At 43.0% G+C, this 67,694-nt stretch overlaps 9 protein-coding genes and 1 long non-coding RNA gene across 18 annotated transcripts; 5 read left to right on the forward strand and 5 right to left on the reverse strand.

The window, feature by feature from the left end:
• The first annotated feature begins 826 nt into the window (after positions 1-826).
• Positions 827-2,482, forward strand: cnfn (cornifelin). The gene is made up of 4 exons (XM_062465682.1): positions 827-884; positions 1,067-1,286; positions 1,778-1,914; positions 2,156-2,482. The coding sequence occupies exons 2-4, from the start codon at positions 1,163-1,165 to the stop codon at positions 2,243-2,245; spliced, it is 351 nt and encodes a 116-aa protein (XP_062321666.1). The 5' UTR covers positions 827-884; positions 1,067-1,162; the 3' UTR covers positions 2,246-2,482.
• Positions 2,483-3,509: 1,027 nt separating this feature from the next.
• On the forward strand, positions 3,510-6,825 carry tlr21 (toll-like receptor 21). The gene has a single exon (XM_062465596.1). The coding sequence runs from the start codon at positions 3,690-3,692 to the stop codon at positions 6,648-6,650; it is 2,961 nt and encodes a 986-aa protein (XP_062321580.1). The 5' UTR covers positions 3,510-3,689; the 3' UTR covers positions 6,651-6,825.
• Positions 6,826-7,112: 287 nt separating this feature from the next.
• Positions 7,113-10,548, reverse strand: si:dkey-250k15.4 (uncharacterized). 4 transcript variants are annotated; one of them, XM_062465609.1, is made up of 4 exons: positions 10,465-10,548; positions 8,605-10,032; positions 8,196-8,353; positions 7,113-7,978 (listed from the first exon to the last, which is right to left on the reverse strand). In XM_062465609.1, exons 2-4 carry the CDS (start codon positions 10,016-10,018, stop codon positions 7,316-7,318), a joined length of 2,235 nt encoding a protein of 744 aa, XP_062321593.1. In that variant the 5' UTR covers positions 10,019-10,032; positions 10,465-10,548; the 3' UTR covers positions 7,113-7,315. The 4 variants fall into 4 exon arrangements, with proteins under 4 accessions (XP_062321593.1, XP_062321594.1, XP_062321595.1 ...); XM_062465610.1 differs by lacking the exon at positions 10,465-10,548 and adding an exon at positions 10,246-10,453; XM_062465611.1 differs by lacking the exon at positions 10,465-10,548 and adding an exon at positions 10,173-10,453 and having other exon boundaries at positions 8,196-8,335.
• A 748-nt stretch (positions 10,549-11,296) lies between these two features.
• On the forward strand, positions 11,297-14,493 carry pafah1b3 (platelet-activating factor acetylhydrolase, isoform Ib, gamma subunit). 2 transcript variants are annotated; one of them, XM_062465670.1, is made up of 6 exons: positions 11,297-11,518; positions 11,887-11,976; positions 12,336-12,425; positions 12,712-12,828; positions 12,984-13,106; positions 13,296-14,493. In XM_062465670.1, exons 2-6 carry the CDS (start codon positions 11,896-11,898, stop codon positions 13,554-13,556), a joined length of 672 nt encoding a protein of 223 aa, XP_062321654.1. In that variant the 5' UTR covers positions 11,297-11,518; positions 11,887-11,895; the 3' UTR covers positions 13,557-14,493. The 2 variants fall into 2 exon arrangements, with proteins under 2 accessions (XP_062321654.1, XP_062321653.1); XM_062465669.1 differs by having other exon boundaries at positions 11,298-11,518; positions 11,851-11,976.
• Positions 14,494-17,453: 2,960 nt separating this feature from the next.
• ceacam1 (CEA cell adhesion molecule 1) lies at positions 17,454-27,052 on the reverse strand. Of its 3 annotated transcripts, XM_062465589.1 has the most exons (17): positions 26,869-27,052; positions 26,280-26,570; positions 25,352-25,633; positions 24,763-25,026; positions 24,354-24,629; positions 24,024-24,275; positions 23,645-23,920; positions 23,133-23,384; positions 22,754-23,029; positions 22,242-22,493; positions 21,703-21,978; positions 21,277-21,528; positions 20,536-20,811; positions 20,070-20,321; positions 19,559-19,831; positions 18,758-19,015; positions 17,454-18,530 (listed from the first exon to the last, which is right to left on the reverse strand). In XM_062465589.1, exons 1-17 carry the CDS (start codon positions 26,918-26,920, stop codon positions 18,433-18,435), a joined length of 4,158 nt encoding a protein of 1,385 aa, XP_062321573.1. In that variant the 5' UTR covers positions 26,921-27,052; the 3' UTR covers positions 17,454-18,432. The 3 variants fall into 3 exon arrangements, with proteins under 3 accessions (XP_062321573.1, XP_062321574.1, XP_062321575.1); XM_062465590.1 differs by lacking the exons at positions 22,242-22,493; positions 22,754-23,029; XM_062465591.1 differs by lacking the exons at positions 20,070-20,321; positions 20,536-20,811.
• Positions 27,053-33,195: 6,143 nt separating this feature from the next.
• On the forward strand, positions 33,196-35,547 carry LOC134023520 (uncharacterized). The gene is made up of 3 exons (XR_009930778.1): positions 33,196-33,415; positions 33,992-34,061; positions 35,029-35,547. It is a non-coding gene; the product is annotated as an uncharacterized LOC134023520 (long non-coding RNA).
• A 1,739-nt stretch (positions 35,548-37,286) lies between these two features.
• On the reverse strand, positions 37,287-39,276 carry LOC134023487 (hemicentin-1-like). The gene is made up of 6 exons (XM_062465647.1): positions 39,162-39,276; positions 38,949-38,981; positions 38,550-38,798; positions 38,093-38,356; positions 37,648-37,932; positions 37,287-37,535 (listed from the first exon to the last, which is right to left on the reverse strand). The coding sequence occupies exons 1-6, from the start codon at positions 39,223-39,225 to the stop codon at positions 37,426-37,428; spliced, it is 1,005 nt and encodes a 334-aa protein (XP_062321631.1). The 5' UTR covers positions 39,226-39,276; the 3' UTR covers positions 37,287-37,425.
• A 2,513-nt stretch (positions 39,277-41,789) lies between these two features.
• LOC134023467 (carcinoembryonic antigen-related cell adhesion molecule 5-like) lies at positions 41,790-51,163 on the reverse strand. 3 transcript variants are annotated; one of them, XM_062465620.1, is made up of 10 exons: positions 50,995-51,163; positions 50,038-50,364; positions 48,314-48,592; positions 47,693-47,959; positions 46,284-46,556; positions 45,757-46,005; positions 45,421-45,541; positions 44,536-44,579; positions 43,995-44,032; positions 41,790-42,693 (listed from the first exon to the last, which is right to left on the reverse strand). In XM_062465620.1, exons 1-10 carry the CDS (start codon positions 51,044-51,046, stop codon positions 42,457-42,459), a joined length of 1,887 nt encoding a protein of 628 aa, XP_062321604.1. In that variant the 5' UTR covers positions 51,047-51,163; the 3' UTR covers positions 41,790-42,456. The 3 variants fall into 3 exon arrangements, with proteins under 3 accessions (XP_062321604.1, XP_062321603.1, XP_062321605.1); XM_062465619.1 differs by having other exon boundaries at positions 43,995-44,035; XM_062465621.1 differs by lacking the exon at positions 44,536-44,579 and having other exon boundaries at positions 42,554-42,693; positions 43,995-44,035.
• Positions 51,164-54,251: 3,088 nt separating this feature from the next.
• On the reverse strand, positions 54,252-57,680 carry LOC134023864 (carcinoembryonic antigen-related cell adhesion molecule 1-like; the record flags this gene model as incomplete). Its single annotated transcript, XM_062466222.1, has 7 exons — positions 54,252-54,286; positions 54,391-54,473; positions 54,977-55,005; positions 55,460-55,574; positions 55,836-56,090; positions 56,246-56,518; positions 57,533-57,680. Coding segments are annotated over 7 exons (930 nt in total), but the record flags the coding sequence as incomplete, so codon positions are not given.
• A 7,090-nt stretch (positions 57,681-64,770) lies between these two features.
• LOC134023488 (carcinoembryonic antigen-related cell adhesion molecule 6-like) lies at positions 64,771-67,091 on the forward strand. Its single transcript, XM_062465648.1, has 5 exons — positions 64,771-64,832; positions 65,039-65,359; positions 65,657-65,932; positions 66,163-66,411; positions 66,748-67,091. Exons 1-5 carry the CDS (start codon positions 64,787-64,789, stop codon positions 66,834-66,836), a joined length of 981 nt encoding a protein of 326 aa, XP_062321632.1. The 5' UTR covers positions 64,771-64,786; the 3' UTR covers positions 66,837-67,091.
• Positions 67,092-67,694: the final 603 nt, after the last annotated feature.

Here is a 67,694-nt window from a genome sequence, read left to right on the forward strand (position 1 = left end):
AAACCTAAAAAGGGAGGGATAAGAGTGGATAAGAGAAGAGCTAATATTGAGGGTCAACATGAGCTACACTAAGCACTACACTAGTGTGAGGTTCACATTCCAAACAGAGATTGGACACAATGGTTTCTGTCGATGTTTGCAGAGCTAGTCACTGTGTCAAACAGAACACTACATTAGTAGTTGTTGGCTGCCTTACTCCTGTACACACTTTCATCTGGATCAATAAAGTTAATTGATATAAACATTTACACCTGGTGGGAAGTTGGAAGCTGTGATTGAACTAAAAGCAACAATTTGGTGAATTTTCGGTCAGTCAAGGATATCACTAGAGTAACCTCAATTAAGAATTGTGCTTGATGAGTAAACATTCAAATAAAGATATTGCGCCGACATCATCAATAAACACATTAACACAGCTACAGCACACACAGAATGCAGTCATATTTGTATGTCAATTTCACAGTCGAATTTCACAAACATAATATACTGTCCCAAAGACCTCTTGGGTACATATATACGACACATGACCATAAAGGGGCATGTGGTGTGTCATGAAAGGCAAAACATGCATTTCCACCGTATGCCTCTCCCTTCATGATAACGACACACGTCACAACAGGAGTTATGAACACTCCACCACATCCCTACACCCCAAAACCAAACATCTCCCTTTTGACTTGACAAGGTATTCCTGCAGGCAGACCCTTGGTCCTTCCGCAACGCCTTAATAACACAAAAGAGACTCCCCAGTGACCAACCTCGTCTTGTTAAAATGATGACGTCACTGCAGGTATAACAGAGGAGTACACTCCCATTTGGCGATTTCCTCAAGGGCACCCAGAATAATCGGACACCTTATTGGAGGAAGGGATCAACCCAAGCAGGTAAGAAGTTTCAGACGACTTAAATTACAATAACTTGGATTACGGAAATATATCAACAGTCGTATACAATTTAAGTATTATAAAATCAGATTGTCTAATTTTCTCTCATCCACTCGATTTCGCCGTCGTTTTGCTTATCCCTTTCCTTCGTCTCTCTCCCACCTCATTTCCAAAATGTTCAGTTTTCTCCCTAATTTCTTGTCACTACTTCTTCCCCTCTTCCACCTTTCCTCTCTTCACTATAATCCTTCTCCCCCCCCCCCCTCCCTTCCCCAGTCATGGCGTATCAGACAGAAGTGATCAGCTCTCAGCCACAGGTCACTGTCACAAGCTACACCATCTCCTCCAGCACTGCCGAATGGAGCTCCAATGTGTGTGACTGCTGTGACGACTGCGGTATCTGTAAGTTTGTATATGTGTGTGTGTGTGTGTGTGTGTACGTGTGTGTGCGTGTGTAGTAATTTTACTGTCAACCTTAAGATATATTGGTTGCTATCAGGATGTGAAGTTTATTTCCGCAAATTCGACAAAAAGTACATCTCAACAACATTACCGACCCTCCCTTTAAGTTCTCTTTTTGCTCTTAGTCCCTGCTGTCAGTTGTTCCAGCATCATGCTATCATACCAAATAAACAGGCCAGCATAATAACCTAGAGCAATCAATGAATCCATTTACATTTAGTCATTTAGCAGACGCTCTTATCCAGAGCGACTTACAGTAAGTACAGGGACATTCCCCCGAGGCAAGAAGGGTGAAGTGCCTTGCCCAAGCACACAACATAATATTGCACGGCCGGAATCGAACCGGCAACCTTCTGCTTACTAGCCCGATTCCCTAACCGCTCAGCCACCTGACTCCCTGTGATATGCTGATACGTCTCTCTCCTGCACAGGCATCTGTGGGACATTCATTCCCTGCATCCTGGCCTGTAAGGTGTCTCAGGACCACGGAGACAGCTGCTGCCTGCCCTTCCTCCCTGGAGCCATGATAGCCCTGAGGACCAGCATCCGCAGCAAACACCACATCTCCGTAAGTCATGTCCCCCTTAGCAGTCCCAGCCGTAAGGTTTGGGTCACACGGGTGAAACCCTCACTTAACATAGTCAGCGACATTGTGATTGTGATTGGTGAGTTTATGAGCGTGGGACCAGTTTCACTACTTGTAGATTGTGATGCATGAGAGGGAGACCACTTATGCTGCGGTCAAAAGTCAAATAAGGAATTGTCTAATCAGCTGCAACCGTCATGAACTGTCACGTGCTGATCCCCAGGGCTCCGTGTGTGATGATTGGGTCGTCATGTCCTGCCTGCCTCTCTGTGGACTCTGTCAAATGGCTCGAGAGCAGAAGTCTAGAGGATGATTGGTCGGAGGCCTGGGACAGGATGGGATTTAGAGACCGTCAAGCATCCATTGGAGGCGGAGGAACACCATGTGTCTCATGGCACTTGTGGTCTGGTCTGGTCTGTCTGTGAGGGGAAATTCTGGGTAAAGTTGCACATCCGCAAAACAAGACCACATGCAGACAGTGTTGTTTCATCATAGGCCGATAAAACCCCTAAGAATATGTAATACATGGAAAATATACAAATGTATTAAGTGAGACATTTACATTTAGTCATTTAGCAGACGCTCTTATCCAGAGCGACTTACAGTAAGTACAGGGACATTCCCCCCGAGGCAAGTAGGGTGAAGTGCCTTGCCCAAGGACACAACATCATTTGGTTAGCACAGCCGGGAATCGAACCAGCAACCTTCTGATTACTAGCCCGATTCCTTAACCGCTCAGCCAACTGACTCCCTTAGACGAGGAGAAATTGCAAGTTTGAAGAACAAATACGTATGTGTGTAATTATCAGTAGGAAAGAAACCCTCATGTCTTAGTAATTTTGATGACTACAGTAATCACATGTTTATTGTTAACTAAACCATGTCACATTGAGACAATATAGGTTTACATGAAATGTAATTAAATAAATGTTCTTTGGTGAAAATGCGATGATAGTTGTCATTCAAATCCAACTCCTTTTCTTATACATTGAGTTTCAGTTTTACATGCTATTCACTGTAAGTGAAACGGTTCCCTCTCCTGTGTTCCCTCTCCTGTGATTATTGCATGTTAGTTGCCCATCTTCCTCTTTTTATTGCTGCAAAACCTTGTTTGCCACGGACAAGGAAAGAGACGAGCTTCAAGATTATGTTGGAAAGGACAGACAACAGGAGACAACTTGAGGTATGTCTCCTAGGCAAATTTTCCTTCAGAAACATAAATTATCTTTAGATCTTTATGGACAAACACTTTTTTCTAGGTCAATTAACACTTGAACTGATCATAAAATGGATCATGACTAGAGATTTACATAAACACAAATACATACAAGTACATAAGGAAACATGAAATATCGTATTTGAAACAGCTTTCCTAAGGCGATTAGACATTAATCTCATAGAGGATTGGCTATCAACTGTTTATTTGTGGTCAATTGGCGAACAGTAACAAAATATGTAAAAAAGGTGTTACATAATTGTAAGATGCTGTGCTGACTAGTCATTGAAAATATTATTGAGTTTAATACCTACACTTTTTACTTTCTCTCTCAGAAGACATTGCCACTGTCTACTGCTCATCAGCTCAGGAGAGACATAAAAAGCAACAAACTCATTATTATTGCAAAGGCTGCGCAAACACAATATATCTGGGTTCAAGACACGAATGAAGTTCATTCATGAATGAATGAAGTTTTTTTTTGTTGCTTTTAGCACATGATTTTCTTGACCACAATTTAACTGTTTGTCACTCAACCAAGATGAAGCGTTCTACAAGCCAGATGATTGCATTAGTGGGAGTTGTACTTTCCCTTGTGCAGTTTACACTGTCTTATAGTTACAGAAATTGCATTGAGGACCCAAACTCATCCTATCAAAACTTCAGTTGCACCCGACGCGGGGCGAGGAACATCTTTAAGGACATTGTAGTTGACCTTCCCCCCTCTGCCACCACACTAACAATCTCCTTCAACAAATTTAAAGACATACCTGACAACACCTTTGCTCACCTTCCTGACCTCACAACCCTCAGGATAAACTTCAACCACCAATTAAGGACCATTGGCAAGCAGGCCTTTCATAACCTGGATCATCTTAAAAGCCTTAACCTATCCTGTAACAATCTGTCACTGCTCAACAGTTTAGTGTTTAAAAATCTTTCTAGTCTTACTTTCCTCTCTCTGTCCAATAACACACTAAAGGGGCTTCAAAAAAACCTATTCTCTCCAGTGACCAATTTGGACACACTAATATTACGGCAAAACCTCTTGTCTAATTTCTCAGAAGTGGCTGAATCTGTGACTCCCCTGCAGAAATTAAAGAAACTTGACCTGTGCTGTAATAAACTAACGTCTATAAGGCATTCTACAGTCACGAGTTTACCCAAGAGCCTCACAGCCCTATATCTCTGTAGAAACCAACTATACACATTATCTTGTGCAAAGACATTCCTTGGAAACATCAACCTGTTGGATCTTTCCTATAATGAACATCTCCCTTCTACGGCTTTCAAAAATGTCGATCTGAGGCATATTAATTATCTGCGTTTACGTTCAACTAATGTCACAATTCTTTACCTGTTTAAAGTCAGTAATGTCAGAGCAACTCAAATAGACTTTTCTGGTATGGGATTGAGCAACAATTCACAGCTGGAGGAATTCTGTAAGCTGTTAAGAAGTAAGGTCAAACATGTCAAAAAGATGATGCTTGGAAACAATGGGATCAGGACTTTGTGGGAAAACACATTGTCCAGCTGTCCACCAATTACCGTTACCTTAGACCTTTCCCGTAACTTCCTAAGGAATATAAGCTGTCTTCAATTTCTTAAAGGACAGGATCAAATACAGAGCTTCAGTGTTGAACATAACCATCTCACTACCCTAGTGTCGTGCATACAAATGCTCCCTTCTTTAAAAAATATGACAGAAATAAGCTATCGATACAATCGCATACTGAAGGTAGATGACTTTGCTTTTGACCAAACCCCAAATATCAAGACTTTAGAGCTCAACATAAACACAATTGCCTATCTTGGCCGTAAGGCTCTAAAGGGGCTGAAAAACCTTAAAACACTTCGTTTGGACAACAACCTCTTAACAGATCTGTTTAATGACACATTTGAAGATCTGCTTAGCCTACAAACTCTGAATCTTCGTAACAACCGCATAGCTGTTATTTTTTACAGAACCTTCTTTTCCCTGACAAACCTCACAACCTTAGATCTTGGGGGGAACAAAATCAGTCACTTTGAGAAGTCGGCCCTAGAAGGACTCAAAAGTCTCAAAAAACTCTACCTGGATGGCAATCATTTAAATCAGATAGACAGCACTCAATTCAGAGTGTTTCAAGACACACTTCAAGTGCTCGACCTACAAAGGAATCAGATTAGATACCTCTCTGAATATGTTCGTTCTCCATTTGTGAACTTAACCAAGCTCCGGGATCTGAAACTGGATAGCCAGATGCCCTATGGAATCAACCTGTTACCTCATGCTTTCTTTCGTGGCCTGAGCTCCCTGACGTCCCTCTACCTTACTAATAATCATATCACCAACTTTGCAACAGATGCTTTCGATGATCTGACAGGCTTAAATTTCCTCACGTTGGACAACTCTTGTGCAGGGGTGGTGCAGCTGCAACCAGGCGTCTTCAAAAACCTGCGAAACTTGCGCAAGCTGATAGCTGAGAATATGGGCATCCAGAACTTTTCCAAAGAGGTTTTTGGGAATTTGACATCTTTGCAGATCTTGCAGCTCAACCATAACGTGATGCAGACCTTAGACGTGGAAGTACTGGAGGCCCTCCCAAAGCTGCGATACCTGGACATACGTAACATCCCTTTCAGCTGTACCTGCCCCAACAATAACCTGCAGAACTGGACCGTACACAATAAGCAAGTTCAGCTAGTTTACCTCTACAATCTGACCTGCCCAGGAGAAACAAATATCCACTTTGTCAACTTTGACACCAAGGTTTGCTTCATTGACCTCGGGCAGTATCTCTTCATCAGCACGTACATTGTGATTATTCTAACAATGCTCATCCCTGTCCTGTACACCAAGCTGTATTGGAAAATGAAGTACAGCTACTATGTGTTCAGGTCCTGGTTTAGCGAAAGCTGGCGCCGACTAAGGGAGGAAGAGGAAGTGTATGAATATGATGCATTTATCTCTTATAACTCTGCCGATGAGTCATGGGTGCTGGAACATCTGCTGCCGAATTTGGAGGGGAACGGGTCCAATTTTAAACTGTGTCTGCATCACCGTGACTTTGAGCTGGGTCGTTATATCGTCGACAACATTGTCTCTGCTGTGTACGGCAGTCGCAAGACTATCTGTGTGGTCAGCAAGGACTTCCTTCGCAGTGAGTGGTGCTCACTAGAGATCCAGCTGGCTAGCTACAGGCTATTCCATGACCTTCGAGATGTCCTCCTCCTGGTATTCCTCGAGCCCATCCCTGAAAGACAGCTGTCTGCCTACCACCGCATGAGAAAGGTCATGCTGAAGAAAACCTACCTTCAGTGGCCTGAGCCAGACTGCAGCGACCCGGTGCAGGCCCAGGAGCTGTTCTGGAACCAGCTGAGGAGAGCCCTCAGTACTGGGAGTAGCAGGGTTGAGGAACTGGGGGAGAAGGGGAGAGAGGATAAGGATGCCACGAAACACAGTGAGAATTATGAAGAAAATGAAACCATGGATGATAAAAGACATCACTTGCTGGCTTGATGGAGCACCTGCTTTCGTTCCTTAAGGACTTGATCAGCACAGTAACAACCTAAAATGTGACCCTAAGGCATTATAGTCACAATATTAACCATTTACAAAGCTTGTAATCAATGTAATTTACTCCCTTGGCAATGATAGAAAAAGATGATGTATTTCACTCGTTTTATTACAGATGACATACATGTGCTAAGTGTGCCTGGTAATCTGAGTAATTCCAGTGGGTTCAAGAACCAAAAAAACAGACAGGCGTTGAATGCTTTAAGATTTCCTTTGAATTCACATGCATTTAAGCTCAGCGACAAAAAATGCCTGACCCACCATTACTACTTAAAATGTACATGTCCTTTTCTCTCCACAACGTAAAACTGACACTTTTTTTCTTTAACATGTTTCTATGACATTAAAACAATATTCTGATACTAAAGATAGTCATAATTGTGTTTTCAATGTCCAGGTCGACTGTTGTTTACTACATTTAACAAAGATGAAAAATACTTTGGCCTTGAAATCATTTCTGCATACTTCATCACATGAACACAAGGTGTATTGTTATTTGTAAACGATAAGTTTTGATGGTGTAAATGAATGGTGTATTCCCTCACAACATAAAATGGTTTAAGCACTGGGCACAGGTTTGTCTGTGGGTGGGTCTAGTGGATGTGGAATCAGTAGAGTCTCATTGGGGGAAAGGACCATTTTTCTGGACTGGGGAAGGCTGGCAGGAAGGCCCTGGAAGGGGACAGGCCTCTCTCCAGCATATGGGATGGGGGGTAACAGGTCATGTCAGGACAGTGGGACACGGGTGTGGGGCTGGGTGGGGGTCGGTTGAAGCGGTAGAAAGGGTGGAGCTGGCGATTCTCTAACGAATGTTGAGGTGGAGCAGATGAGGAAGAAGAGGAAGCACGTAGACGGCTCCTGTCAAGTTCAAAAGGATTTTGAAACACTTTAGGATCGCCCTCTGGTGTCCACATAGGGTTCTGCACGGAAGACTGCCTGCTCCTGTCATGCCACTGAGGCCCCCCACCTCTCTCTATCACTGTTCCTGTTTGGTTGGGAAAGCTCAAATCCAGGTCATACCTCCAGATATCAAAGCAATCCTTCCTCGTTGTCTCTCTCGCTCCCCTTGTCAAGTGTTCATCCCAGGAGCGAGGAGGACAAGCTTGCCCCCCCCGCTGTGTGGCGGAGGGAGGATCAAACATGTGGTGGGGCGACGAGGCACAAGATGGCAGGATGTCCATTTGAAAACTGGAGGAGGCGGGCGGTCTCAGTAACTCCCCAAAAAGATCTCCTACATGCTCCACAGTGTGGTTGGTAGCCCATGGAACTGACTGAAATCACACAAATAGGAAAGCAATGGTAAGTTCCCACAAATTATCAATCAAATTTAACACCAAAGTTTAAGTCAGAGATACTTGCACAGAGCAGGAAAGAAACAACACTGTTGAATGTGTGGGATTTATGCAGAAAGATTCATGTAGACATTTAAATCTGTTATATCCTGACAAATCGTCAGGGGCCGGGCACCCTGAATGTTCCTGCTCTCACCATGCCCTGCCCCTGCTGTGACTGTCCGTCCATCTGTGACTGAGGTGGAGAGACCCTGAGCGGACACAGCTGTTTCCTCCTCCTTTTGAGGCCTGGTGGTCTCTGTGGCTCCAGAATGGAAGACTGCTCCATGCCTGTCTCTGTGGAACCAGACTGACCTGTAGGGTTAGCAGAACACATAGAATATATATTTTTGTTTTAAGCAGTAGTAGCAGCAGTGGTACTACAGTAATTTGTAGTTAAACTACTAATAGCAGTAGTCAGGCAGCGAGTTAATGTGTTTTGGGAGTGGCTTTGAAGGGTAGGGATATTTTGGTTTGAAAAATTGCTAGGCTCGCAAAACGTACCTACCCTGCCTTTATTATCCAGTAGATCATACACACATTTGATAATTGGGCCAGTGCCTCACCTGCTGGTTGGGTCCCACTGACCCGATCAACAGCAGGGGGTCTGCTGCTCAGGCCCTGGGGTTCCCGGATGGGCCTGGTACCGAAGCTGAGACGCCGCTGCACCTTGAGGAGGTTCTCCTGGAGCTGGGGGCCATGCCTGTCCCTGAGGGCCTGCAGAAGAACCTCCCTGCTCTCCACCAGCAGGTGTCTCCGACTGAGAAGGGGCAGCTCCAGAGACCTGCAGAGACGAGCCGCCACCGCGCTCACAGGGTTGGGCCTGCGCGCTTGATCTGTCTGCCGGGGCTCTGAGCTCGCACTGACCCGTTTGTTTAAGGAGGCCTGGGCTAGCTGGGGGCTGGGGCTGTCTGACTGTGTGCAAGGCTGTAGATATCCAATGTTTTGAGGGGTCTCCTTCTGACTGAGGGCATTCACTTGTGTGTCCTTGAGCCTTGAGTTTTCCTTCTGCAGTAGATATTTGCCAACTGTTTCAGGAACCACGTGCCTTCCCTCTTTGCTTTCAACTGCCGGTATGTGGAAGGGGCTGTCTGTTGATGAGAGTAGAGCAATGTCGCAGTCTGATGATGTCACAGTGCCCCGTTGTCTCTGACCTGGAGTGATGCCGGATTCATAGCTGTTAGAACGGCTGGCTAAATTCCCCTCCTCTTCTACAGAAACCTGAATACATGCATTATTGTTTTGTACAATTCCATGTGCATCCCCACTTGAGCAAGCTGTGATGTCCAATGTAGATTTGCAGTTGCTCCGGACTTTTGTACTAGTTGTGGCTCTTTCGGCCTTCTTGTTATCTGAAGCTTTGTCGGTTTTGCAAACACCAACTTCCTCCGTGTTGCAAACTGGCCCAGGAGAGATGGGGAAAATGGGAGAGTTCAGAGCAAGGGGTAGGGGCGCGCTGTGGTTCTTCTTCCCTCCCCAACGCCGCCCCGTTTCCAGCTTCCTCTGTTCACCCAGCAGGCGCTCGATGTCTATGGACTTCACCTCATGGTTGAACAGCCCGTGGTGCCCTGTGAGACGGCTGTCTGTGATGATGCTAGGCTCCTGTGCGGAGGGGAAGACTCGGGCAAACGGCGCGTCTTTGCGTGAAGGAGGGCAAGTGCTGCTTTGACAGCAGCCCTGACAGTGGTCCCTCTCTTTATGGTTTTGGTGAAGACGGTGGTGTTGCGATATTATCTTTGACCCTTCTCCCTCGCATCCTCGTACATGGTTCCTTTCCTTGCGTGTTTTCAGTCGTTTGGCTTTGTGCTTTTGGCTATGTTTGGCTTCTGTGTTTTTATTGTGGCGTGTGCAACATGTGTATTTTGAGGTGCATCTCATAATTGGGCTGCAGCTTTTTCCTGAAGTCTTCTGGTGCTTTCTGAAGATATGAAATATATTCTGCTTGTCAGTTAAGACTTTCCCATGTGAGTGGCTCATCATTAGGTGGATGACAACTGGCATAAGAGAGATGGAAGAAATAGCACAGCATTAACAACAATTTGCTTGAATAATTTGTAGTTATTCTTGGGAATTACATTTATAAGCGGATATACATACAGCACAGCAATCAAGATACTGTAGCTTGCTTCCTTACTATAGCCTACTTCCAGAAAATAGATTTTCAGAGGAGATAGAAAGCATGGTAAAATGATACCAGTATTTCACACTTAAAATAAGCAGCTAGCTGGCGGTTGGATCGATCTCAATGTCCGATGTGGTGGTAGCTTAGCATTATGCTAGAAACACTACTGTTCTTCTATAGGCGCTAGCCTAGTGTACAGTATGTCGCTTTGGATAAAAGCGTCTGTTAAATGAATCAAATTTAAATTATTTAAATGATACTAGTACAGTTAGTTCACTGAACTGTAGCCTAACTTCTTACTCACGGTCATTTGACTAGTTGCTGTGGTCTCTTTATTCAATATCTGTCAACTAGCTAGCCTAATTAACTCAATTGGCGCAGGTGCAAAACAATTTGCTACAGTAAGTAGACTAGACAATATTACACACGCCGCAAGTAGGCTACAGCACAGTAGAGTGGTGCGTAGTCCAGTAGCTCGTTGATGAAAATATCAAAATATTCAACTAACTATTTCGTTACATGTGGTTTCTGAATTCTCCTTACATTATACGGATATAATTTACGTTGCTAGCTATAGATGACAAGCAAAAATGAAACGATACAATGAACGTCCTGGAGTCGTGCAATACAATGAAACATTGATTTTCGTTTGAATTGTCGGTTGCGGGGCAACATTTAGTTCGCTCTCTTCCTAGCAACCTTGGTTGATCAACTGGAGCCAGAAGGGGGATAAGCGTGCGTTGTTTTGGCATACGATTAGACCACTACATTCATTTGACTGATCATTTAAATGCAAACCTTAAAAGGGGGTTTAGTCTGTCAAAAATCACTCAACATCTGTAAATGCTAGTTCAGTAATGCCATACACTCAGTTCCCCAAAAGTCCGTTTATTTGAGCGTGCATCTCTTAAATTTGGTAGGGGATTCATAACATAATCATTAGGCCAGTTTCCTCTCATGAAAGGTCATTAAAGAAGATTCCCATGCATGCCTGCGACACAGTGTTAATGGTGGGGCACCAGCAGACAGCAGACTCATGAGCCGCGTGTTTTAGTACCGCCCTTTCAGCTCGGCAGTCTATGAATGGACGACTCCAAGACAGACCTCTACGATATTTATGTAGCTATCAGATTATTTAAACTGGTGGGTCCTATTGTATTGCACATACACATCAATTAACTTGATTAATGACTTGTATATACAGACAGAACATTGTTTAAAGGGAAACTTTCGTCAGTAGACATAAGCTACATTTTTATCGAACTGGCCAACTCCCCCACTTTTGTTAATGGTACATTCGGCCCTGACATGATTTTCTACTTTCAGGAACTACAGAAAAATAAACCAAGCTCGACAAGGTAGTGCATTCATTTACTTGTTTTGAAACAAATTAAACCGTTTATTAGTTATGGTTGTTTCACCCATGCATCCAACGGCTAGTGCACGTCTTAAGTTTGCATTTTGCATTGTCAGGCTACTCGCTAAAGCAGTGCAGTTCTACTGGCATCCTCACATGGCAAAGGGTGGTTAGCTTGATCGCTAGCTAGCTAGCTCTCAATGCCACAATCCACAACGTTAGGCTAACTGTCCAGTTTCCTTGCATTTACCAGTGCTTCTCATGTATAAAGCCCATGGATGATTTACGTAGTCCATTAACTACTACACTACGTAAACCACGATGTGCACATAGCCGGGCAAACACGGCTATCTTTGTTTTCCTTTTCAGTAACCAAAGATGAGCGCAGGAGAATGTAACCCCGCCGCCACACCCACCTCTTGTGTGGACGTTCAAGGAGATGGACGATGGATGTCTTTGGTGTGTTGTCTCTGGTCTTAAGATGCGTCTTAACAATATTATCTAAAGTAGTCCCTTATCACAGCTCAGGTCATCTCCTCAATTATCTACAATTTCATATATGATATGACATTTTTTTTTTGTATCTGAATTCCTTGCAATAGACAATATGACTAATGTAATTTGTTATTTGAATCAAGTAATCGTCCATTTTCACAATTTTTACCTGGATGTAGAGAGCATGCTTTAACAACCACTGGTACTTGTTTGTAAACTCGCATGCACAATACTGTAGATATTGATTTTAATCTGCTGATGGTTGCAAATGCCAGTTTTTAGAAGTATTAACACACCTGTCCTGCCTCGTTTCATGTTCATAGCACAATCGCTTTGTTTCGGACAGCAAGGGCAAGGAACCCGACGTCCTGTTTGTTGGGGACTCTCTTGTACAGCTCTTGCACCAATTTGAGGTAAGATACAGTACATGTTCATTGACTGTATTCCAATTTTCAGTCTAAACCTCGTTCCCAGGTCACTCATCTACATTTCAAATCAAAGGGCTCCCACTCCAATATGGTTAAAACATGTTGTGGGGCTCTATTTGTGTGTGGAAAAATGCCAGACTCAATACATTTGTGCAAACTGTGAGGTTGTCTTTTGATGTTTTAATACATGTAGTCTAATATTAATTACTATTTATCCATATATCGGGTTCAAATGATTTGAAACTATACCCTGTGTCCTTGTTTTTGTCAGGTGTGGAGAAAGCTATTTTCCCCCCTCCACACTCTAAACTTTGGTGTAGGCGGTGATGCCACACAGCATGTCTTATGGAGGCTGGGCAATGGAGAGTTGGACCACATCAGCCCAAAGGTATGCATAGGGGTGACCACCTCAACTTAGCATATCCCTAGACCAAAAAACATTGTATTCATTAATCCACATGCTTTGTAATCAAGGACTATTTTCATTTTAGTAATGAAATTGCCAGCTTTACTACCGTGGTGTTCTTTGCTCTTTATTCGTAGGTTGTGGTTCTGTGGGTGGGCACCAACAACCATGGCCACACCGCAGAGCAGGTCTGTGGAGGCATCATGGCTATTGTCCAGCTTATCAAGAACAAGCTGCCTAATGCCCACACCCTCGTTCTGGTAGGTTTGTGACCCTGCTGTCTGTCTTGTCCTTTTGCTCTGTGGATGTTGTGAGCTCGGATGGTTTTCAGATTGTGGTTGCTATTCATCAAATATTAAAATTGACAGTTTGTTCTTAGCTGTCCGATACTGTCTGCCCTCGGTATTCACGTCCTGTCTGTTAGTCTAATCTTTCATTGTCACCCACAGGGATTGCTACCCAGGGGTCGGTTGTCCAACCCTCTGCGAGAGAAGAACAGCCTGGTTAACCAGCTAGTCCAGGAGGGTGTGTCTTCACTCCCCCACGCCTCCTTTCTCAACGTGGACCCCGGCTTTGTGCTGTCAGACGGAAGCATCTCCCACCAGGATATGTACGATTACCTCCACCTCACGCCCAAGGCCTACCACGCTGTGTGTACGCCCCTACATGCACACGTCAAGACCCTGCTGGAGAAACCGGCTGAGAACTGAGGACCCCCCCGCCTTACACTGATACCCACTTTCCAGAACATACACACTACTGTAGTCTCCCCCCTTTCCCTCCCCCCTGCCCTTCAGTCCTGAGGAATGTGATGGTGTACAGTTTTTGGTCCCAGCAACACACTGTAAGATCGATATTCCTTGTTTTAACTCAATCAACAAGGCCATGGGTGTTTCCAGAGATTAGTGCTGTGCTGATTAGTGCTGAGCTGTACCCAAAACATGCCTCCTGTTCTCCTTCCCCAGGGCCAGGCTTGTTCACCACTGTGCTGCTCTTCATGGGACCATTACTTTCAATCAAATTGTAGAAGCTCTGAAATAAGCTCCTATTGTTTTGCTTGTCAGCAACAGCTGACAAGTTTTTTTCTTATCTTCTTAGGTTACTGGTAGAATGTATTAGAATTTGTCAAAGAAATTATGATCTCATCGCTATCCCATAAAATAGTTTTATTCCATTATATCCACATTTCTTGTATATTATCTATCTTTTTCTCCCTGTTTTGGACTTCTGTCAGTTTTGTTAAGTAAATGTTCTTTTTGGTTAAGGCAGAGACTGAAAGCCAAAAGGATGCCACAATGTCATTGAATGGAGGGCAATGCTTCACTCTTCTGACAGTGATTATACTTGTCTCGTACTTGTTTATGCTTTTTCCGCCGTTTGTATCGAACCTTGCCATTTGTTTGGATTCTGTTTGCAATCTGGGATGAACATGTCTGTACAAGATTGTGTTAACAGTATGTTGCTTCATGAAGTGAAAAGGTATGATTTTTTGTGTGTTACATTTCCCTGTAAGACTGTATGTTAAGTGCTTCTGTGGGCCTATCAGGGCCCATCTTGCTTGATAAGCGAGGTGTTGCCTCATTTCAACAACAGTTGTGGAGTAGAGCTATGTCTGTGATGGCAAAACATTAAAATGATCTGAAAGTTTAGCACGTGTGGAAGGCACTTTTTGGGGTTTCTTGTTCATGTGTTGTCTGGTTGCCTAATTTTGTTTTGTGGATGTTAGAGATGGGAGAGGAGATATATTGTGTTTGTCTCCTTATCACTATTTAATTTAGTTTTGCATGGTTGCCCACTTCTGCCAAAGCACTGCAGCAGAGAAAAGAACACGGTTGAAGACCTCTATTCAAAATAGATTGATGTTCATTGCTGAATAAGCTGATTATCATCTTCTGCAGAAATATCTCATGAAAGATAAGATGTCTCTTTTAATGATGACCAATTCGTATCAAAATTGTTTACTGCTGGATTTGTTATTTGGGTTTGTGAGTTTGGGAAATGTGAATATTAAGCCATAATAGTTCAAATATAATACTAAAAAGCTTGCATAGGTTTAGTAGGCCTACTCCTCCTCAGTGCCTTGAATTAGAAGCAAAACTGTAATAGCTGCAAGGCATGTCCTTGTGATTCTTTGGTGAGCAAAACCTTTACATTTAGTCATTTAGCAGACGCTCTTATCCAGAGCGACTTACAGTAAGTACAGGGACATTCCCCCTGAGGCAAGTAGGGTGAAGTGCCTTGCCCAAGGACACAACGTCAGTTGGCATGACCGGGAATCGAACTGGCAACCTTCGGATTACTAGCCCGATTCCCTAACCGCTCAACCACCTGACTCCCTAAAACCTTGGGAGTGCAGTGAATTGAACTTTATAACAGAAGAGCTAAAAAAATAAATAATTTTGCCTGGGAGAGACTTATCCATAGGTTTATAGCTACAAAACTTCAGTGTGTTCAGTTCCCTCAAACCTGTGGGTTCAGCATGAGCAAGAACGCAACCACTATAAGAAGCGTAAAAAGCTTATGGCATCAGTACTGGTGTCAGCACATCTAAAATATCTACAAAGAGTATGTTTTTTTGCTCATAAGCACGTTAGCTTGTTTAGGTGGAGAGGTATTGTATATCTCCCCGCAGGGACCTCGGTACGGTTTGTTGTCAGTTTCTGTCATTAGGTAGTATCTGCTTACAGCTTTAAAAACTTCTCTTCGTGGGGGATCAAAAGACCTAAGCGTGCTTTCTTTCTATGAAAGACGATGTGGACTGTGCACCTTGTTTAGTAGGATTGTATTGCATGGAGGTGAGGAGTTTAAATCAATCTTAGCATAACCGTGTAGACAGCTCTCTCAGAGCAGGTGGGAATTGTCTTTACTCAAAGTTGTCCTGAGGGCAGAAACGTTCCCACCTGCTCCGTGCGAGCAGAAACCCTACGATCCGTAACTGGAAACTCATCAATTAAACTCAAATATGATGTCCTGCCGCTGAAGAATGTTCTGTGATAGTGCTTGCTGATAGTCTGCTTTCATCGCTTGAGCGGAGAATAGCATAACATGATTTTCTATCAGATCTGCAATGTCTTATCCCATATCAGTTTTTTGCCATGTTGGGTCATTGTCATAAAGGGCCCACATCCGTGCATCTTCCAAGCATCACTCAACAGTAGTATGAAACGTTGTGTTGGCATGTGGCCAGTCTTAAATGCCCTGAGTCAGTGCACGCATTAAGACTGTGCAGGTGTGAATGTGTGAGGGCTTGCTTCAGTTTACAGTATTGGCCAGACAAACAGGAGACAGAAAGGACAGCTAACGGTTGGTTTCATCCTGTGAATCAACATGTCCAGCAGAAACCTTCATAAGGGACTGAACGAATTACTTATTTCATCCAGTAGCCTAGGTTCTGCAGGGTTTATAAACACGGGGAGCAAGTGGAACATTGTCTCTGCACGCACGGATTCGTTATGTTTTCTCCAGTGTTACTGTTCTTTTTTGTATTTGTTATTTTCGCTGATGGAGGTCAAGGTATCGAATATTTGTTTTACTCAGAGTTGTTACGTATTTTTTTATATATTGTTTTTATTATGGTTTAGGTATATAATTATCCTAATTTCACTGTCACTATGTTTAAGTAAGCATGCGTTTAAATGTCTGTTCCCCTTTGATATCATTGTCGAAATAAATGTTATGAATTTATTAATGGCATATTTTGTGTACCCTCCCTTTTCCCGTATTAAGGTGGAACCACACTGGAGGACCCACAGAGGGACAATCTGGAGACGGTCCAAACAAAAGACAGTAAGGAAATGAATGTAATACCAGCGTTGGCGTATGTAGTTGTTACCAGGGTAACTGGAGTAGGTTATCTTGCCTGAGGTTGAGATTGTTGTGTGCAGCCGCTACTGAGGTAGAGTTCCGGAGACCCGTGAAGCAGAACGGTTCTTCTGGAGAGCCAAGTCGTCGGTGTGACTATGACAGTTAAGTGACACGAAGGCCAGGAACATCCTCCAACAACAGATCGAGATTGACTTTGGTAAATTATTCCTTATTTTGTGTTCTCAATGTGACCCAGGACGGACAGGAGCGAAAGTTATCGCAAGTTTATTTTGCAAGGAACATGTCAAATCCTACAACAAGCCCAGAATGAACTGTGAGTAACCATGGTCTTGGAGAACTATATTTTATATTTCAACATGTTAATGTTGTATATACATTCAAAATGAATTGAAATAAATTCATATTTCAATTTTAAAGAGGTGAATTCAAAACCAACAAATTCGGTGATGTTCAAATGTCAATATTAAGTAGGCCGGCCTATTCAATGCCTTTCAAAATTCAAAACATGATGTCACTGATTTGCTTCCATAGATCTGTGGACTGCCGTAAAACGAAACTAATAGGCCTATTATAATGTTTCATGGTCTTACAATCTCCAAAATGTTTGTTTAAGCAAATTATATAGCTTTCCTAAAAGCGTCCATTTGTAATCCTGTGTTCGGCTTCTTCTCTCGGGCTTCCCATCATCACAAAGTTGCTGAAAAGTGTCGGAGGAATGGATTCCAGAATCTGAAGACCTGTCGAAGAGAGTTGAAGAAACAAAAGAAAGACCAGGGCAAATCCACCACACCCATTTAAGGAAATTCACTTTCATAAACCATGCCTCCATAACATTTTTGTATCATATATTCCATTCAAAAGGAGCATGTCCCATTTGCAAATATACAGCATATATTCCATATTAATGCTAAGAGGTGTATTACCACATACTTGCATAAATACGTACTTGTTTGTAATAAACTTATAGAAAATAAATCATCTTTGCGATTCAGATGTCTTTGGTTTGTCCTGAGGGGCAGCATATGCTAAGGAAAAAAAATCTTTTCACAGTTTGATCACGGGGAATGTAACCAATATTGCACCCTGACCTAGACTACTGGTAAAAATAAATAAATTTTGAGACACAAAACTTTATTTAAGAAAATAAATCACAGAAGGGAAATATAAACTATCTTTCACAAGAATTAAAACGTGATATGTACATAATCACAAAGTTTTTGTTAACTGTTAATGCATGTATTTTGTAGAAGTAGCCTAGAACGGCGAAAATAAAATATTTTAATTAGATCGGTAGCCTAGATTCATTTGACGTAAACACAAAATTATTGATGGATCGTACATTAAACGTACATTAAAAGGTATTTTGCTGAATATAGCTAAAACAAACACCGAGACACGCCCCTTTAACCCGTGATGGCATCACTTTAGGATTTGTGCACAGAGAGTATAATAGAACACTTTAGTTTGCACATCTTTCTTTCTATTTCACCTCACACTCTGCTCCCTTGCCTTTTGTTCTCTTGCCTACAAACATTCCCAAAGGATGGGTCTAAGCCATATGAACAAAACTACACCATCTTTTGTTTTGTTGGTTTGTGATTTTGGCTCAGTTATGACTATATTGAAAATGCCAATCCAGTCTTTTACAGATCATTGGAAGAGAAGTTAAGGGAGGAGAGTGGATAGAGGGAGGAGGGGAAGGTCTATCAAACGAAGTGGTCTTGGTATTGGAATTGTTTCTCCCTGTTTCTACTGAGGGTCTCAGTGGGACCACAGGTCATTGACCACAGGGACGAAGAGAGCGACCAGAACCATCAGCATCAAACCAGCACTGGAGTGGAGTGGGAGGACAGCATTTCCTGAGAGGGAGACCAGGCAGAGGAGAAAGGAGGGAGAAGGTGGAGAATGTTTTACTTTCGAAAATGATTCTGTGTCATCGTTTGACAAGTACAACCAATGAAACAGATAAAACGTTTATTTTTATTTGTACAAATAACTCTTAAGACTACATACAGTTAACATCCAAAACCACTGACATTACAATCAGTATGATTTAATTTCCATTGACCCCCCTCCACCCACTTACCAGTGATGTTTAATTTGTGAATCTTGGACATGGTGATGTTGGTCACGGAGTTGATGGCATTGCACGTGTATTTCCCTGCATTTTCGGTCAGGACTGTTACATCCAGTATAGGGTTGTTCTTCGACAATGACTTCTGGTTGAACAACCAATCATATTGGCTGGTTGGCCAGGAGTCGGCCGAGCACTTCAGAGTGACTTTGACGCCTGAGCCAATCACAGCAGAGTCAGGCCCACTGATCGATATATCCAGAGGGCCATCTGTGCAGAAAGGGATTATAGAAGAGTTACGATACACTGACCTGGACACCTGATGGTCTGGATTCACATGGTCAGGTTAGCTACTACAGGCAGGTGTGTGCATGCATGGAAGCATCCAAAATAAAGAGGACACAAAGGGAGTCAGGTGGCTGAGCGGTTAGGGAAGCGGGCTAGTAATCTGAAGGCTGCCGGTTCGATTCCGGCTGTGCAAAATGATGTTGTGTCCTTGGGCAAGGCACTTCACCCTACTTGCCTTGGGGGAATGTCCCTGTACTTACTGTAAATCGCTCTGGATAAGAGCGTCTGCCAAAATTACTAAATGTAAATTAACGTAACCGTAACAGGGCACTGTAGAAGGCTCAAGGCCAATATGCTTAATACATTCCTCCGTCATAATGAATGAATATCATTGAATTATGCTGTTTGGTCATGCTTAATGTGTAGGGATTTGGAAATAGTGAAGAGTGGCTTATAACTCTATTTACATTTATGCTAAATGCATACATGTAACTCATGGTACACAAGGCCATAAATAGTACTTACAGTTGACCTGTAGGTGGTATGGTGGACTGGTATGATTACCAGCAAGGTTGGTCGCCACACACTGATAGGTTCCATTGTCAGAGAGCGTCACAGGATTGAAGTGCAGAGTGTTGTTGAGGATGTGGAGAGATGAGTTTGTGGAGCCGTAAAGTGAGACGCTGTTCTTCATCCAGTAGAGGGCGCTGTAGGACCCGTTGACTTCACATGTAACTGTTAGTTGTTTGAGGTTTATTGGCGTTGTGTTGGGTTTGACTGTTACTGATGTGATGCCCGCTGTGGAGTGTAGGGATAGTGTCAGGCAAAGTGTCAACACGGTTCCTTCCATACAGTGACAGATTCAACGTGTTCTGATATTAATTGCTATGTAGAATCAGTGCTTGCTGAACAATACCGTAGGGAACATACTGTAGTGTGTATGTTTTCTAGCCTTCCTGCCTATAGGTCATGAAAACAAGTGGATAAAATAAATGTTTTTGAGATTATCTATGCATTTTGGATCAATTACACTTACCAATGATAGATAGACCCTGAGAGGCTGTGCTGTTCTTGTTTGTGATGTTGTTGAAGGCCATACAGGTGTACTCTCCATTATTGTGTGAGGTCAGGGGGCCAGATTTAAACTCTGGGCCAGTGGCCACCTGGGAGCCATCGAACCACCAGGTAAAGTGGCTGGGGGGCTGAGAGGAAGCCGAGCAGGTAAGGGTCACATTGGCCCCCAACTCACTGACAGTTGGTCCGTGAATCATGGGCTTCCCAGGTCCATCTGTTACATAAAATAAATAAAAAATGTATTCATATAGCACATTTCATACCAGAAGGCAACACAATGCGCTTCACAGAAGGGGGGGGGGGGGGGGTACAGATGTGAACCCGACAACCTTCTGTCATGACCCTTGTATTGAATGAAGAGCTACCTCAAAGCACATGGCTGGTACAGTGAGACTACTGAAACACACAGGTATGGCGATATAACTTACAGTTCACGACAAGCATGTATCCAGGACTGGTGTAGTTGCTCACAGCATTACTGGCTGTGCAGGCGTAGACAGCCTGGTTTGAAAGCTGGACGGTGTTGAAGGTTACTGTCCTGTTGTCCATGGAGAAAACTGTCCAGTGATCAGGGTGGAGGTACGAGCCGTCCTTCATCCAGTGGATTGAGGGGGCTTCTCCATCCACACTGCAGGTCATTGAGAAGGACTTGTTCAGTATGGCTGGTTTTCCTCCGTCGCTTATGGTTGAGAATGTTATTGGATCTATGAGATAAAGTGAACACATTTTGGGAGTCAGGTGGCTGAGCGGTTAGGGAATGAGGCTAGTAATCAGAAGGTTGCCGGTTCGATTCCCGGACATGCAAAATATGTTGTGTCCTGGGCAAGGCACTTCACCCTACTTGCCTTGGGGGAATGTCCATGTACTTACTGTAAGTCGCTCTGGATAAGAGTGTTTGCTAAAATGACTAAATTTAAATATTGGTATTGCTTCATGGCACTGCTTGGTGATATATTGCTACCTAGGTAAATACATAGTATTATTATGAATCTTTTTTTACCAAAAAGCCATAGAGAAAAAAAGATTCACTATTTACTTGTTAACAGGACATCATAAGAACTGTATCTAGGTTACTTGCATATTAACCGTCTAACAAATGACGCAACTAATAACTATTTAGTGGAAAGAAGCCTGAATTCTACTGCTGACATGAAATACGTCATACTCACGGATGACAGTGAGCATCTGAGAGGCTGTGCTGTTCTTGTTTGTGATGTTGTTGAAGGCCATACAGGTGTACTCTCCATTATTGTGTGAGGTCAGCGGGCCAGACTCATAGACTGAGCCAGTAGCCACCTGGGAGCCATTGAACACCCAGGTGTAGGTGCTGGGGGGCTGAGAGGAGGCCGAGCAGGTAAGGGTCACATTCACACCTGACGCGGCTAACCATGGTCCAAACAACATTGGTGTCTCTGGTCCATCTGTCAGGGAGAAACCGGTTCAGAAAATGGCAAACATCTAACAAAAACTGTTAGTTTTTTAGCAATTTGTGGGTGTAAATTGTTAGAGATTCTGAGTATTATTAAGGGAAGGACTTGATGGAGCTAAACTGTACAAAATGGTATTGTCTCCACATTGAAAAAAACTGTACTCACAGTTCACCACAAGGCTGTATGGATTGCTGGTCATGTTGCTTACTGCATTCATGGCTTGGCATTTGTAGTCACCCATATCTGACTGCTGGATTGGGTTAATGATTACTGTTCGGTTGTCCACAGCAAAGTTAGTTCTGTTGTTGGAAGACATGAGCAGGCCATCCTTCCACCAGTCGACGTGGTCGACTGGTCCTGTCACATTACAGTTCATGGTGTATGACTGACCCTCAATGGGTGACTTCAGGGGTGTGTGGATCTGCACTTGTGTGATGGGTGCTGTAATGGGAGAACAAAGGAACGGTATCCATCGGTGAGCTTTTTCAACGCGACTGCAAAAGTTCAACACGTTGTGAGAGTTGAATGGTTGTTTTGGGAAAGCATGCCAAGTTTTCAAGCAAATGCTGAATGCACAATGAATGTCTTTAGCCAACCGATACGTTCGTACGGAGTAAGATTAACCACATATCTGGCATCTACTAAATGTAGCTGAAATGAGAAAATCAAGAACAATCAACAAAGTAGCACAAAATCACACTCACAGATGACAGTGAGCTTCTGAGAGGCTGTGCTGTTCTTGTTTGTGATGTTGTTGAAGGCCATACAGGTGTACTCTCCATTATTGTGTGAGGTCAGCGGACCAGACTCATAAACTGAGCCAGTGGCTACCTGGGAGCCATTGAACACCCAGGTGTAGGTGCTGGGGGGCTGAGAGGAGGCCGAGCAGGTAAGGGTCACATTCTGGCCCGTCATGGCCAACCATGGGCCCATAACGACAGGAGTGTCTGGCCCATCTGAAACATAAAGCTGATTATTAGACAGAATCACTACAGTATTGGCCTGATGCCGGTAACAGGAGATCCATCACTATTATGATGATTCTCACGAAGACCACACAATAATCCATTCATCAGCACAATCATCAAGTAAAGTGTTCAACTTCCTTCAGACAGTCAGTAAGGACTTTCAGGCTTAGAAACGTTCTAAATTTATTCCATCGCAACTCACGTCATTAACCATTAAAACCAATTCTGTTCTTTCATTGACTACTCACAGTTGACCATGAGCGTGTAGTTGCTGCTGTTCATTTGGCTTAGAGGGTTGGTCGCAGAACACTGATAGTGTCCATTGTCAGAGAGAAGGACGGGGCTGAATGTGAGAGTGCTGTTGTCCATGGAGAAGACCCTTATGCTGTCGGGGTAGAGAGGCAGTTGGTCCCTCATCCAGTGCACAGAGTAAACACTTCCTGTTGTTTCACAGGTCAGGTTAAACGTTTGGTTCGCTATTGGCTGAGCTCCCAATACTTTCACCGTGGCCATGGTAACCGGTTCTGCACGGAGAGAACGGGTTAGGATCATAGGGAAATCAACTGTGTACATAAGCGAGTCGTAAACAATTTTTTAAATGGGAAGTTGTGGTCTCATCCCACTCACCAATCACGGTGAGCTTCTGAGAGGCTGTGCTGTTCTTGTTTGTGATGTTGTTGAAGGCCATACAGGTGTACTCTCCATTATTGTGTGAGGTCAGCGGACCAGACTCATAAACTGAGCCAGTGGCTACCTGGGAGCCATTGAACACCCAGGTGTAGGTGCTGGGGGGCTGAGAGGAGGCCGAGCAGGTAAGGGTCACATTCTGGCCCGTCATGGCCAACCATGGGCCCATAACGACAGGAGTGTCTGGCCCATCTGAAACATAAAGCTGATTATTAGACAGAATCACTACAGTATTGGCCTGATGCCGGTAACAGGAGATCCATCACTATTATGATGATTCTCACGAAGACCACACAATAATCCATTCATCAGCACAATCATCAAGTAAAGTGTTCAACTTCCTTCAGACAGTCAGTAAGGACTTTCAGGCTTAGAAAAGTTCTAAATTTATTCCATCGCAACTCACGTCATTAACCATTAAAACCAATTCTGTTCTTTCATTGACTACTCACAGTTGACCATGAGCGTGTAGTTGCTGCTGTTCATTTGGCTTAGAGGGTTGGTCGCAGAACACTGATAGTGTCCATTGTCAGAGAGAAGGACGGGGCTGAATGTGAGAGTGCTGTTGTCCATGGAGAAGACCCTTATGCTGTCGGGGTAGAGAGGCAGTTGGTCCCTCATCCAGTGCACAGAGTAAACACTTCCTGTTGTTTCACAGGTCAGGTTAAACGTTTGGTTCGCTATTGGCTGAGCTCCCAATACTTTCACCGTGGCCATGGTAACCGGTTCTGCACGGAGAGAACGGGTTAGGATCATAGGGAAATCAACTGTGTACATAAGCGAGTCGTAAACAATTTTTTAAATGGGAAGTTGTGGTCTCATCCCACTCACCAATCACGGTGAGCTTCTGAGAGGCTGTGCTGTTCTTGTTTGTGATGTTGTTGAAGGCCATACAGGTGTACTCTCCATTATTGTGTGAGGTCAGCGGGACAAACTCATAGACTGAGCCAGTAGCCACCTGGGAGCCATTGAACACCCAGGTGTAGGTGCTGGGGGGCTGAGAGGAGGCTGAGCAGGTAAGGGTCACATTCTGGCCCGTCAAGGCTAAGGCCCTACCATTGGTAACTGGCATTTCTGGTCCAACTGTGGAAAACAATGACATTCACAGTTTTTTTTTTTTTTTTTTAACCAGAAATAAAACACGGCGATTTCAATACTTACAGTTCACCAGCAGACTGTATGGATTGCTTGTCTTGTTGCTCACTGCATTGAAGGCCTCACATGAATAGTTGCCATTGTCTGAGCGCTGGACTGAGTTGATGGTCAGTGTTTTGTTGACTACAGAGAAGTCTGTCACGCTGGCATCAGAGATCATCTGGTTGTTCTTCATCCAGTGGATGTAGTCCGCAGGACCAGACACATTGCAACTCAGAGTAAACGACTGGTTCTGAATCGGTTGTTTGCCGGCGCTGTTCACCATAACTGCTGATATTGGCTCTGAGTAGAGAAAGAAACCACATGTTTTCATTCGTGAATGAATTGAGATGTGGCAGGAGAGGGAAAAGCAACAAATATCCAAACAATTTCAAAATGGCTCACATGCCTCATCCTGGCTTAAAAACATCCTTACCCACAATCCTGATCATGGTCGTCACACTGGCTGACCTCCGAGTGACACTGTTTTGAGCTGAACACGTGTAATTTCCTGTTTGGGTCTGTTTGCTGTTTCCCAAAAGCAGCTGTGTGCCTCCCTGGTTTAACGACTGCCCCTCAAAGCTCCATTGATAGGTTGCATTGGGGTTGGACTGGGCGGAGCATGACAGAGAAATGTTGGAACCCACAATGTAGGCGGCCATCTTGGGGTTGGTTGTTATGGTAGGGTCACTTGGGCCATCTTGGAAGAGAAACGGTTGGCATCGTCATGGTGATCAAACAATTGAGTAAACACGAGCTAGCACGTTACCTGCACCGTCTCTCAATGATGGTTCAAGCCAGAGAACACTTTGCCAATCATCCATGCCAAGTCAATACAAGTGGGGTTTACACTACACACAAGGCACTTTTGGCAATATGCTCGTAAGAGTCACTGTGTCCGATCCGTAGAAACAAACCGAATACATTGAAACACACCGTCATGGTGTATCACCACACACAGCACCATGATGGGACACACGTTAACATGCATTCATCTGGAAGACTTTCAGTGCATGACAACTTACAGCTAATTTTCAGACTTATAGACTGTCTGGCCATGTCGTGACTGATGCCATTGGAGACGTTGCACCTGAACGGCCCCGTGTCATAGCGGGTTACCGTAGCGATGCTGAGAGTGGAACCGCCATTGGTCAGCCGAACCAGACTGGCATTGACCTCAGAGCTGCCATTAAGCCAGAGGTAGGAGAGGGAGGAGCCAGTGGTGACAGAGCAAGTGAAAACTGCTGTGTCATTTAGCTCCACCAGGTCTGTGGCATCGGCCCTCAGGGTGGCGTTTGAAATGGGCTCTGTGAGGAGAAGAGAGCAGAAGTCATTGTCACATATACCCACACAGGTTCCATCCTTTTTCTTGAAGACGTAGGAATGATCTTGTCTTTCTGCTTTTTTCTGCTTTGGACAGAAACATACATTATGACCTGTTTAGGGTTGAGCTTCCGAAAAAATCTCCATAGCTCTTGATAACCATAACTACGGCAAGTGCTCGGAAAAGTACGTTATGGTCATGTGTTGTTGAATTTTGGATTAACTCCTATCCCAGGCCTACCCTTGATTTATGACTGAACAAATATGGCAAAGACAGCTTCACCTCAGTTAGCACTGGGATGTGTAAATGCAATGTTTTCATTTCAAATTCCTTCATTTGTCAGTTGAGATGAAATACATACACAGAAGTCTGTGTTTGTGCGTGTGTGTGTGAGAGAGAATTTAAGTAATAAATTAGCATGTGTGCATTTTGTTAGTGCACAACTTGACAAGATAGTCAGGAAAAACTAGATTTACATAAAGATAGAGAGACAGAAACACAGACAGACAGGCAGGCAGGCAGACTGACATACACACAGACAGACATATATATAGACAGACAGGCAGGCAGGCAATCAGAAACAAAGGCAGAAATAAAGACAAACAGGCGGGCAGACAGACACGTCTTACCTTGGACCGACAAAGTCCCAATCAGTTGCATGGACCCTCGTATCAAATATAGTCCTGAATCTGCCACCTGGACAGATCTTATGGACAGAGCCAAAGATGTTGAGTTGAAGGTGATCCGGCTTGTCCATATAGGATCAACCAAGGAACCTTCGGGGTACCACATGAGGATGTATGTTGATTCATGAAACCACATCCCTCCTGGGATGGATGTGTCAGGGTACACCTGCAGTGTGACATTGCTGTTCACAGCTGCAGGATTGGGAGACGCAACTATCGTCTGACCCCTAACATCTGAGAGGATAAGGTATCATTAGGCTTTAATTGCAATAACTCTGAACTGATTTGGTTAAATAATACATTAGATAAAATATGAATATAGGTTGGTTATGTCTACTGTATATATTTAAACATGTATATTTTACTTTAAACAAACATTTTATTTACAAACAAATGTATGTATGCATGATCTTTCACCTGTTGGACATGATTGAAATTTAAAAAGTACATCAAACATAACCAATCTCATCACTGATCTCTCACCTAATGGAAAATAAACCTTTAAAAGTTTTTGTCAGTCATTCAGAATTACCTTTACTGGTGGTGAGAAAAACCAGGAGAGCACACAGCACAGGATACTCCATGTTACCTGCTGAGAAATTAACGGTATGATTGTAATACCGCAGCCACAGTCCTTTTTGAATTAGCAAATATTTGTTCAAGTTTCACAGTTTATGGCTCAAAGGATTCAAATATAGCCTGCCGTCAGCACTGACACACAGCAGCACACCCTTCCACGCCCCGTTATGCCCTGGTCCACTTTTAACAGTGTTTTGGGTTGACACACTGGGGTGTGTTCATGTTCGTGTTTGTTATGCTTTACTGTAAATCTGATGAGTTCTATATGCACCCTTGAAGGTGCCTACATATGGCACAACGAGTGAACTGATGAATAAGTGGCCTATTCAGAATTAAAAAGACACTGATTAACTACTGACACGTGACACAGCAATACTTTTGAAAACACAACCTTCAGCATATCTGAAATATCCTCTGCATATACAATAAATGTGTAACATTTAAATATATATATTGACATAATGAGGACTTTTCACCCTGCAATATTTCCAATATCAAACAAGTACATGAAACCTGTGTGGCTGCTTTACACTCCTACACACAGACACACACACACGCACGCACACACACACACACACACACACACACACACACACACACACACACACACACACACACACACACACAGAGAGAGAGAGAGAGACACTCACTAAAGACCCTTTATGTGGATGTAAGACTTTGTCATTGTTGAAAGTATCAAGTCAGAATTTAAACAGCTTGTCAGCATGGAATGTCATCCTTTTTGGTTAGGAGGTTAGGACAACTTCAGTACACAGTATGATGTTTGCGGGGTTTGCAGCAACTTCAAGTAATACTATGATTTTTATTTACAGTAAGGTAATGTCATTGTAATATCCTGTACTTCCTTACTTCAGTACACAGAAGATCATACAGGTGGCATGCATGACACACAGGTGTCTACCACCACATGATGACTAAGAAGAAATACCAATTTGCACAGAAACCATTGCCCAACCATACTATACAGTCTTTTAGTATGTTATCGTGTTCTTTCAAAAACATATGCTGCTATCTTACTTAAACAATTACATTATTTCGAAATACTATCAGGCGCCTAGGAATGACCTTCTCATGTAGGCTGTAGTCTTATCATGATTTGTTGTATGTCATTGTCGTACATATTTCAGTGAAAGATTAGTTACAATTTGTGAACTTGTTGACCTAACTCCTGCTTTTGAATATATAAAGGAACAACAAACTTTAGAATTTGTCATTGTGATTCTAACAGAAAGGTGTAAAGTATACGTATCAAGTAAAAGGAGAGCACATTTCGTAAGTGACAGATTGCATTATAGTGTGGCACATTTGTCAACGGATGAGCCCAGAAATCTATAACAACATTTTTGCAGTGAAACTCGCAATGACACATGCCATGTTGTAACCTTAAACATAATAAAGCAATGATTGAATCCATCACATGTCGCCATACCTCTGGATTATTCATTCACTATTGATCTTTAACCGCAAGTATGGTGCAATGTCTTTTTTTCCAGAACATTCCCTACCAGTCTCTGAACAGGGAACACCCTTTTGACTTCATGGCTATTTCGGAGCTGGTCAAGTCTTTTTTTCAAATCAGTGAATGCTCATCACTGATTGGTCATCCAGTACTGTATCTTTACATCTACAGTCTCCTGATATTGTGGTCTGTTAAACCATGACATGTTGTATGTATGTATGTATGTATTTTCCAGTGTGGATACATTTTCCAACTCACTGGAACACAGAGGAAGGGTCCAGCCAAAGAGAAAAGGGGGAGGAGCCATACACTGTTTGTCTGCTGATAGAGTTACTGCAGACAGGGATGTGTGGGCCATGTTGCTGTGTGTGCACGTTGGTGTGGTGGTTGAAGGTCAGACAGGAATAACACTCACCCTAACCCTAACCCTCACCCATATGTGTATCCCTCTGTGATATGAGATACGGGAGTCAGATGGCTGAGCGGTTAGGGAATTAGGCTGTTAATCAGAAGGTCGCTGGTTTGATTCCTGGCCGTGTCAAATGACGTTGTGTCCTTGGGCAAGGCACTTCACCCTACTTGCCTCGGGGGAACGTCCCTGTACTTACTATAAGTTGCTCTGGATAAGAGCGTCTGCTAAAATGACTAAATGTAAATATTGCTTGTAAAAAAAGGGGGCTGTACGCTGAAGTGTTGATATGATTTGAATAAGATCCTCTCTGGTCATCCTAAACACTGGTCAACTCCTGCTTCAGACCTGGCCCATTCATTTACATGTAGTCATTTAGCAGACGCATTATCCAGAGCAACTTACAGTAAGTACAGGGACATTCGCACCGAGGCAAGTAAGGTGAAGTGCCTTTTCCAGGCCGGGAATTGAACCAGCAAACTTCTGATAAATAGCCCGATTCCCTGACCGCTTAGCCATCTGACGTCACTCTCACAGACTCTCCTTTGACCATACGTTGCAGCTGCGCCGTGGGGCTGGACTGAGGAAAACAGGAGAGGGTCAAGTTTGATCCGGCCGGGATGGTGGGGCTGTCGATGGTGAGTGACTTCCTGTCAGGTCCATCTAGGAAAAACATGACCTCATGACGTGAGTTCCTCCCTCAAGCGACCCCAAGGGTTTAATGACTTTAGAGCAAGCCTGGTTGGTTCACAGCATGAGGAGTTACAGTATGATAAAGAAACTGGTTCTGGGGTGATAAGAAGAGAAGAACAAAGAGAGAACATGATAGAGAGAGTATGAGGGAGAATGAGACAGACAGAGAGAGAGAGAGGGACAAACACATAACAGACAACAAAGATATTGTGCCGAGAAAAGGCAGAGTAACACAGGTTTCTGTTACACCTACTGTTATGTTTGGATATGACTGTCGTTTCACAGGGGCAAATGTGATTTCATAAAAATGTTTTACATTGAATTGATAGCTTTTTAATCCTTTTTTTAATGGAAATTATATTGAGAAAATGCTCAACTTGCTGATTCATTGATCATAAGACTTTTTTGGAGTGGCAACAGTTCCAAGAATTGAAAACACACGCATACGCACACAAACACTTTATTTACACACGCCATCACACTGCAGGGAAATTCCGTTTTCTACCCAAACCAGTATCTTCATTTCGTAGTACTCATTGAACACCACACCTTCATGTAACCTTAAACCCTAACCCCACCATCCTCCCAAAAGAGTTGGAAATCACAGTCTAGGAACTAGGAGAACCCAGATAATCACTCATCACTTTGAGGGTAGCGGTGGTCTTGAGCTGAGGATTGTTGCCATTGCCATGACAACATAAACCCCCAAGATGGCCACCATAAAAGAGAGAAGGGAGAGAGCCCTTGTTGTCCCATGAACGGAGGCTCAGCCGTTCCAAATGGCCAACTACCATTCTTTAGAAATTCTTTAGAGCTGAGACAGAATGTAGACTGTAGGTGTCTAGAACTGCGAAAACGAGGCTTGTGTAAACACAACATCCACAATAGCATCTCACATGCTGGTGTTGTGTTTCACTTCCCTGATTCTTCCTGCTGAAACGATATATGTAACAATCTACAACATCAGTAACTCTGATGATCAAATATTTCACCTTGAATCAAAGCCAACAGAAAATGATTAAGGGTTCAGCCCCTTGCCTTTCTGTCAATCATTGGATTCTCATTTTGGTCAAATAAAAACAACAGCCTCTGTTTTTCACATTTTCTTACAAATGTTGAGAGAAACAGAGGGTTTTTAACGACCACTCAGTAAGCACTGGTTGAGGAATGTTGACAGAATATGTCTGGAATCTCAGAGTAACAAATAATGTGTATCCTTCCTGTGTCACACGCTTTCACATAGATACAGTAATGAGTCCTGTCACACTATAGCTGTCCTCCACTCTCCAAAAGTAACATTTAGCTTATAATTTAACACTTGGTTTGTTATTTTTCCAGAGGCCAGGCTGTGCATTCTTGGAATGGCATAACTCATTGGTAATTAATTAATTAATTAATAAATTGTTTGATGACAAACACGACAATAACATGTTAGCTGTTCTGGTACTCTTGGAACAGTGTGACCTATTTGTGTGTGCTCGTGGTCTTGTACTTGTGGCCCTCACACACACCTTTTACACCTTCTCTGGGTAAACAGCAGCAGCACTGTAAAAAATAACCGTTTTTTTTACCATGAAATGCACTGTATTTTTTACAGATATTTCCTCTTTTTCTATAAAACAATGATATGCCTGCGGATTTACCAATATTTGATGTCAAATAAATGTTACACCCTTAAAATCACAGGCATTTTACCTTAATTTAAGATAACATGAATATGATGTTTATTTAATGACAATTCATTGTAATTGTACAGATTCAAATGTAATTTTACATTAAATGGGAGGTAATATTTAACAGATTATTTCAGGTTAATAATAATGAAGAAATGCATGTGAAATTACAGATATCGTTGGTCATTGGGTTTTCTTTAAAATTGTGATTTTATGTTTTTTAAACTAATTAGTAGTATTTGTACAGACACAAAAGTAATTTATTATTGGGAATAAACAGCAGAAAGGATGCACCCATGCTTCCCCTGGCAGGACAGAAATATCTATATGGTCCAGTGCCTCTTTAATGACTTCAATGCATGTATTGTCACCAAGCCTGCCTCACGTTTAAAAAAAATAGTCAAGAGTCTAAACTTTATGTAACACCTTTTATTCCATATTACAAAAACATTGGGCCAGTATCAAAAGTGCTGTGTTGAAATTTTTAAAACAGACAATGGTCTGTTAATTACTGTGTTAACAGCTCTAAAACAAAAAAAATGCCAACATAATAGTCAATAGCCAACTGTCTTTCTATGAGTCTGTGACCTTCATGAACTTCAGGGGACTCTGGGGCTCTTGACTTCTGGATCTCTTCTAGACAAACCGATGCTACCATGCACATTATCCTCCTTGGAGATAGAGAACATACATTTATTGAGACATGGTTGAGGTGTATTTGTCTTCACAAGAATGGATGGTGGATACAAGTTCTATTCATCATTGCCCATTAAACAGAACTTTGTTATGTTTTAGTACAATATATAGTTGAGTTGTACTTGTTTACTTAGATTTGTTTAACTGTAAATGTAAGCACCTATTGTAAGTAAGGAAAGAAACTGTTCTTATGACGTGAGGTTTTGGTCTTGATGGACCGCAGTCTTCTGTGTGTCCAGGGTGGGAGGGGTCGGCCACAATCTTCCTCGCTCGCCTCAGGGTCCTCGAGGTGTGCAGGTCCTTGAGGGTAGGCATATTGATCACCTTCTCAGCAGTGCAGATGATACGCTGCTGCCACTGCCAAGGACAAGAGCAGACTGCAGCGTATCATCCGATGGATGATCTGATCATAACAGATCAGTGATGGAAGAGGTGAGGATGGACTCAATGATGGCTGTGTAGAATGCACCATAGTTGTCTTTGGCAAGTTTAATTTCTTCAGCTGCCGCATGAAGTAAATCCTCTGTTGTGCTTTCTTGGTGAGGGAGCTGATGTTCAGTTCCCACTTGAGGTCCTGGGAGAGGATAGTGCCCAGGAAGCGGAAGGACTCCACAGGGTTTACTGGGGCTGTATTCTTAGTAGTCCACAAACATCTCCACTGTCTTAAGAGCATTAGCTCTTGGTTGTTCTGGCTACACAAGGTCACCAGGTTATTTTAACTACTGATAGTGGTAGGTTATCTTGCTAACACATATCCAAAAATGCACAGTGTCCAAAACACTAAGAACATTATTCTAGTTTTCTAATACTTTACCATTGTGTTGGCCGGTAGGATTTGTAACGCAAATAGGCCTAATGTCAGTTTTCTGGTCATTTCCACAAAATTATGCATAAAGTAACTCTGCGATTGGGGCCACTATAAAATGCATTCTGAGTAAAACCTTTCACTTTGGCACCAACCTTTTAGTCCAGCATATGATCTGGACAAGTCATGGGATAAAGCCCCAGTTTATAAAAAAGTAACTTATTTGTTGCACAAATTTACCCTGTAACCAACACAGAAATGTATGATATGACTTGTGCTTGGTTTGGAAAGATGTACATTTTTTCGAACATATAGGGGTACAAATGCAATAAGAAAGATGTCAGTGTGTGACCCATGGTGTGACCAAATTTATGTTGGGGGATGGGATGACTACTGCCTCAGGGCTGTCAAGGAATTTCCTAGGAGATTAGAAACAGTAAGTCTATTGTTATTAATGCTAGTAAACATAAAACTCTGTGAAATCAACAATGAACTGTCCAATATAATAATTGGACAGTAAATTGGACAGTAAAAATATTTATCTCGGAGACAACATTGAATGTTGATTTTTGAATGAGGAAGGTTCACACATGCGCAGTGGTTGTAGCAGTAGCACTTTGCTTCTCCCAACTGTCACTGCCGCACATGGCGCGAAAACCGGAGAAGAATGGAGGTTTCAGCTGCTCCAGAAGTTATAGGATTCAGGAATTATACTGACTGAAGAAGAGACAAAGAGATTCAGAGGTAACGTTAATGTTAAGCTGATATAGTGCGTTATATGTTTTTCACAACCTTTTTTTGTCAAAACGGAATGGACTTTTACCAAACTGAAGGCAAATTGCTAGCTGACGTTAGCATTAGCTATTTAGAGTGACTATTAGCTAGCTCAGGGGTTATAGAGCTCAGCTAGCGTTAGCTATCTAATGTCAGTTAATTAAATCTGCGATTTGCAATCCTAAAATTCGGTTAACGTTATGACCTGCATGACTAATGTGTGGCTTTGTAGACCATCTCTACTATAACGTTATGTTGATTTTATTTTTTTCCTCTTACCTCAGTATAATGTTAGCTGCTAGCTAGCTAGGTCGGTAGGAAATATTTTATGAAAAACGAAGGCACTTGTTCAATGTTAGTGTTGTACATAGTTGATAAAAGCATGTTAATTCATTAGATAATTAATTGTGGAGCTGGCAAAGTGCCGCTGTACAGAGAACTGTCTAAATAGGAGTGTTTTTATGAGTAATGTTGAGTTAGGGGAATTGTGTAGGCTAACTTAAGTTTGGTTAAGTGAAGCCCTCGTGTGTTTTTCTGTTGCTGCAGATTTACATTTTCTCACACTCTACATTGTCACCTGGAGTCAGCTCTGTAACCGTGGCCCCAAGTTTTTGTGGTGAGTATTACATGAAATTGCAATTGCCATTATTGTTGTGTGGACTGTTTATGTCAAGACCGTTGATGGAGGTTCTTTCTGTCACAGACATTCACTTGCATGTATTTCAAAACACAAAACCTAAGGCGATGAAAAACAATCTGATCTCGGTAATCATGAGTTTTAGCAACGTTTTAACATGGGAGTGAACTAGTGTTGCACAGTAAACCTGTACTAAAAAGAGACACTTACATTGCTTCAGTGTTCCTGTGCATACATGGGAGACTCTGACAGAACGCTATCTCTGTAGCATTCCATCCAGTCCAGAACCCGGGGTCCTGAAGTCTCGACTTTTACGATACTCAAACGATGCGATGTTAATATACCTCTCTGATCTAACGAGTCTGGCTAACTGTCGTGACCTCTCAGGTGGGCTATGGCTGCGATGGAGAGGTGGAGAGATGGTTGTTCTGCTAAGTTCTCCTGTCTCTGCACAGGAACTGCACACTCTTTTGCACTGATCGTTAAGGAGCCTAATGACGAATCATGGTCAGAATTATGTTGTCCCATGCTACACCCCTTCACCAAGTTTCATACAAATCGGGCTGGTAGTTTTTCGTAATCCTGTTCACACACATACAGACCGACATTCAAACACAGAAGGAAGACTGCCAATGGAAACTAGCCTTTTGGATATAATTGGGTGCATTTACATTTTAATGTTCATGAATGTACACTGTCCCTCTTGATCAAATAAATTGAATTGAAAAAATTGAAGAGAAAACATTACCTTTCATCCTGCAGCGGCTTTGCCTGGGTCGGAGGTCATAAACAGTGGGGCATCGGATCTATTTACGTTTTTTTTTAAACTATTTTCGGATATGGTTTGTCCTTAATGGAAGGTAGAAATTATTAACCGGTTGTTTTCAAGCCAAGTGAAAAGATGCTGAACATATCATTAAAGAATTGTATCTTTTCTTTTGACCAGGAAATGGCTGAGACCGATTTCCTCAGTGCCATGGAGAGAACGACAGTGGGGATCTATGTTGTGAAAGACACTGCCAGCAGTGAACCCTCTGATGTCAGGATAGTCCTCGAAGGTGTGATGGTGCTTCAAGATCTTGAGAATGTAGCACTTGCTTCTGCAATGTTGTTTGGGCTCTTATGCCTTGAACATGCAGCACCCTACAAAGCTCCGCTACACCTTTGAGGCATTTCAAAAGATCATCATGGAGCCTCAGCATCAGACACTTAATAATATGAGCCTGTCAGCTGCAAAAACAGAACTTTTAGTGACACTAACTGACCATGCACAGTTGCCCTATATAACGTTGCAGCCCGGTTCACAGCAATCTTGCTCAATGCTGGACCAATTTTCATGAATTAACCACTAGATAGCCTAAATTTATATTGATTGGCTGTAAATGTAGCTGTTTTTTAAGTATGCTTGTTTTTCCACTGTCCAATTAACGTTTTTATATCTATAATTTCTTTAAATTGACTGATTAATACTGTAAATGTGCTGACATTCCTTTTTGATTAAAAGTACATATTCAGTATTTATACATTGTTGTAGTTTTTTTTTAGTTGGCACAACCACAATTCTACAGGGAATCACTGTTGGTACACAGGGCATTTTCATAAATTAACTACTAGAAAGCCTACATTTACATTGATTGGCCGTAAATGTAGCTATCTTTATGTACTAAGCTTGTTTTTCCACTGTCCAATGAACATTTTTATATCTATAAATTCTTTAAATTGACTGAGTAATACCGTAAATTTACAGACATTTGTCTTGGGTTTTATGTATTTCTTGCGTTTTTATACATTTTTTCTTAGTCATTATACAAAAAAAAAGAAGAAATTACTGTAAATAGACCGGAATGTTTAATGTAGCAACAAACAAATGCCCTAAAATTACGGAGATTAACCTTAAAGTTAGTTGTTTTTAAATGTATTTTTACATAGTATTTTTGTTTTTCTGCGGTTTAATTAACTTTTAAGAACAGTACTAAACTGTAATTTAATTCATTTTGGCTGTAGACCATGCACTGTATTTTTACAGCTTATTACATGTAATTTTGTGGTATGATTATTTACTGTAATTTTACAGAATCGGTCTGGAAACTTTGCTGCCAGTGCTTTCTCTGTTTTTTTACGTGATTTTTTTTTACAGTGTATGTTTGATATATCTGAAACTTGAGATCACGCCTATGTGTGTCTATGACACATCAGGTTTGATTGATGAAGGGGTTTGGTTTATCTGGACACTGAGGTAATGATTGTGTAAGTGACCATTTTATTTAGTCATCTGACTGACGGTTAAAACCTGTCCTAGTCAGAACGATGGGTGACAAATAAAACAAATAGCAGTGTACCTTTTCACTGGCGTGACTCCTCAAGCACGCAGAGGTAATTCAGTGACAATGGAAGAGATGTTTTCCGTTGATTATTGTTCTATTGCGCAGTAAACATAGGGATTCGGGCTAGTAATCAGAAGGTTGCCGGTTCGATTCCCCGCTGTGAAAAATTACGTTGTGTCCTTGGGCAAGGCACTTCACCCTACTTGCCTCGGGGGGAATGTCCATGTACTTATTGTAAGTCTCTCTGGATAAGAGCGTCTACTAAATGTAAATGTCAATAATAGGAATGTGGTCAGCAGTTAGGAAATAAGAAAACAGAACATGCCAAACTCAAAACATTATTACAGCTCTTACTGGAACCGCTATTTCAAAATAAACATTTATAAAAAAGAGAAAGTGTTGTGACCTGGTTTCCCAGCACCACATCCCAGATGTATTATATGTGGACATTGGACGGATGCCAGCTTTTGTTCAGGTTTAGTATTTCATTTCCTGGGAAAACAATCAAGGTAAATACCAGGCCTGGTGGTAAATATGAATGTGATGTGTACCGAAAGTAATTTGACAAACACATAATTGTTCTGGGCTGTGCTTGTGAATGATAGGACTAGGAAAGAATTTTGATTGAACTGTGTGTTCTACTCTGTCACTAGTCACTGTCACCGGATATCTCTCAGATGGTGTTGACTGTCTACCCAGAGGGCGTCTCTATCAAAGCCTTAAGGTAAATAACGGGTCAGCTGCTCCCAAGAGAAGCAGATACAGTCTCTCACTGCTGCTATGGTTGGGAGAAAAGGTGAAACTGTGAAACTGTGCCTCAGTTAGAACTAGCGGGACAGAAACCCCTGCTTAGCCACGGCGTGTCAAAAACAAGCGGATGACAAATGCTGTGCCAAACTGGACAAATTAAGACCAGAGTGGTAACTGTTTATTTCAGAGATCATAACGTTTATCACACGTACAGAAAAAAAAAAACTGCTTCAACGTTCTCGTACGGTTGCGGTTCTACAGCGCCCTCTCTAGGAGTCAAAGAGGAACTGCAGTCCCAAACAACAGACCATCACCAACATCGTACTCAGCTTCACAACGTCCGACCCCGACACTGGGGCGGTTGGATAGACAGGCATATCTGCATTAGGGAGGAATAACCCAACATTTCACTGATTATTCTCACACATTTGAACAAATAAAGTATGGTAGTGTGAACAACAAAATGTAAACTTTTTTTTTGACAAACCTACCTAGGACCTCTACCGTTTTGAAGCCCTCTGCAGAGCGTTGAGTGGCTCCGTTTTTCTCCACGCTTTCCACCACGCAGGTCAGGTTCTGGAACGTACGAGGTGTGAACGGGGTCCACTTGAAAGTTCTCCCGCGAATGGAGAGAGATCCACTAGGAAACCCCCCCTTGAACCGCCAGGAAATGAAACAGTCCACACTGATGGTGCAGTTAACCAGGCAGATGAAGGTGGTCTGGCTGTCTGGCTGCACTGTATCAGGCCCGCTGATACTGACAGCCCAAGGCTCGACTAAATCAGGACAAAGAAGAGACACAAACTCACGACTTTACAAAACATGTAAAACACTTACGAGACATAAAGTATTCATTATCTTGTTTCTTTCTCCCTTTTCCTCTATCTTTCTGTGCATGTGTGTCTCTCTCACGCTCACTTTTTCTCGTTCACTCACAGTTTAAAAGGTAGCCCAAGCTGAAGGCCACGTTTTCGTTCAGCCCGGTGCACCGGTAGAAGCCACCATCGGAGGGCAGCAGTGAGCTGAAGCGGAGAGTGGCGTTGCCAGCCAGCAGTTCTGTCCTGGAGTCTGGGGTGAGAGCCTGGCCGTCTTTGTACCAGGCCACCTCGTGTTCCCTGGTAGCGCCACCGCAGATCAGGGTGAAGGGCTGGTTCACGGTGGGGAAAAAGTACCCTGAGCCCAGCTGTACTGAGAAAGGGTCTTAAAAAGGGAGAAGGGGGGGGGGGGGGGGACCAAAATAATTTGGAGATGTTTTCAAAGAATGCTTAAATCCTTAACAAGTGAATAAAATGATAATGAGTAAACTCACAACTGATTTCTGGAAAAGGAAGGAGATGGCATTTTCAAACTGAAGCTACGCAACAAAAACAATGCTGGTGAACACATTTCTTACTTTCCACTTCAACTGTGACGGTCGACGTTTCCGATTGGCCGCTCTCTGGGTTGACGGCGGTACACTGGAGGTCCACGCTGCTCTCCAGACCGTCTGGGATCCAGAAGAGCATGCTCCCTTCAACCGTGCGGTCCTTCAGCACCCAGACATAGGTGCATTGTGGGATGCAGGTGGAGGAGCAGGTGAAGTTAGTTCTGACCCCAGCCGTCACCGGGTCGAGATAGCTGATGGTAATACCAGAGTGGTCGTCTGACACAGAGGAGGAACTACAATCAGTACATTCCAACCCTCATCCATCTTCCAAAGTCACCTGTTTGGCCTGTACTGGGATGGGTAAAGGTTGCTAACAGGCTAGTGTTGGTGCAGCCGGTTAAGGATTGACCAGGAAGTAATACTCACTTGTTTCTGATGCACAGGAGGGACTGAGGTACCCTGGTGGGAGACATGATGATGATAAGGCATCAGATACACCCTACAGGCCAGATTAATCCGCGTAAAAGCGTCTGCTAAATGCATAAATGTCAATGTAAATGTAATACACAAAGTTGCTGTTGTTTATACTGTTTTTGAATGTGTCTGCTTACTTGTGTGAGTGTGTGGTGTATTCCTTACCTGTCAGTGCCAGTACCAGAAGGATGGATAACCTTTCAAAACCAAACTGCATGGTGCCTTGCATGTCATCCAGAGTGTCTTTGATTTTCCACTCAGATTAGGACCCTTTTTATAACACGACAGTGGTTTTAGTAAAAACATTTTATAGTTGTGCAACATCCTGTTTCACCGAAGAAATACTGAAATTCATGAATAACGCAACTTGCGGACATTCTCTAATCTTTTGAAACTCGCTTTTGAAACACCGCAGGACAAAATAACACAGATGTTCCTCAAAAGTGAACTTTACAGAACCTGAAGAACACGAGGAACCGTGTCTTGATCTCTCTATGTGATACACACATGCATGCACAGAGCGGTGACACCAGAACACACACGTGTCCTCCGAAGAGAAATACGATCTCGGCCTATCCCCATCCATGGCTGCCTTCCTCCAAGGGCAGCCAGGAGCAGTGGTCAACCATGTCAAGCCACGTCAACATGTCAGGAGTCAGCTGGCTGAGCGGTTAGAGAATCGGGCTAGTAATCAGAAGGTTGCTGGGTCGATTCCTGGCCGTGAAAAATTACGTTGTGTCCTTGGGCAAGGCACTTCACCCTACTTGCCTCAGGGGAATGTCCCTGTACTTACTGTAAGTCACTCTGGATAAGAGAGTCTGCTAAATGACTAAATGTAAACGTAATGTCTGCATAACTCAGCAAGCAAATCTAATCCAATCGAATTTGATCTGTATATCTTGTTTTTTTTTTACAACCAATGTCACATACAAAACTGCGCCTAAACCAACCTAAACCCTCAGGCATGAACCACTGTTTTTTTTAAAACATTTTAGTCATTTAGCACTTACAGTAAGTACAGGGCCATTCCCCCGAGGCAAGTAGGGTGAAGTGCCTTGCCCAAGGACACAACGTCATTTGGCACGGCCGGGAATCGACCCAGCAACCTTCTGATTACTAGCCCGATTCCCTAACCGCTCAGCCACCTGACTCCACTGTCTCAAATACATATCTCCTAAATGTGTCTGTTGTTTAGAAATCATTGTTAGTTATGAGATTAAATATTGAAACAACCTCTCAACTCAGTTAAAGTTGAGAGGTTGACTAGTAACACAAAGTTGATTAATAACACAAATATCAAAGACTGAACCTCTCGGATGTTTTTTATCTCAGTCCCTAAGGGGGAAATATGAGCGCAGGAGTGACGAGGAACCACTAGAGGCTGCTCGACACCGATTCTATTTTGGCTTTCGCACACACTGTAACCCGACAACGCAACGTCTCCCAACAGAGTTCTCCTTTCTTGAGGACTCTGTTGACCTTTTATGGAGAGTGATCAAATAGTTCCAGTAATTTGGCGTGGCACAGGTATCATCACTGTGTCACTGTACAAAGTGTGTTCAACTGTTGATTGGGGGAATTTAGCGGTTCCATAGTTTAGAGTTCCATAGTGGGATGGCCGTTGTCCTCATACGACCCCTGGTTGCCCCTGGATACACTCATCAAGCAGAGTAGTAATTTGTGTATTTAGGTTTAACATTACAGTGATAGGCTAGATATATATTTTTTTAATTCACAAGTCAGAACCGCAAGAAGACGGTATGGTTCATTCATATGATTCTGAATGATGAACTTTGAGCCGAAACCAAACAGGTTGCTATGCAGGTAAAGTTATATGATGCTGTATCATGCTCTAAAATCCACATCTCCACATAATAAACAAAGCAGTGAATTGAATTCAGGGTGAAAAGAACAGTCATGAAGAGCCCTGACGTGTCTCCTATAACATCATCCATGGTGTCATTTTACCAGCACATTGTGTAAGGGCTGCATCATTGCATTATCCATGCAAATATCTTCCTTCTCTTTTTACTTGTGAAACATTAACCTTTTATGGTGTGTAATTGTAGTGCAACACCCCCCCCTCTCTCTCTCTCTCTCTCTCTCTCTCTCTCTCTCTCTCTGTATCTCTCTCTCTGTATCTCTCTCTCGCCCTTGTTTCTCCCTCTTCAACAGTTGTCCTTTGTTTCACACCTTAAAACCCACAGAAAACATTTTATTTACTGTTATGTTGACAACAACAAAAAAAACGATTATAACTTCTCTTCAGTCGACAAGCTGAAACAAAGCCCTACTATACCGTGAGGGATTGACAGTAAGAAACGATCAGAATCTGCATGCTTTAAACGTCAAACTTCGACTGACTTACCGGTACAAGGCCCCATGGCACTGTCTCTGTTGGTGTGTTGACTACACTGATTTATAATCCTCACAGTCGGTCTGACTCCAGACTTCCCACTTGGACTGTCAATGTTACAATCAATATATAGTATTCCATAATGAATGTCTGATTTCTAAAATGTAGAAATGTAGTCAGGTGACTGAGCGGTTAGGGAAGCGGGCTTGTTATCAGAAGGTTGCCAGTTTGATTCCCGGCCGTGCCAGATGACGTTGTGTCCTTGGGCAAGGCACTTCACCCTACTTGCCTCGGGGGAATGTCCCTGTACGTCCCTGTAAGTCGCTCTGGATAAGAGTGTCTGCTAAATGACTAAATGTAAATGTAATGTAGTATTATTGTGTATGGGAATGTGGATGTGTGGGCGTATAAACAACAACATGTAAATCAAACTGAGAGACTCTGAAAACCAGGCACATTTATTAATTAAATATCCAAAAACAGTATCCACATACACATTTATAGTAAAATTTGTATTACATACAAAGGACAATTTTTTTTTTGCCATGTAGTTTACATTAACATAGTGCAAATCTCCATGCAATACATTCAATGAATCAGAGCAATCATGTACATAGCACTTCCCCTTAAGCCTTAAGCATTGGAAATATAGAACACCTTACAGTACCCGCTAACTGCTGAATGAGAATCAGGTGGCTGAGCGGTTAGGGAATCGGGCTCGTAATCTGAAGGTTGCCAGTTCGATTCCCGGCTGTGCAAAATTACGTTGTGTCCTTGGGCAAGGCACTTCACCCTACTTGCCTCAGGGGGGAATGTCCCTGTACTTACTGTAAGTCGCTCTGGATAAGAGCGTCTGCTAAATGACTAAATGTAAATGTAATGTAAATGAAATGCTAGTTGGTTTTCTAAACAGGGATAGCTAAAGGTATAAGGTCTCTGTCAGTCCACAATTCTGCAAGTACAGCCGAAACGGCCATTGTCCAGGTTGTGTATCGAGATGTGGAGATCATGGTGGAGTCGCAGAGATCTGGCCTGGTTGGGTCCTAGGAGGGTCGAGCCAGGTCTTTCCGGATACACAGTGGTGGAGTGACAAGTCGAACACGCTCAGTTGTTCCGAACCTCTGAGTAGATGGAGGGTGGGGTGGGGCCAGGCTGAGCACCGGGCTGAGGAGCGGGCCTCTTCGACGGGGAGTTCTGCGGGTGGGCTGTATAGGAAGGTGGTTTCCCGTTCACTCTGACCTCAGCGTAATCAGTAGACTCTACAGGCGCAGCCTGGTTCCCTAACTGCACGGACCCTCCGTCCTTCTTACGGAAATGGGATACATCCGCATAGTTCAGATCCTTGGAAGGGGACAGAGAGAGAATGGTGTTGGTATGAAGGCTACTGTATGGAGAAAGATGTTGGAAGCAAGTACAATTGTGTATACTGCATGTTAGCTTCACATACATACTTTTAACTGAAGTCATATTTCACAAACTAGTTTTCAGTTTTATTTTCATTGTCCCTTATGAAATAAAATACCTAATGTCACCTTGCTAAAGTGAGCAGAAAGCTCAACGACTGCTTAATGACTGTAATGCCATGCTTGTGTGAGATCTTGTTTCAACGTTATATGAGTGCATAAAAGTAGACGCCATTATCTATTTTGTAATTCGGCTTCCTGAATATGGATTGCAGTTATTTCACAAGCTATGTAGTATCCTGTTTGCATTTTGAAGTTAAACTGTTACGTATTTTGTGAAGATGTAGTCAGTTATAACAGAAGAGCTTATCTTCAATCTGACATGGAAAGGCCAGCTGAGTAATTCTATAGAAGAAGAGCAATGTGATGTGAGAATTATGCGCTCTCGTGTTTTTCTCACCGTAGACGAAAATAAACATTCGAAACTTAAGCATGTGTTATAGTAGGTCTATTGAAGCAGGCAGCCTTTACAGGTTACTTGTAGAACATGCTCTTGGGTTGTATTCCCAGGAAGAGAAGGTCAAGTCCAATATTTTGAATATATCATATCAATTATTTTCCTTCAATCTACATTGAGACATATTTGAGAGTCAACAGGCTCAGTCAATGACGCTACTGTAGCTAGCATGTTAGCGCGTTACCGAAATTCCAACATGATTGAGTGTTTCTCTTCCTGGTGCAAAGTCTGCTTTCTACCTTTACAGGAAAGAGGAATCCTATCTGCCCTGAATTACTTACGGCCCCACTGTGATGACACTGCTGAGAGGTCAAAGTCTTGGAAATAATTACCTCAAAAAAGCTTTCTGGATCACATTCTGCTGTAAAGATTCGACTGGCTCAACCATTATTTCTACCATTGCTTTGGTCCTATGGCGCAATCCATGGTATCTCAATGATGGCTATATTGAAGATGGCTGTTTAATTACACTTATGAAACATCTATTGTGGTCATATTCCCATAAGGTCTTTATCCTTTTGCCTTGTTTCTCCTAACTTCCCATAATACTTGATGTCTGATCTGATATCCAAGCTATGATAAGATACAGCACTAGTGAGGTTGTTGAATAAACAAGTCACAAATTCTACTGCCCACTTAGGAGGTTCGATATACCGTAAACATACTATATTTCATTTAGAAATTTCAGGTAGAAACCCAATGAGGTCAATAAAGAATAATACCTGGTCTGCTGGGCCTCCGCCATTGTTATAGCCAGCACCTGCTGAGTTCAGAGTCAAGACATTGAATCTGTTAGAGAATATCCTTTGCATAGTTTGTATTATATATTTTGCATTAATAAACGTTTTGACAGATGTTATTGTAGTTAGTGAACACTTGTACATGTGTACTTATTAACCGTACACTCATGATTAGAACGATTAGATTAGTGAGGGCCAGAGACGGTTAAACCCACATGCATGTACTCAATCAGACAGGATAATCTTTTTCTGTTTAAATGGTTGAAAGAGTGTTATCGACTATGTGATACAAGGTTAGTGAGAAAATACTCGAAGACTCATTCCATCCCATGTCGTGCCATCATCATTCCCATTCACTCATTTCAGTCCAATGCCAAATCAAGCCATAGGTTAGAAATATTGTAGGACACAGATACATACAACCCCACAACCTCTAGACAAACACCAACACACACCCAACAAACAACACACCTCAGACAGCCACAGACAGGCGGAACACCGAGACATTCTGTACGCTACTTACGACTGCTAGCGCTTCTGCCATGTGAGGATGTGTTGTTGAATAAACTAATTAATATAAATAAAGTTGTGGTCAGTAAAAGGAATAATAATCATTAGGTTAGGCACTGTACTTTATGTTGCTAGCTTGCATTGCACAGGATATCCTGTTGACGTGAGTGGGGATGTGTTTTTTTTTTTTGTTTGTGTGTCGTGTACCTCTGTGTTGTAAACGTGTATGGCCACATGAATTTCCCCTTTCGGGATGGAAAAGTTCCCCTTCCCCTTGCTGTCATCTAGTCTACTACAATAGAAACGATTTTTCATATAACTGTGATGTGATGTGTAGGTTTTTACACTTTAAGTTTTCTCACCGGGGAAAATGTGAAACAGGTCATTTGCTTTGCTAATCAGTAACAACTGAGCATGAGTAACAATGACTTACGTCAAATACTTCTCTCTCACTCTCTCTTTCTCACTCATTGGGTGATTACTAACTTTTACTTCAATTGATTTTGGCTTGATGCCTAACTCTAATCAAATACTTGATTTAGTTTCAGACTGAGTTTCATTCAACACATCAAGTCAAAGAAAATCCCACAGTTTTGATGTGTTTTTCGTTTCCTTGTTCGGTTGACCTTTGGTTGTATCTCTTAGATTACAAATGGCAAATGATTAACCAAAGCAAACGTCAATGAGTCACTTTTAGAACCAGTTCCCCATTAGACAATATCCTTTGTTTTTCTTCATACTGAAATAACAATTACTGCCACAAATTAAAGTCTTTCACACTGGTTTTGTAAACATCTTGTATATCCAAGGCTAATTCAAGTTAATTTACTTGTCAGGAAAACATTATAACACTACATTAGCAACCAGACACCTTCATGTGAAATATGTTTTTACTTACTCCTTCTTCTTGATAAAATACACTGTCAAACCAACTGCCACTCCGACAAGCACCAAAACAGCAATCACAATCCCAGCGATGGCACCACCTGACAGTCCGCTCTCTGTTAAAGAACCCTCAGCTGAAGAGACAGAGAAGAACCACACAGGCATCAGAGACGCTGGGCTACAGCTACAGTTATTACACAAACAGTCAGGGACAATTACTTTCCTTTCATTAGAGTGCCACGCAGTGTGTTTTGTATGATCATACTCCATAACTTCCATTTGTATATTTAATTTAGATTGAACCTAACCCTAATTGCTATTGGTCATATATTTGCTTTTTTAACTTTACCTTTTACTTCCAATGTGTGGACAGCGTGTTTACTGAGTCCAGTGATGTCATTGGATGCAGTGCATTTGTAGGTGCCACTATCCTCGTATTGGATCTTCTCTATGGTGAACACTTGTCCAGGCCGCTCTGTCCCATTGACCGTCCAGCTGTAGTTAGCGGTCGGTGTAGAATCAGTCAAGCAGGTTAAGGTGAACTTCTGTCCAACCTCTATTTTAAGAGGACCCTCGATTGTGACACTATCAGGTCCATCTGCAACACAGATTCATGTAATCATGGGATTAATATGGTTGAGGTTGGGTGGAAGTGTCTCTTACATGCAACTATTTTACAAGTATTATGCAGTACTGACCTTGGTGGTTCCATCTACTGCATGTATAAACACAGTGATAACAGTTTGATACAGTAGATCATGTGCAAACACTGTCAAGGGTTACCTTGCTCTACTGTTTAGTTAGACTGGAATTGAACTAAAGTACAACCATGGAATCAGATGCATGCACACAATAGTCGTGTATCCGATTACTTACAGTTTACAATCATATTGTATTTAGCATCTTGAAAGCTCAAAGGGTTTGTGACTCGACAAAGGTAAACACCATTGTCCTGTTTGTTCACAGGACTTATAGAGACTGTCTTGTTGTCCCCAGAGAAGCTGACTCTGTCGCTGGGAGAGAGAGACACACCATCCTTCATCCACTTTCTGGTGCTGATGGAGCCAGCAGCAGCACAGGTCAGGTTGACAGACATCCCCTCTATGATTGGCTGGCTTGATGGGTTAATGCTGACATCAGCTACTTTTTCTGTAGAGAGACAGAATACATGTTTAAAGGGTGCGAAGGTATGATAGATTTTCACAAATTTGACACGTGGGATTATCTATCTATCTACCTATCTTTCTATCTACCTATCTACCATCCATCCATCCCTCCATCTTAGAGTTTGTGGACACAGATCAGGAATTCAACACCTTTTTGGTGAACTTCTCATGTAAAGTTGGTTACCTCTTAGTTTCTAAAACTGTCTTCACTTTTCTGGAAAGGTTTTCCAATTGAAACATTGCTTCCATTCCACTTTGTGCATGCGGGCATCATCAACACAATAACAACAAGGGCTGTTTTTCATGGTTTTGGGTTAGAGGCCTTAGTCCCACTGGTAGAAATATTACTGTAGTGCCAAAGCGTAATGATAATTGTCATTTTAGACAATTCTGAGAATGCCCGTTTTTCTCTGAGCTTGATACTGCCTGGATGCACAAAGTGAGGTCAATACAGAAATGTTTTGTCAATTATGGTGTATCAGTCTGTCTGTCTGTATGTATGTATAAAAAACAGACATAATAAGCGAACATTTCATTGGTGCATTCAGAAAAAGACCTGCCAATATCCCTTAAGAAGGTCCATTAAATTACATAACATGAGTTTTACAGTAAAACAGAGAACTTATCTATAAGATTATTGAGAACATGTGTTTCATGACTGGCAAAGCATCAGCATCGATTTCGCCCACTAACAAAGTCTTTCTTGTAAAACATCCTAAACAATCCGATTGAACCCCATAGACATACCTAAGGGTTCAGATGACTGATATCACAAGGCTCTGGATCACTGGATAGCACAGCCTTCACAAGTGCATATTCACCCATTCATGAATATTCACCATCTGCATACTAAACCCACATTTGACAGCAATGTTCCATTGTGTGGAAACTGACATCAAACTATCCAGACAGTCTCACAATGAGCACCATCTGCAGTCTTCAACATGGGCTAAACAAGTTCAGGCTACAGTATATGCAGTATATATATATAGCTGATGCAAAGAGGAACAACATTTGTGTATCCAAACATCATGCAAAAGCCCACAAATCAAGTTCTGCAATGTAGCTGTGGGTCTTTTCCACAATGCCAGTTTCCACATTAAAACATCTCCCACTTACCCCATACAGAGATGTTTGATGGCTCAGATGACACCTGTCTCAGTGTTCTGGTGTTAAAGGCCTGACAGATGTAACTCCCACTCTGATTGGTCTGAATGTTCACCACTTGGAGCTCTGGTCCCTCATTGGACAGCTGTGTTCCATTCAGGAACCAGTAATACTTAGCAACAGGCTTGGAGTGAGCGGAGCAGGACAGACTGAGGGCTGACCCTGCAACATACAGTCCATCTGGAGGATTCACCTCCACCACTGTGTCCTCAGGACCATCTGCAATGCAGTCTCAGTCAAACAGCAGCACTAGAGAGGGAAGCTCTGCCATTAGCAATAAGAGGCAGTGCCAAGACCGAGCCCCAAGGAGATGTCAGTGTGAGAGAACAGCTACAGTAATTAATACTACAGCAATTAACCATAACACCAAACTATGAGCAATCATACTGTGAGAAATCATACAAATGTGCTATGAACACAGGAAATGCACTAGTCAACAGGATGATGAAGTACTATGGTATAACTACAGGAGAAACACCCTTGACAAAACTGTCCACATGTAAGGTTGCCACATTAAAATCACCAGAAAGCCTTCACCATAATTCACATAATTGGTATATGTAGTCGACTCACAGTAGATGGTTATGTTAAAAGGCTGGCTGATGTCATTACTGACACGGTTGGTCACATTGCATCTCCATGGACCCTGGTCATAGCGGGTCACATTGACTATGGTGAGAGTGGAGCCTCCATCACCAAGCTGGACATTGTCACTGGCTGTGACCTCAGAGCTACCATTCAGCCAATGGTAGGAGGGGGAGGAGCCAGAGGAGGAGCAGGACAGACTGACAGAGCTGTTAAACTCCACTACATCTGAGGCACTGGCATTGATTACAGGATTGGAGACTTGCTCTGTGGGTAAAAACAATAATAACTTTTACTTTGCTAAGGAGACCATTTTACAAACTGTAGAGCTGGTTTAGATGTCCTTCTGTATATCCTTCATCAACTCAACTGGATACTTTCAGAGGCAAGAAGACTTTAGTGATTCTGAATAATGTGTGTTTGGAACCAACAAGTACCTGGTCTCGTTCTCCAAACACACCACAGACATTCAATGACTTCTCCTTGTCACCCCTCCAGGCAACAACTCCCAAATCCTTAAATCAGTCTTTCCTCACAGCACTCACACTGTAAGCCAGAACGCGAGCCATAGCCAGGTGGTCCGCGAAATAATTTGCAGAATTTGTAGAATTGTGCTGTATCATTAAAAAGTGAAAAAATATATAATATTCTACAGATGGGTGACCATTTGCACCAATAAAATAAGCATTGTGTGTCCATTTAAGAGCACAAATGCAGGGCTCTACAGTGCGCCTATTTAAATATGTGTGTGAGCATGGAAAAGTATTTGGGCGCAAGCGAGTTTTAAAGATAGACATACAGTCTATGTTTTTAACCTATTGCAGCTGTCAGTTACGTGAAAAGAAATGATAGAACCCGAAAACGCTCAAACCATTATTTGCAACGGGAAACATTTATTCATTTTTTCTGAGATTTCAACTACTAATAATCGCGACTCGGATAAAACTCATAGGCTGCGTCCTGCGATAACCTACTGAATCTGTCCTGCGTTGTAACAGCATGGCTAGCGATCTACCTAGCTAACCTTCACCCTCAGTGTGAACAATCAAACTAACCAAACTAACATCCAACACTACACATATCAAACGAGTTCAACAATAGAAACTTAAACAATGCTTCCGTCAACAAAATTAACCCCCCAACTGAGACCCCTTCTGTCCTGCCACAAGCCATGCTGAAAACCAAGAGCGCAGTTGCGACCCTACATGAACACCGGTGCGAATAGCTACAACATAAAAACTAAATTTCCCATAATGAGTAGTTTGAATCCATCCACCACCGAGGACCTCATTCGGATCAGTACAGTGGGGCCCTCCATGGAAATGTTTGATGCCTCTAAATGTGCTGAAAACTGAATGAATGAATATAAAAAGTAATAAATGAATATGTAATGAATAAATAAGTAACAACTCCTGTTTCTGGTCAATTTTGTGTAATTCATTCAATAGTCTAATAATGATGCAATGTTAAAAGTTTTTTGTTTTGGTGGTGGTGGTGGTGGTGGGGGGGGGGGGGGGTCCTTGGAAAATGTTCTCCCCTGTAAGGGGTCCCTGGCCCCAAAAGATTTGAGAACCCCTGCTTTAAGCAACGTTGGTATCTGTGTCTCTCCTCAATAATCATTCTAATATAATATGGCTCGCTTTAACGTATACAAACTGTTAATGAGCCTTGCAATAGACATCATTTACAAGATGTTGTTACAGAGAACTCACCCAGCACCTGCAGAACAGTACTTCCGAGCTTTGTAAATCCTCCCTGAGTTACCATGTTCAGTGAATACGTTCCACTGTCATTCAAGGCTAGATTCCTGAGTTCCAGAGATCCAGTGAATGTGTCCAAAGTGATTCTGCCTTCATATGCTGGTGAAACATTAATTACATTACCCTGGCTTACAAACGTGACGAAATTTGAACCATTTACAGACCAGTTTATAGTGAGATAGGGGGTGCTGGTTGGGGCAAGGGTTGTAGTCAAAGTCACATTCCCTTCTACTGGTCCAAACAGAGCGTCTGGCAAAACTCCGTTTCCATAACACAACCCTGGAGGAGACAAACACAGTTTTGGTTTATATTATTACAGTAACATGCATTCTGGTTTAATTATATGTGGATTTATTTCAGTTGGGTGAAACAATTAAGATCTGAACTATTTTCATCAAAGTGCACATCATTTGCTAAACAACAGCCACAACTTCCTAAAGGTCAGGTTCATACTATTACAAACATTCATAGTAAAACTTAATAAAATCAGTTGGTTGGGTGAGTAACGTTTTGGGTGATCTTAAGCATGGAATCTTGATAGACCAACACATTCTGTTTGATACTGTAATGCACATGTAACAATCCTGATAGAGGCAGACTGGGTTCAATAGTCAGTAAGTAACAGAATGTCAGAGCTGACAGTCCATTCAGATCAAACACTGGTTCTGGACCAGCAGCCTCAGAGGTGTTGAAATGAACGATCGTGAACAGCGAGTCACGTAGCAAACTTTAGTTAAGAGCCAGTAGTGGTTGAACAGTACAGTTCGCCTAATAAAAATGCTTATGTTGTCAACAAACTAAAGTTGTTTCCATTCATTTAAGCACCAGATTGTATTAAACCGCTACAAAGAGACAATATTCTGTTTAAAATATTTGAAGCAATTTGGCAATAAATACCAACAGTCTTACCTATAAGGGTTATAAATATTGTAAGTGTATGGTAATAATGAGAAGAATCCATTCCATACGTTAATCTCCAGAACACATGAAAAGCTGAGCTCTAATGACTAAACCGGAGCCAGTCGTCCCAATAAGCAGCTGCAAGTTACCGAAGACTGATAGCTCTACCTCAACACACTCCAAACCCTGAACTGAACATAAACTTTAGCACCAAGATAACTGACCCAATTCAAAACTTGGACTCAACATTAGTAGAAAGATGTACACTGTCACCTAGTGTCTCTTATGATGTACTGCACCCTGCAGATCTGTGTACGATGCGCCAGTGGCTCGTTTATCTGGGGGATATTTGGAGAAGTTCCTCACTGTCATGGCAACGTGCAATTCGAAGCGAGGCTCAACGTGGGCTCATAATTGGCATCGTATGAAGCTGAAATGTGGCAGGTATGGCTGTGCAGTGTTGACTGTTTGCAACAAATAAAAACTCCTTATACCTTTAAATACACACACAAACTGTCTTGCCACATGTTCAGTTAAGTAAATGGGTTAGGTTTGAAAACGACAAAATAATGGAAAACAATTACTTCAAGAGAGTACAGGAAAAAAAAGAAATATCCATGTCTAGTGTTTCCCTGTCTGTCATTGTCTTCACCTGTGTCTCGTTCAGTGGTTTCAGTCTCGTTAGTCTCATTGTGTCCACCGGTGTCTTGTTTGGTTCTGTGTATTTAGGTTCCTGTTTTGTGTCCAGTCTTAGTCTTGTCAGCGTGAGTACCCTGTCTGTTTCCCGTTTTGACAAATAAACCCTTTTTTGTTGCCACGTCTGCCTACTCTCCTGCGCTTGGGTCCTACCCCACCACTCCGTGTGACAGAAGGACCAGACCAAAAAAGAACCTAGCAGAGTTCCCCCAACCCTTTCATAGGGACTCGTCTTGCCTTCGGTGGACCCAGAAGTCTGCAGCGTAAGGCCCACCCCAAGACCTGGCTCCTACCCCTGCTCCAGCCCAGGGAGTCAAGTGGCTGAGCGGTTAGGGAGTCGGGCTAGTAATCTGAAGGTTACCGGTTCGATTCCCGGCTGTGAAAAATGACGTTGTGTCCTTGGGCAAGGCGCTTCACCCTACTTGCCTCGGGGAGAATGTCCCTGTACTTACTGTAAGTCGCTCTGGATAAGAGCGTCTGCTAAATGACTAAATGTAAATGTAATGTCCAGCCCCAGCCCGAACCCCGACTCCTGCCACAGTCCTGCCCTGTGCCTTTGCCACGGTCCTGCCCTGTGCCCCTGCCACGGTCCTGCCCTGTGCCCCTGTCTCGGTCCTGCCCTGTGCCCCTGCCTCGGTCCTGCCCTGTGCCCCTACCACGGTCCTGCCCTGTGCCGCTGTCTTGTCCTGAGCTTGAGCCGCTCAGCACCCAGACCCCGAGGCTGTTCCTGCCAGGGAGTCTTGACCGCCTGCCACCGGTACCCAGCCCTGGTCCCATCCTGTGCCCCAGCCCTGGTCCCATCCTGTGCCCCAGTCCTGGTCCCATCCTGTGCCCCAGCCCTGGTCCCATCCTGTGCCCCAGTCCTGGTCCCATCCTGTGCCCCAGCCCTGGTCCCATCCTATGCCCCAGCCCTGGTCCCATCCTGTGCCCCAGCCCTGGTCCCATCCTGTGCCCCAGTTGTGGTCCCATCCTGTGCCCCAGCCCTGGTCCCATCCTGTACCCCAGCCTTGGTCCCATCCTGTGCCCCAGCCCTGGTCCCATCCTGTACCCCAGCCCAGGATACGGTATTTGGAGAAGGCCTTCTCTGTCACTGCAACGTGCAATTTGAGGCCAGGCTCAACGTGGGCTCATAATTGGCATCATATGAAGCTGAAATGTGTCAGCTTTATAGCTGTGCAGTGTTGACTCCTTATAGCTTTAAACACTCCTTATACATTTTAAATACACACACAAACTGTCTTGCCACATGTTCAGTTAAGTAAATGGGTTAGGTTTGAACACCACAAAATAATGGACAACAATAACTTCATACTTATATTTTTTTTTATGGTATTTTATATTTATTTCAACAGAATAATTTCCATAAAATATATAATCTGTAATAAGTAAATATATGTTGACAACATGGCAATAGAGTACAGAAATCTGTGTGGAGAAAGATGTTGGAAGCAGCTACAGTTGTGTATACTGTATATTAGCTTCACATACTTTTAACAAGTCATATTTCACAGACTAGTTCAGTTTTATGTCCCTTATGTAATACATTTATTAATATCGCTGTGGAAGTGAACATAAGCATGTTATAAAAGCTCAACGACTGATCAATGAGTTTTGTGTGAGATCTTGTTTCAATGTTATAAGAGTGCATCAAAGTAGACACCAGATTTAAAAAAAAATATTTGCCTCCTGAATAGGTTTTGCAGTTATTTCACAGATATGTAGTATTCTTTTTGCATTTTCAAGTTAAACTGTTACGTATTATGTGAAGATGTAGTCAGTTATCACAGAAGGGCTTATCTTCAATCTGACACGGAAAGGCTAGCTGAGTTTTTCTATAGAAAAATAACTAATCAATGAGATGTGAGAATCATGCAGTCATGTTTTTCTCACCGTAGACACACAGAAGATCCCAGTACAGTAGGTGTTGAATAGTGGACACCTAGTCACAGCGCTGCCCTGCACATTTTGAGCGTCTCAACATTTACTTTTTCACAGTACCAGTCTACACACACTTGTTCTTAACCAGCCACAATGAGCTCCTCTGGTCAAATCCATGATCCATACCTGAGCACATGAGTACCCACATATACATCCATGATAGTACCGTGTTAGAATACATTATTAAAATGTTTAATACAAAATATAGCCACAACATTGACCAATTTATGTAATAATAGGTTATCAAATGTTGTTGAATGTAATAGTCCCCAAAACACTTTTCAAAAAGTACAAAAGAGTTTTATTATTAAATATAATTTGAATGGTCTTCATGCACTGGTGATGAAAGACTTGAGAATACAGCATCTGATTTATGAGGATGGCTCAGATTTCTCAGACCACAAGAATTCCCAAGAAGTCCTCACACATATGCAAGTCACAGGTCCAAGATATCATGGGCGGAGCCAGGGTCCATCAAAGTCAGGTGTAACGATTTTTACAGAATAAAAACCCAAATTTATTAGCAGAACTCCAAAATATGGTACAAAAGGGAATTCCAAGGCATGTAAGTAGTGCATTCAGAAATAAGGAGCATAACATTAGTAAAATCTCTGTTGCTATGCAAGAGAAATCTGGTAACCTACCTGGGCATTTCATATTCAGACTCCTGGCGAGGACGTGAGACCATAAAGATGGAAACAAGAGTTTGAGTCAGGCAGTGATTATTATTGATCGCACAAACAGGATGCAGGAGGTGACAGTAAAACTCACTGTAGGGGGGACAGGAGGAGCTTCTACAACTCTTGTTGTCGGACCTGGAACGTTTTCATAGATCTGATCACAGTTTCTAAAATCTGTGTGTAGAAAAGAAAACAATTTCCGTCCAGGGATCAATCAAATCAACCAATCTATATATATCTATCTGTCTGTCTGTCTGTCTGTCTGCCTCTAATCTATCTATCTCAAATCTATCTAATCTATCTATCTCTAATCTATGGATCTGTAAGGGGTGATGTGGGGGACTACAAGTCTCACCTGGGGTATTCTTCCTCTCTTGGGGATCTCTGCTGGTTTTGATTTTGGGTTCATGTGACCTGAACTGAAGGTTAAGATGCCCTCTGACATGGCTGGCTTGGTTCTGCTGGGTGTGGTTCCTCTCTGTCTCTCTACCTGCGGAGGATCAAACACAGGGAGAGTAAATATACCCAGTACCTACTGAGAGATGTGAACTCTCACAAACACCTACAGTCACAGCATTGCCTCTTTAGTTTCATACATCATGAATAAGAGAGCAGACAACTCTGTTATTACAGTCATCTTTTTCTCATATAAGGAGACACACAGAGCCAGATCTTACCTGCGCCTAAGGAGCCTTTAGTTGAGTTCCTGAACAACATAAAGAGAATGATAACATCATCAATATACCAAGCCGCACTGTCAAGCTGACAATCTTAGTGCTGCAGTACTTGAATGTTAAATGTAAAGTTACTGTGTCAAATTAACAAAGCTTTCTTAACAAAAAAAACGCTGTCACTGACTGACGTGACAGATAAAAAAGTAACTGTCTGTCTGTCACCATGTATTTTTGACTAACTTCCAACTTTCCCGTATCTCAAGCCCTCATCCCCAGCTCCTCAGCTTGAAGCAAAGGCCCAGATGGATCTCAGTGGTTTTGCCTTTATTTTTTGTCATGATGATGGTGTTTTATTCCATTAACTCAGCTGTCTGGAAAGGTTTGTCTTCTCGTCCAAATCCACAGTTCATTTAGACTCCATTTAGGTTTAAATAAGCACGTCCCAAACAAAGTAAGCTAACGCGATGAGCGTAAGTGTAGACTTACAGATGGTAGGTCAGGCCACAGTAGAGGCCCACAACTAAGGCCACCACAACCAGCGTCACAGCTACAGCTATGCCTGCTGCTGCTCCTGGGCTCAACGCTGGGCTGGAGGGCCTATCTGTAACACACACACACACACAGACGCACACACCAATGCACACACACATTCCCACAGACGCACACCCAAAGCATAAACAGAAACACAAACACACAAGCACATGCAAAAACACACAAGCACATGCAAAAACACACAAACACATACACACACTTGATCAAGCAGTCTTTAGCCAACAGTATTTTGAAGATGCATAACTCAGATAGCAGTAGTCCGGCTATTTCGGGTGTGGTTGTGATAAGAAAAGGCAAGCTTCCAAACTACCTCCTATTGTCAGAGTGTGGGTCAAACTCTGAGTGCGGCCGGTCAGGTCATTAGAGGCAGTGCAGGTGTAGTCCCCACTGTCACTGTGACTGCTCTCATCAATGACGTAAACGTTTTCATGGACGCCTGTTTCTACCCCTTTGAACAGCCAGGTGAGTTTGGCAGGTGGCACCGACCTGACGTAGCAGTATAGGAGAGTGGTGGTGCCAACCTCAGCTATCTCTGGTGCCAGTATGGTCTTGAGCTCTGGTCCGACTGACAACACAGGGAGAACAGAACATCTAAGTGGAGCATCAGTCTGCATTGTGATAAACTGTAGCACAGATTCAGGCAATTCATGGAAATCAGTTGCAATCAGTGTGCATGGAATCAGATGCATGCACACAATAGTCATGTATCTGATTACTTACAGTTTACAGTCATATTGTATTTAGCATCTTGAGAGCTCACAGGGTTTCTGACTCGACACAAGTAAACACCATCATCTTGTTTGTTCACAGGACTTATAGAGACTATCTTGTTGTCCCCAGAGAAGCTGACTCTGTCACTGGGAGAGAGAGGCACACCATCCTTCATCCACTCTCTGGTGCTGATGGAGCCAGCAGCAGCACAGGTCAGGTGGACAGACATCCCCTCTATGATTGGCTGGCTTGATGGGTTAATGCTGACATCAGCTACTTTTTCTGTAGAGAGACAGAATACATGTTTAAAGGGTGCGAAGGTATGATAGCAGTGTTTCCCCTACCATTATATTAGGGGGACGCCCTGCCCCCCCAAGGGCACCCCCCTCCCCCCTGGAAGGTCAAGTAAAACATTTTTTTTTTATATAGCGCCCGATTACAAAATAAATCATTTAAGGTTACCTTTCCTATAAAACCTTTTTGGTGAACTTCTCATGTAGAGTTGGTTACCTCTTAGTTTCTAAAACTGTATTCACTTTTCTGGAAAGGCTTTCCAATTGAAACATTGCTTCCATTCCACTTTGTGCATGGGGGCATCATCAAGTCAATAACAACAAGGGCTTTCTTTCATGGTTTTGGGTTAGAGGCCTTCGTCACACTGGTGGAAATATTACTGTAGTGCCAAAGTGTAATGATAATTGTCATTTTAGACAATTCTGTGCTTCAAACTTTTGGGAATGCCCGTTTTTTGGGCTGTGACCTCAGAGCTGCCATTCAGCCAATTGTAGGAGGGGGAGGAGCCAGAGGAGGAGCAGGACAGGCTGACAGAGCTGCTGAACCACTACATCTGAGGCACTGGCATTAATTACAACATTGGAGACTTGCTCTGTGGGTAAAAACAATAACTTTTACTTTGCTAAGGAGACCATTTTACAAACTGTAGAGCTGGTTTAGATGTCCTTCTGTATATTTTCATCGACTCAACTGGATACTTTCAGAGGCAAGAAGACTTTAGTGATTCTGAATAATGTGTGTTTGGAACCAACAAGTACGTGGTCTCGTTCTCCAAACACACCACAGACATTCAATGACTTCTCCTTGTCACCCCTCCAGGCAACAACTCCCAAATCCTTAAATCAGTCTTTCCTCACAGCACTCACACTGTAAGCAACGTAGTATCTGTGTCTCTCCTCAATAATCATTCTAATATCATATGGCTCGCTTTAACGTATACAAACTGCTGATGAGCCTTGCAATAGTGACATCATTTACAAGATCTTGTTACAGAGAACTCACCCAGCACCTGCAGCACAGTACTTTCGACTAGTCCTGATCCTACAGCAGGTATGATGCTCACTGTGTACGTTCCATTGTCTTTCATGGCCAGATTCCTGAGCTCCAGAGATCCAGTGGATATGTCCAGAGTGACTCTGCTTTGATACGCTGGTGAAACGTCAGTTGTTTGATTTATTCTATGCGTTAGTATATTGGTAGTAGTATTTACCGTCCAGGTGATAACGAAATAGGGTGTGTTAGGTGGAGCAAGGGTTGTATTGAAAATCACATTCCCTTCTACTGCTCCATGTTGAGAGTCTGGTAAAATATTGTTTCCATAACACAACCCTGGAAACAAACACAGTTTTTGTTTATATTATTACAGTAATATGCATTCTGGTTAAATTATGTGTATATTTATTTCAGTTGGGTGAAAGCATTAAGATTTGAAATATTGTCATCAAAGTGCACAGCATTTGAACAACTTCAAGGTCAGGTTCATACTATTACAAACATTCATCGTAAAACTTTATAAAATCACTTGGTTGGGTGAGTAACGTTTTGGGTGATCAGAAGCATGGAATCTTGATATACCAACACATTCTGTTTGAAACTGTAACGCATGTAACAATACTGATAGAGGCAGACTGGGTTCAATAGAGTCTGTATCAAGTAACAGAATGTCAGAGCTGACAGTCCATACAGATCAAACACTGGTTCTGGACCAGCAGCCTCAGAGGTGTTGAAATGAACGATCGTGAACAGCGAGTCACGTAGCGAACTTTAGTTAAGAGCCAGTAGTGGTTGAACAGTACAGTTTGCCTAATAAAAATGCTCATGTAGTCAACAAACTAAAGTTGTTCCATTCATTTAACCACCAGATTGTATTAAACCGCTATGAAGAGGTAATGTTCTGTTTAAAGTATATTTGTACATTTGAAGGAATCTCAAGCAAATAAATACCAACAGTCTTACCTATAAGGGTTATACATATTGTCAGTGTATGGTAATAATGAGTTGAATCCATTCCATACGTTAAACTCCAGAACACATGAAAAGCTGAGCTCTAATGACTAAACCGGAGCCAGTCGTCCCAATAAGCAGCTGCAAGTTACTGAAGACTGAGCTCTACCTCAACATACTCCAAACCCTGAACTGAACATAATCTTTAGCACCAAGATAACTGACCCAATTTTCAAAACATGGACTCAACCTTAGTAGAAAGATGTACACTGTCACCTAGTGTCTCTTATGATGTACTGCACCCTGCAGATCTGTGTACGATGCGCCAGTGGCTCGTTTATCTGGGGGATATTTGGAGAAGTTCCTCACTGTCATGGCAACGTGCAATTCGAGGCGAGGCTCAACGTGGGCCCATAATTGGCATCGTATGAAGCTGAAATGTGGCAGGTATGGCTGTGCAGTGTTGACTGTTTGCAACAAATAAAAACTCCTTATACCTTTAAATACACACACAAACTGTCTTGCGACATGTTCAGTTAGGTAAATGGGTTAGGTTTGAAAACGACAAAATAATGGAAAACAATTACTTCAAGAGAGTACAGGAAAAAAAAGAAATATCCATGTCTAGTGTTTCCCTGTCTGTCATTGTCTTCACCTGTGTCTCGTTCAGTGGTTTCAGTCTCGTTAGTCTCATTGTGTCCACCGGTGTCTTGTTTGGTTCTGTGTATTTAGGTTCCTGTTTTGTGTCCAGTCTTAGTCTTGTCAGCGTGAGTACCCTGTCTGTTTCCCGTTTTGACAAATAAACCCTTTTTTGTTGCCACGTCTGCCTACTCTCCTGCGCTTGGGTCCTACCCCACCACTCCGTGTGACAGAAGGACCAGACCAAAAAAGAACCTAGCAGAGTTCCCCCAACCCTTTCATAGGGACCCGTCTTGCCTTCGGTGGACCCAGAAGTCTGCAGCGTAAGGCCCACCCCAAGACCTGGCTCCTACCCCTGCTCCAGCCCAGGGAGTCAAGTGGCTGAGCGGTTAGGGAGTCGGGCTAGTAATCTGAAGGTTACCGGTTCGATTCCTGGCTGTGCAAAATGACGTTGTGTCCTTGGGCAAGGCGCTTCACCCTACTTGCCTCGGGGAGAATGTCCCTGTACTTACTGTAAGTCGCTCTGGATAAGAGCGTCTGCTAAATGAATAAATGTAAATGTAATGTCCAGCCCCAGCCCGAACCCCGACTCCTGCCACAGTCCTGCCCTGTGCCTTTGCCACGGTCCTGCCCTGTGCCCCTGCCACGGTCCTGCCCTGTGCCCCTGTCTCGGTCCTGCCCTGTGCCCCTGCCTCGGTCCTGCCCTGTGCCCCTGCCACGGCCCTGCCCTGTGCCCCTGCCTCGGTCCTGCCCTGTGCCCCTGCCACGGTCCTGCCCTGTGCCCCTGCCTCGGTCCTGCCCTGTGCCCCTGTCTTGTCCTGAGGTTGAGCCGCTCAGACCCCGAGGCTGTTCCTGCCAGGGAGTCTCGGCCGCCTGCCTGCCACCGGTACCGGGCACAGGATGGTCCCATCCTGTACCCCAGCCCTGGTCCCATCCTGTGCCCCAGCCCTGGTCCCATCCTGTACCCCAGCCCTGGTCCCATCCTGTGCCCCAGCCCTGGTCCCATCCTGTGCCCCAGCCCTGGTCCCATCCTGTACCCCAGCCCTGGTCCCATCCTGTACCCCAGCCCTGGTCCCATCCTGTACCCCAGCCCTGGTCCCATCCTGTACCCCAGCCTTGGTCCCATCCTGTGCCCCAGCCCTGGTCCCATCCTGTGCCCCAGCCCTGGTCCCATCCTGTACCCCAGCCCTGGTCCCATCCTGTACCCCAGCCCTGGTCCCATCCTGTGCCCCAGCCCTGGTCCCATCCTGTGCCCCAGCCCTGGTCCCATCCTGTACCCCAGCCCTGGTCCCATCCTGTACCCCAGCCCTGGTCCCATCCTGTACCCCAGCCTTGGTCCCATCCTGTGCCCCAGCCTTGGTCCCATCCTGTACCCCAGCCCTGGTCCCATCCTGTACCCCAGCCCTGGTCCCATCCTGTACCCCAGCCCTGGTCCCATCCTGTACCCCAGCCCTGGTCCCATCCTGTGCCCCAGCCCTGGTCCCATCCTGTACCCCAGCCCTGGTCCCATCCTGTGCCCCAGCCCTGGTCCCATCCTGTGCCCCAGCCCTGGTCCCATCCTGTGCCCCAGCCCTGGTCCCATCCTGTACCCCAGCCCTGGTCCCATCCTGTACCCCAGTCCTGGTCCCATCCTGTACCCCAGCCCTGGTCCCATCCTGTACCCCAGCCCTGGTCCCATCCTGTGCCCCAGCCCAGGATACGGTATTTGGAGAAGGCCTTCTCTGTCACTGCAACGTGCAATTTGAGGCCAGGCTCAACGTGGGCTCATAATTGGCATCGTATGAAGCTGAAATGTGTCAGCTTTATAGCTGTGCAGTGTTGACTCCTTATAGCTTTAAACACTCCTTATACATTTTAAATACACACACAAACTGTCTTGCCACATGTTCAGTTAAGTAAATGGGTTAGGTTTGAACACCACAAAATTATGGAAAACAATAACTTCATACTTATATATTTTTTTTATGGTATTTTATATTTATTTCAACAGAATAATTTCCATAAAATATATAATCTGTAATAAGTAAATATATGTTGACAACATGGCAATAGAGTACAGAAATCTGTGTGGAGAAAGATGTTGGAAGCAGCTACAGTTGTGTATACTGTATATTAGCTTCACATACTTTTAACAAGTCATATTTCACAAACTAGTTCAGTTTCATGTCCCTTATGTAATACATTTATTAATATCACTGTGGAAGTGAACATAAGCATGTTATAAAAGCTCAACGACTGATCAATGAGTTTTGTGTGAGATCTTGTTTCAATGTTATAAGAGTGCATCAAAGTAGACACCAGATTTTAAAAAAAATATTTGCCAGAGTGACTCTGCCTTGATACGCTGTTGAAACCTTATTTACATTATTTGTAAACGTGAGGATACTGGTACCATTTACAGTCCAGGATATAGCGAACTGGGGGGTGCTGGTTGGGGTAAGGGTTGTAGTGAAATTCACATTCCCTTTTACTGGTCCAAACAGAGCGTCTGGCAAAACTCTGTCTCCATAACACAACCCTGGAGGACACAAACACAGTTTTAGTTTATATTATTACAGTAACATGCATTCTGGTTAAATTATATGTGTTTTTTTTTTTTAAGTTGATTGAAACCAAAAAGATATAAACTATTTTCATGCACAGCATTTGAACAAGTTCCTAAAGGTCAGGTTCATACAATTACAAACATATTTGTGATCAAATTTAAAAAAGCGTTTGTTGAGTAACGTTTTGGGTGATCTGAAGCATGGAATCTTGATAGATCAACACATTCTGTTTGATACTGTAACGCACATGTAACAATCCTGATAGAGGCAGACTGGGTTCAATAGAGTCTGTGTCAAGTAACAGAATGTCAGAGCTGACAGTCCATACAGATCAAACACTGGTTCTGGACCAGCAGCCTCAGAGGTGTTGAAATGAACGATCGTGAACAGCGAGTCACGTAGCAAACTTTAGTTAAGAGCCAGTAGTGGTTGAACAGTACAGTCGCCTAATAAAAATGCTGATGTAGTCAACTAAAGTTGTTTCCATTCATTTAACCACCAGATTGTATTAAACCGCTTTGAAGAGGTAATATTCTGTTTAAAGTATATTTGTACATTTGAAGCCATTTCAAGAAAATAAATACCAGTCTTACCTATAAGGGTTATAAATATTGTAAGTGTATGGTAATAATGAGAAGAATCCATTCCATACGTTAAAATCCAGAACACATGAAAAGCTGAGCCTTAATGACTAAACCTGAGCCAGTCGTCCCAATAAACAGCTGCAAGTTACCGAACACTAATAGTTATAGGTCCACACACTCCAAAGGCTGAACTGAACAGATAATCTATAGCAACAAGATAACTGACCCAAAAACCCACACTCAACCTTGGTAGAAAGATGTACACTGCCACCTAGTGTCTATTATAATGTACTGCACTCTACAGAACTGCATAAGACACAGGTGTCAATGGAGGAGAATTGGAGAACCTTGCATTGTTATATACTGCACATCCACGGGTTGTATATCCAGCAAGTGCTAATTATAGTGATTAACTATTCAGCTAATTGTTATTTGATTATAAAAATGTATATGTAATCTATGAGAAAGAGCACATTATGTCTAAATAAAATCGTTATTTCCGTCTATATCAACTGGAAAAATATATGCAGTAGACCGCAGATGCAAAACAGTCAAATTCGTTTTCCTGGGAATTCTTCCTTGTCTTCTTTGAGGGTTTATGTTGGTTGGGGGCCAATTCCATGGGCGTATGTGAAGCCCTCTGTGAGATAAAATAAATAAATAAAGGCCATACAAATAAAATTTGAATTTCAGATGTGTGTGTGGATCAGTGTGTGGCATAAAAGAAACAAAAAGACACACACATCCTGTGTTAGTCTCTTAAAGCTCTGATATGTGAAGAGGTCTGTCCTTAAACCACTGATCAGTTAACAACAATTAAAGATAATGATTACTTTATTACTTTTATACTGGTTGAAATGTTCTGAATATAATAAACAATGTTTGATCTATACCTTCCTATATTAAGCTCATTAGCACATAATCTTTGGTTATGTCCAGGAGAGAAATAAGCCTATCTATTAATTATGTAATGTTTCTTGTATCATTGATAAACTGTAATTATGCTGTTTTCTTATGCCTGCTTAGCCATAAGTTAATTATTTGTAAGGTGTGACTAGTAAAGGCCTGTGTCACTAATGTAGGTCAGAGGTCACAATACTGCCAAAGTGTATAATGCCATGCAACTTTGAATGAGGGAAATAGAAGAAGGCCATTTCTAGGAGCCCTATCTAAAGACCTAAACAAAAGCTATCTAGCATACAGTGTCCTTTTTCTGTGCCTGCGAAGGCTATGCTAATCATCTTGTATCCTCCCATATTGTGATACCATATCCTTTACTTAATTTAAGATTCATATATGTTTAGTGTTTGCACCTCCCTGCCACAGTAAATTCTGTGTTTGTATAACATACATGGCGAATAAACCGAATTCTGATTCTGATTCTTCTGAATCTGAATCTTCTGAATCTGATTCTGATACTCCCTTGATTACCTGTATTCAAAGTCCAGTCTTCGGTGATACTCAACTTGAGTGTATCAGACACCTGCACCTTATATAAATACGTTGATTTTGACTTGAACTTGTCTTGAACTATTCCCTTCATTGACTTGGTACTTTCAGAGCAATTGGGTATTATCTAATACGTCTTCAATGTGTATCTTTGATCCTCCTCTTCTTGGAATTCACCGGCTGAGTAGCTCTGCTCAAACACATAGCTCCCAAGCAGGGCCCTCCTCAAGCACCTTAAAGAGCTTGTAAATGTGGTCAACCGTATACTCTGAGACTAATGGGTGGTTTACATACATTCCTCACCACAACGTGACTAATGCTGCTGGTGCCACGGTGGTTAGCTACTCCAGGACACTGCGTCAGGTCAGGGATGTGGCCAAACAAAACTGTGATATTTTCATTGGGCAATAGTGATGAAGGAACTTGACTGCTTTACATTTAGCAGACGCTCTTATCCAGAGCGACTTACAGTAAGTACAGGGACATTCCCCCGAGGCAAGTAGGGCGAAGTGCCTTGCCCAAGAACGCCATTTGTGCACTGCCGTGAATCGAACCAGCAACCTTCTGATTACTAGCCCGATTCCCTAACCGCTCAGCCACCTGACTCCCATTGTGTAGTGTACTGGATCTATACACTACACATGCTAGATGGTCTACAGTGCCAGCAGGCATGAGTAGGCGTAGCAAAGTCATTGTCACCCGAACTAGGTGACGATGATTGAAATCTTTCATCCTGAATACAAAATAGAATGACCTTTGTCTTATAGAGAAGAGGGAAGTTCCACCAAAGGACCTGAGCTTGTTTTTCATGGGTCTGAGATAGCGCTACACCCCGGCCCTTCGTAACTTTTCAGTCCCTCAAGTTTGCCCCTCAGGCCTTTTAATGTGTGTACACAGCCCTGTCGTAAAACAGAAAAATCAGGTTCCAGGTTGGTGGACCGAGGATGGTCCTTAGAGGGGGCAGTGTGGAGGGGTGAGGGTTGGGGCGAGGCTGAGAGGTCACTTAGGATATAAAAGGAGAGGGACATTCTCAGGTCCTCATCCTCCACCTCAGATAGGCTACTTAAGAAGAAGGAACCAACTCATCGCTCAACATGGACCCCAGGCTACTTGCAACAACGTTACTCCTTTTTACATCAGGTAGGTCTGGCTCAAACTATCTCGTAATCGACACTCTTACACCAGGTTAAACTTGGGCTGTTTTGATTGAATACGCTTTGAAATGTCGGATTTCCTTTTCTGTCTTCACGCGCTGGAAAAGGCAGTCTGAAGCCTCTGTTATAGTGCTGCGTGCCCTTCACAGCTTCTTCTTCAAACGTCCGGTGTGTGTCCCTGCCATCCCTCAGGTGTGTGTACGGGCGAGAATGTGTTACCAGAGGGACCTCTGAGTGGAGCTGTCGGGGGGGCCGTGAGATTCACCACTGTGCTCGCCCCCCCCACCAAACCCTTCATCTCTGTGAGCTGGCGTTTCAAAGGAGCCAGCATCATCACCTCCACCAGCACCGACGTGATCGACCCTTTGTATTCTAAACGGATAACTCTGGAGAGAGCCACTGGATCTCTGGAGCTCCGGGATCTGGGTCCAGGGGACAGTGGGGAGTACAGGGTGACCATCGTACTGGATGGTGCTCAAGATCAGCAGGGAATTAGCACACTCAATGTGTTTGGTAGGTGAGCCATTCTGTCTGACTGTCAATCTAAACTACAACGGCTAACAGGTGCTAACAATAATTGTGTACCATCCATTTGAGATGACTTTGCTTTCTGTATTTACACAGCAATTATTGTGTGCATACACTGTCTACTGTATACATAATATAATACAAAACAAAATATAAAAGAGTTTAATACAGTAAGGACTAACAGTATATTTATTCTTATGTTGCATTCAAATTCTTGCAATTGGTACATTTGAAGCACCTTTATTATCACCAGTGTGATTAAAACCACACCAATGTTCACAGAGAGAATCTCTGGCGCCGTCATCAAAAGCCCCCCTGGCGCCCTGTTAGCGGGTAGAGACTCCACCAACCTGACCTGTGCTGCTGCTGGCTCCATCAGCACCAGAGAGTGGATGAAGGACGGTGGGCCTCTCTCTCCCAGCGAGAGAGTCATCTTCTCTGGGGACAACAGCACAGTCTCTATAAGTCCTGTGAGAAGCACCGACAATGGAGAGTACTTATGTCGGCTCAGCAACCCCATCAGTGCCATAACCGCTTCCCAGCACCTGACTGTGAACTGTGCGTACTGTGGACTGTTTCACAACTTTGCCGTCAAACCATGAAAACAGCGATTAAGGCTATTTTAGTTACACCTAAAGACACATTACATTTCCATGCAATGAGTTTCCAAAATCTTCTGAATCCTTCAGAACAGTTTATAATTAAACTCTGTCTGTCATTCTCTATTGGGGAGAATGAGAAAAATGCAGACTTTTTTCTCTTTAATGACGTATTGTGTTGTGTTTCAGTTGGCCCTCAGAACGTGTCCATAGAGGGAAAGTCGCCCGCCTTCGCCGGTCAGAAGGTGACTCTGAGCTGTTTCGCTTTCTCGGTTCCTCCCGCTATCTTCACCTGGAGGTTCAACGGCAACGAGACTGACGTCAACGACACCATGTATATCATAGACAAGATAGAGGACACGCACACCGGAAATTACACTTGCATGGCCAGCAACTACGTCACCGGGCTAAATGACTCAGCTATCCTCAGTCTGAGAGGTGAGTGGACAGCTAACGACATATTTGTAAGGATGTAGACAAAACGTATCGGTATTCATCGTGTAGTATTTCATCTTCATTTGTAACTTGGAACAAAGCAACTCGAGAAACATGACTTTTGTTTGTTGTTCTTTTAACTGTTGGGCTGTCTCAGACCCCCCACATTGCGAAGGTTAAAAGAAAATTATTTTTATTTGTTTTTGTATTGGGCAAAATTTGGTAAACACGACGATGGTTCGTTATGAACCTTTGGGTCATGTGACCCGAAGGCAGCACAAGGATTCGTTTTCTAGAGTGAGTAGACCCCGTGTGTCAATGTGTCTTTTCCCTCCACAGTCTACAATGCTGCCCCCTCCTGGTCATTTGGTGTAAGGGTGACCAGGGCTCTGCTAGTTGTAGGTCTCCTGTCGGTGTCCAGCCTATGAAGGAGAAGAGGACGATATGGGGACAGGCAAGACATCTTTGGGGGGATTTGAACCACGACAGTTCTTTATTGTCATAAAAAGGGTGCGGTCTTAATAGACATTCCTGAACATGAAGTTTAATCAAGAAATACATACAGTAACAGTTTCTCTGTAAATACAATGTAGGCAGTGAATATAACCTAAATGTAACATGTTGCTGTGATGTAAAGTGATTTGATGTGTATTTTAATGCAAATGAAATGACATGTTTGTAACATCAATAATAAACCAAGTATAGTCCTAAAGATTCCTGATCAACAAGTATCATAAAGTATTCTCCTTATCTCATTGCAGTTATACGACTGTGGAACTACATTTACATTTACATTTAGTCATTTAGCAGACGCTCTTATCCAGAGCGACTTACAGTAAGTACAGGGACATTCCCCCGAGGCAAGTAGGGTGAAGTGCCTTGCCAAAGGACACAACGTCAGTTTGCACGGCCGGGAATCGAACTGGCAACCTTCAGATTACTAGCCCGATTCCCTCACCGCTCAGCCACCTGACTCCCTAATACTCAATACTCCCTAATACTCAATATATGTGTAAAAAGGCCTGGACTGGTTATCTGGCATTCCGGGAAAATTCCCAGTGGGCCGACATGATATGATATTTTTTCTTTTTTTATAAACTTAAAATTGGCCAACGACCGTCCCATAAAGCAGGGACAGCGGCCCATTGGTTCATTTTCCATACTGACACTGGGCTGGCCCTATCACATCTCTTGACAGGCTCCACCCCTCCCCCTCTGTTTCTTGTGTCAGGCCGGCCCACCGGCTCAGAGTCCGACCGATTGTGGTGGGCCAGTATGAGCGAAAA

This window comes from Osmerus eperlanus, chromosome 7 (assembly GCF_963692335.1).
Source record: "Osmerus eperlanus chromosome 7, fOsmEpe2.1, whole genome shotgun sequence".
Taxonomy (NCBI): domain Eukaryota; kingdom Metazoa; phylum Chordata; class Actinopteri; order Osmeriformes; family Osmeridae; genus Osmerus; species Osmerus eperlanus.

Coding starts and splice junctions, on each gene's coding strand:
- cnfn (XM_062465682.1), top strand. CDS start 1,163: ATGGCGTATCAGACAGAAGTGATCAGCTCTCAGCCACAGGTCACTGTC. Junction 1,287..1,777: donor CTGTGACGACTGCGGTATCT/GTAAGTTTGTAT, acceptor TCTCCTGCACAG/GCATCTGTGGGACATTCATT. Junction 1,915..2,155: donor GCAGCAAACACCACATCTCC/GTAAGTCATGTC, acceptor GCTGATCCCCAG/GGCTCCGTGTGTGATGATTG.
- tlr21 (XM_062465596.1), top strand. CDS start 3,690: ATGAAGCGTTCTACAAGCCAGATGATTGCATTAGTGGGAGTTGTACTT.
- si:dkey-250k15.4 (XM_062465609.1), bottom strand. CDS start 10,018: ATGATGAGCCACTCACATGGGAAAGTCTTAACTGACAAGCAGAATATA. Junction 8,354..8,604: donor CAGTGGGACCCAACCAGCAG/GTGAGGCACTGG, acceptor CTAACCCTACAG/GTCAGTCTGGTTCCACAGAG. Junction 7,979..8,195: donor CACAGCAGGGGCAGGGCATG/GTGAGAGCAGGA, acceptor GTGTGATTTCAG/TCAGTTCCATGGGCTACCAA.
- pafah1b3 (XM_062465670.1), top strand. CDS start 11,896: ATGAGCGCAGGAGAATGTAACCCCGCCGCCACACCCACCTCTTGTGTG. Junction 12,426..12,711: donor AGCTCTTGCACCAATTTGAG/GTAAGATACAGT, acceptor TGTTTTTGTCAG/GTGTGGAGAAAGCTATTTTC. Junction 13,107..13,295: donor ATGCCCACACCCTCGTTCTG/GTAGGTTTGTGA, acceptor TGTCACCCACAG/GGATTGCTACCCAGGGGTCG.
- ceacam1 (XM_062465589.1), bottom strand. CDS start 26,920: ATGGAGTATCCTGTGCTGTGTGCTCTCCTGGTTTTTCTCACCACCAGT. Junction 20,812..21,276: donor TCAGATGCTCACTGTCATCC/GTGAGTATGACG, acceptor TTTATCTCATAG/ATCCAATAACATTCTCAACC. Junction 20,322..20,535: donor ATACATGCTTGTCGTGAACT/GTAAGTTATATC, acceptor TTTATGTAACAG/ATGGACCTGGGAAGCCCATG.
- LOC134023487 (XM_062465647.1), bottom strand. CDS start 39,225: ATGCAAGGCACCATGCAGTTTGGTTTTGAAAGGTTATCCATCCTTCTG. Junction 38,982..39,161: donor TCTGGTACTGGCACTGACAG/GTAAGGAATACA, acceptor GTCTCCCACCAG/GGTACCTCAGTCCCTCCTGT. Junction 38,357..38,549: donor CGTCACAGTTGAAGTGGAAA/GTAAGAAATGTG, acceptor TCCCTTTTTAAG/ACCCTTTCTCAGTACAGCTG.
- LOC134023467 (XM_062465619.1), bottom strand. CDS start 51,046: ATGGATTCTTCTCATTATTACCATACACTTACAATATTTATAACCCTT. Junction 47,960..48,313: donor TTTTAACATAACCATCTACT/GTGAGTCGACTA, acceptor ACTGCATTGCAG/ATGGTCCTGAGGACACAGTG. Junction 45,542..45,756: donor CCACACATTGGAAGTAAAAG/GTAAAGTTAAAA, acceptor CTGTCTCTTCAG/CTGAGGGTTCTTTAACAGAG.
- LOC134023488 (XM_062465648.1), top strand. CDS start 64,787: ATGGACCCCAGGCTACTTGCAACAACGTTACTCCTTTTTACATCAG. Junction 64,833..65,038: donor GTTACTCCTTTTTACATCAG/GTAGGTCTGGCT, acceptor GCCATCCCTCAG/GTGTGTGTACGGGCGAGAAT. Junction 66,412..66,747: donor AGCTATCCTCAGTCTGAGAG/GTGAGTGGACAG, acceptor TTCCCTCCACAG/TCTACAATGCTGCCCCCTCC.